Source organism: Sorex araneus, chromosome 6 (genome assembly GCF_027595985.1).
Source record: "Sorex araneus isolate mSorAra2 chromosome 6, mSorAra2.pri, whole genome shotgun sequence".
NCBI classification, from domain to species: Eukaryota; Metazoa; Chordata; class Mammalia; order Eulipotyphla; family Soricidae; genus Sorex; species Sorex araneus.
Genome location: NC_073307.1, coordinates 43,713,960 through 43,786,048, shown reverse-complemented (window position 1 = coordinate 43,786,048; position 72,089 = coordinate 43,713,960). Strand labels below are relative to the sequence as shown.

The 72,089-nt window shown below is 44.1% G+C and overlaps 1 protein-coding gene across 1 annotated transcript; it reads right to left on the bottom strand.

Moving 5' to 3' along the window:
* Positions 1–31,768: 31,768 nt before the first annotated feature.
* On the bottom strand, positions 31,769–54,597 carry FEM1C (fem-1 homolog C). Its single transcript, XM_055142417.1, has 3 exons — positions 54,417–54,597; positions 52,799–53,550; positions 31,769–36,384 (listed from the first exon to the last, which is right to left on the bottom strand). The coding sequence occupies exons 2-3, from the start codon at positions 53,340–53,342 to the stop codon at positions 35,075–35,077; spliced, it is 1,854 nt and encodes a 617-aa protein (XP_054998392.1). The 5' UTR covers positions 53,343–53,550; positions 54,417–54,597; the 3' UTR covers positions 31,769–35,074.
* Between the last annotated feature and the right edge of the window lie 17,492 nt (positions 54,598–72,089).

Here is a 72,089-nt window from a genome sequence, read left to right as displayed (position 1 = left end):
AGTCGTGGAGCCCTAGGACTCCCGAAGGTGGCCCTGGAGGCCCCAGAGCATCAATGGGGGTGTCCCATGTGATCCCCAGAACAGCACCACTTGCTAGGGTTCTCCGAGGGAGCCTCAGGCCCCCTCCTCCCCCAAACTCCCCAACCCTCCCCAAATAGCCCTCAGTCTGATATTATTCTTTTCTTTTTCTTCTTTCTTTTTTCTTTTTGGGTCACACCTAGTGATGCTCAGGGGTTACTCCTGGCTCTACACTCAGGAATCACTCCTGCCGGTGCTCGGGGGACCATATGGGATGTTGGGAATTGAACCCGGTTCAGCCATGTGCAAGGCAAACGCCCTCCCCGCTGTCCAGCCCCGTGACGTCATTCTTACAGTTGCTCTGAGGCCGCTCTGAGGCCACAACTGGCCACTGTCGTTCCACCTATTTTTCCAAATGAAGCAGTGGCATGAGCCGAGATGAGAACTGGTCCCCAGCAGCGGCTCTGGGAGCGAGGGAGGCGGGAGACGGACCTGGTGGGCGCAGGTGTCCCCTGGCTCCTGACCTCACTTCTATTGGGGCCAGCCTGATTCTGCTGCCGCCCTGGATTGCCCGCGCCCCCGTTCATCTCCAGCTCGCCCTAATTTTCCTTTCGAGCGTGGAGCTATTTGGAGCCTCTTGGTCATGTGGGCAGCGTCCTTTCTCAGGGGGCCCCGTGGCACCACCCCTCCCCCACGGCAAGGAAGGCTGGACCACTGGGACACTTCCCAGGCTCCACTTCTGGAAAGCAGAGGGAGGTGCTCAGGGTGTGTGATGGGGGCGGACGCCCCTCGAATCACCAAGAAACAGGTGAACCTGGCTTGCGTCCCTCCTGGAAATCAGGCGTTGGCCCCCTGAGTCTCTGCCGATTGGGGGCTGCAAGGTCCTGGTTTCCTCGCTCTCCCAAGGGGTCTCTGGAGCCTCAACTCAAAACATTCCCAAACACCTCCTCCCCTTGGCAAGGGAGGGCTGGGGCGGTCTAATTTTAGGGTCTGACAGTTGGCATGCAATTAGAACTATCTTTGTGATGGGCTTTGGAGGAGAATAATTTATTTATGGGTAAATTAGGATCATCGCGATACAAACAAGCGCCCCCAGATCAGGGGTGCGCGGGGCTCCCCCCGGAACTGCTGCGCTGCCGTTTTCACAGCAGGGACTCTCTGTTCCAACACGGGCAAAGGAGCTGACTGGTCCAGACCTTGTGTCAGCATCAGGCCCAAACACAGCGGCAGCGGTGCCCAGTCAAGACCTGGGGCCTTAGCACTGGTCATGATTAGAGTACATAGGCCAGAAAAAATGTGCTCTCCTTTCTGAAAAGAAAATACACGGGTACTGAAGTCCAGAGTAGCAGACTGAGGACACTCCATGGTTCTTTTGTGGCTTTAAGAACTTTACGTTCAGAAGCCAGAGAGATGGCACAGGAGTTAGGGTGTTTGCCAGGCATGTGGCTAACGTAGGTAGGTCCCCATCACTCACATGATCTCCCAGAGCACTGCCGGAAGTTACCCCCCTGAGCATGGCGCCAGAAGCGAGCCCTGGTACTGCTGGATATGGCCCCAAAGCCAAAATAAACAAACAAGTAAGTAAATAAATACTTTGAGACCATCAATTGAGGCTGAAAAAAAAAAAAAAGCAGGTTGCCTGGTGTCAGATTTCTTAACCAGAAGAGAGAAAAGCATGCCTTCTTCTATCAAGAAATAGATCCCAGTTTGCCAGTGGGGTCCTGAGCAAATTTCTACGAGACCCATGTCTGCCTGTCTTCGCATGTGCGGATCTACCTCTAAACAGAGTTCTAAAGGTGTGGCTGGGGTCAGAATCCTAGTACAGTGAGTAGGGCGCTTCCTTGCGTGCAGTCGGCCTGGGTTCCATCCCAGCATCTGTATGTCCCCTGATCACAGTCACTGAGTGATTGATGACGCAGGATCAGGAGTAACTCCTGAACACTGCTGGGTGTGGCCGTGCTTAAAATAAAAAACAAAAATAAAATAAAAAGCAAAACAAGAAAAATGAAAGAACAAATTATGTGACTGGGCACTGTGACTCACTGAGCAGAAGCTTCTCACACGCACTCCAGGTGCAAACAGTGGGGGGGGGGGGAGGTTAGTCAGGGAGTGAAGGTACCCCCCAGTATAGAAAGGATTCACTCTAAGCAAGTTTGACCAGAGAAAAATCATATTAGTTGCTCCCTGCCCCCATGAATAGATAACTGCCTTGAGAAAAGAGCTGCTAACAAAATAATTCTAACAGAAAGTTTGACTTAAAATGGAAATCCTTGGATGTGATAATTCCGCTAATCAGACACGAGAATGAAAACAGCATGTTAATAGCTGTTATGTCTGGACAGCGGAACTTCAGTGAAGTATTCTTTTCAAATCTTCAGAAAGAAGAATGTTCTGTGCATATAATCTTTTAAAAGATAGTACAGGAGATAAGGTGCTTGCCTTACATGAGACCAGGCCTGACTCAGTCCCCCACACCAGTACACATGGTGCCCTGAGTACTTCCAGGGATCAGTCCTGATCACAGAGAAAGGGGTAAGTTCTGGACATTGCCTAAGTGTAGTCTCATCCCTGCTCCCCGCCCCCCCCCACACACCTCCCCACCACTACCAGAGAACACTTGAAGGCATGGGTTCAATCTCGGACTCAAAAGTGAGAGAGAGAGAGAGACAGAGACAGAGAGAGAAAGAAAGAGAAAGAGAGAAAGAAAAGGAAAGAGAGAGAGAGAGTAATTCCTCCCAAACAATAATTGATCTACAGGAGTTTATACAAAATTTATTTTTTAATCCCTTCGTTAAACACGTGTGGTTCATTAAGTGCAGGATGATAGTATATCTAACACATATGAACCTAAAACATAGGTTTCTAATAAGATTCTTTACTTAAGAAATTCACATTGGTTGAACAAACTGTAGTAAAAGATGGGAGCATTACAAATACTGCAAGGCTGGGGCTGGAGCCACAGTACAGTGGGTAGGGCATTTCTCTAGAATTAGGCCAACCTGGGTTCAATTCCCTGCATCACCAGATGTGGTCCCCAAACCAACCAACCAGCATATAAATAACCTTAACAAACCCAACAAATACTGCAAAGGGAATGTGAGTTCTTAGGACACTTACGATAAGAAAAGCTGTTTGTGTGGGGCTGGAGAGATAGCACAACGGGTAGGGCGTTTGCCTTGCACACGGCCGACCCGGGTTCAAATCCCAGCATCCCATATGGTCCCCTGAGCACGGCCAGGGGTAATTCCTGAGTGCAGAGCCAGAAGTAACCCCTGTGCATGGCCAGGTGTGACCCAAAAAGAAAAAAAAAAAAGCTGTTTGTGTCTCAAGGGGGAGAAATGAGAACGTTGATGTGCTTCTGTAATTCTCGGGTGCACAGGCTTGTGATGCTGGGTGGGTGTGAGGGGGCGGAGAAGAGGAAAAGGGAGAACCTTGCCCTGTGAGGAAGAAAAAGAAGTGTATGCACCATGGTAAATGTCTGCTAGGATCTCAACCCAGTGATGTTCTCCATTTCTTAGTAGGACCCGTGAGCCAAAAATGTCGTTTTTCACATATTTGTGTTGCAACAAGTCTGTTTTCAGACTTAAAAACAAGCCCAGAAAGGTCATGACCACTAAATTTTCTACGGAAATAAATCAAGACAAAGACATTATGTGTCTCCCCTCAGGCCGCTCTAACAAAATTCCCTGGATTAGGTGGCTTATAAACAACAGAAGTTTATTTTTCACAATTCTGGAGGCTGGAAGTCTAAAACAGATTTGGGGTCTCAGGAAGCAACTGAACGAAAAATGGCTTCTCCCCATTCCAGAAGGGAACTGGTCCGTCCCTCAGAGAAAGTGACTCGAGGCAAAATGATGCCCAGCCCACAAATCTCCAAAGGCAAGCTCCTCCAGATTGTCTTCCTTCTCGGGAGCTGGAGGAGTGGGTGGGCACCCAGTGGGGCTTCGGGCTTACTTCCCGGCTCTGTGCTAAGGGATCGTTCTTGGTGGTACTCTGGGGAACACATGTGGAGCCAGGATGATACAGGGGCCAGCAGCGTGCAAGGCCAGCTCCTCAACCCCAGTGCTACCTCTGAAGGCCAATGCAGCCTTTTGATTGACAAACTTACCCCAGCAAGGAAGGGTTACTTCCTCTCCCTGGCACCTATGCCCCCTGTTTGCTCTAAGCTCTCCTAGGGGTGGCAGTAGTGAGCAGCCCCCCCCCCCCCCCCGCCCTTCCGTGGGTCACGTGCAGTTCATTCATCTCCAAGAGACAGGCAACGTACAGTGCTGCGGCTGTCAGCCCACCCCAACCAGGCATGTGCAGTTCAGGGACACGCCCAGCTCTGGAGCCTACTGCAGGGTCTCCTGGCAATGGTCGGGGGAGGTTGCCGGGTTGAACCCAAGCTTTAAAACCCTGGGCACGAGCCGAACCCCTGTCCAGGCTCCCTTCAGGGAACCAGACAGGACATGGGTTCCCGTGTGCTCAGGCACAAGCCCCCTCCCTGAATGTCTGGAAAACCCATTCTTGCCATTGACTTTATTTATTTATTTATTTATCTATTTATTTATTTATTTATTTATTTATTTATTTATTTATTGCCTTTTGGGTCACAGCTGGCGATGCACAGGGGTCACTCCTGGCTCTGCACTCAGGAATTACCCCCGGCGGTGCTCAGGGCCTATACTGAGAATCGAACCCGGGTCGGTCGCGTGCAAGCCAAACGCCCTACCTGCTGTGCTATGGCTCCAGCCCCTGACCTTATCTTTTAAAACCAAAATGTTAAAAATCACCTTAAATTCTTTCATAGAGTTGTTCACTATAATTTATTACATTCAATATTCCAACACCAATCCCACCACCATCACACCTTCCCACCACCATTATTTTGAATTTTCCCACCACCACCCAAGCCTGCACCCAAACCTGCCATTGACTTTATTATTATTATTATTATTATTATTATTATTATTGGTTTTTGGGTCACACCTGGCGATGCACAGGGGTTACTCCTGGCTCTGCACTCAGGAATTACTCCTGGCGGTGCTCAGGGGACCATATGGGATGCTGGGATTCGAACCTGGGTCGGCCGCGTGCAAGGCAAACGCCCTACACGCTGTGCTATTGCTCCAGCCCCCCTGCCATTGACTTCAAAATGGTTTTGGTACCTTGCAATTTTTTTTTTCCCTCCAGAGTCAAAGTGACATTATTTGACAAGCCAGCCAGAGATGCATCTTCTCCCCAAGTGGAGAGTCCACTGCAGTGGTCTGACCAGGACCCAAGGCAGCCTGTGTGTGGCCACTGGAAGTCTGCTTCTGCATCCCTGGGATTGTTGAGTCACCCTTCCACTTCTCCTTGGACCTTTCTCACCTCCCTCTCAGACCACATTTGTTTGCAGTACCCATCCCTTCTCTCCACCAAGCCTCCTCGTTGTCAGGGCTGTATTCCCCATCTCCCAGAACCTCACTTAGGACTTCATCTTGCAGTGATCCCTCTGCTGAGACTGCCCCTTAAATCTTGGGTGGACAAGAGGACAATTTGTGCAGATCCAGGTGGTGTGCAGATGCTGTCTGAGGAGGACTCTCAGGGGCTGGTCTGAAGGCCCTCCCACCGCCTCCCTGCCCCTGCTCCTCCCTCTCACCTCCTCCCTGCAGCCTTTGCCGATATTGATTATCTGGTCAGGACCTTGGTTTGTGTCTGGGTCCTAGGATAGTACTCCAAGGAATACCTGGGCCATTTTCTGAAGGCCTCTGAATTTCTCAGCAGGGACAAAGATTTTTGGTTTGTTGGGCCAAGGGAGCCCAGGTTCTCTCTCCTCTCCCCACCGCCCCCCCAACCTCATCTGCCTTTTGAGAATCCACCCCAGGAACTGGGCTTGGTCTCAGCAGATGAATCTTCTGAACAGATGAACCTTATATAGATTTACAGGTTGAAACCCAAGTTCAGGAATTAGATTGTCTTTATCTGGTAGCTAAGGTTATAATTTATTTTAATTAGGGTCTATGAAATACCTTGCATTTTTACAAATATTGGTAGCCCTAATCTGAGGGGAGGGATTATGCCTAGTCCAGCAGTGCTCCTGACTCTGTACTCAGGGGTAACTCTTGGTGGTACTCAGGGACTAAACTTAGTGTAGAGGATCAAATGGAGTTTGGGCTATTTGGAGCATGCAATATAAGTGTCCTACTATTGCTTTGGCTCTAGCCAAAATACATATGTATATACATGTATACATACATATATGTTGCTTTTTGGGTCACAGCCAGCGATGCACAGGGGTTACTGCTGGCTCTGCACTCAAGAATCACCCCTGGCAGTGCTCAGAGGACCATATGGGATGCTGGGAATCGAATCCGGGTTGGCCACATGCAAGGCAAATGCCCTAACCGCTGTACTATTGCTCCAGCCCCAAGCCTAAATATTTCTTAAAACTAGTTCATGTCTGAACTTTTAATAAAAATTAAGATCCCTTTTTTGTGTCTCTATGTATGTGTCTTCTCTTTTGTGTTTTTTTGGCACTGGGAGAGCATGATTCAAATTAATATAATTTATGGTATTTTACCTAATCCAAATTATCATTTTAAATATGATCTGGAATAAATTTTATAGATGGAAAACTGGTTTAAAATCTATTTTGTTCTAGGATGGGCAAATAGTACAACAGGTAGAAAGCTTGCCTTGCATGTGGCTGACTCAGGTTCTATCCCTGGCATCCCATATGGTCCCCCAAGCTTGCCAGAAGTAATTTCTGAGCATAGAGCCAGGAGTAACCCTCCTGAGCATTGCTGGATGTGGCCCTAAAACCTAAACAAATAAATAAAATTATTTAGTTTGAGGGTCAGAAAAACAGTACACCAGGCCAGGTACCTTGTGTGCTCTTCACCTAATCTGGGTTTGATATTCAGCACTACATATGGTCTCCTGAGCCCCATGAAGGTCCAGGAGTGACCCTTGGTCACGTGGTAACCAAGGAGCACAAGTAACCCTTGATTGCATAGCCAGGAGTAAGCAAACCCTGAGCACAGCCTGGTGTGGCCCAAACACCAAAACATAAACTAAACACACACACACACACACACACACACACACACACACACACAATAAATGGTCCAGTTTATGATAATTAAACAAATTTTTACCATAATTATTTGGATTAATAGGGATGAGGTAGAGAAGAAAATGTGTTCTGATTTCCGTAGAAATCAGATCTACATTAAATATTTTTGAGTTTTTTCCTTCTTGCTTGTGCACTGGGATGGGTTCCAGATATTATTTTTATTTATTTATTTATTTATTTATTTATTTATTTATTTTTCCTTTGGGGTCATACCCGGTGATGTTGAGGGGTTACTCCTGGCTCTTCACTCAGGAATCACTCCTGGCAGTGCTCAGGGGACCGTATGGGATGCTGGGGATCGAAGCCAGGTCAGCCGCATGCAAGGCAAACGCATCGTACTCTCACTCCGGCCCCTCCAGATATTTTTTAAATATCCAGCTTTGATATTCTAAACTAATGCATCCATGTTTTATATTGAATATAATTGAAACTGTCCTTTTTCTAACAAACCATGCAAGCTGATGACAGAACACTTACTATAGACTCCCTAAGAATCGCCACAGTGAAACTTTAACAAAACTTTCACTATTTTTCTGAACATCTGACACCAGAGACACTATGACCCAAGATATCTAACCAGCTGATTGATTTTGTTGCTTTGATTGATATCTAGAAATTGCTTTGATTGATATCTAGAAATAATTCTCCTGGCTGAATTTTCACTTATTTCCATTTTGCACCTGTCACTGTCACTGTCACTGTCACTGTCATCCCGTTGCTCATCTATTTGCTCAAGCGGGCACCTGTAATGTCTCCATTGTGAGACTTGCTGTTACTGTTTTTGGCATATCGAATACACCACGGGTAGCTTGCCAGGCTCTGCTGTTTGGGTGAGATACTCTTGGTAGCTTGCCGGGCTCTCCGAGAGGGGCGGAGGAATCGAACCCAGGTCGGTTGCATGCAAGGTGAATGCCCTACCCTCTGCGCTGATGCTCTAGCCCATCTTTCCTTTTTTTGTCTCTTCAGAAATGTCTCTTATTTTGCACTAAGGATTCCAACCATCTCCCCAACAGGAGGGTGAGAATCCCTACAAAGCATTAGAGAATTCAGTGAATACACCTCCAGGTATAGAGTTTTTATTTCAACTCAGCAGGAAGTAGCTACAGAAGACAAAACAGCCTTCCCCTCAATCTATAAGAATAAGAAGTCTAAATAAAGTCTCTCACGCGGAATGAGATAGAATGAGAACTAAATTTGGCCTCAACACTCTTAAGAAACCCAACCTATAAATCCCTCAGATAATTTGCCTCACGGCAAAACACCACTTAGTCTACAGATTTTTCAGAGCAAAAACAAACAAAAAAACACACACACACAAAAAGCATGAACTTGCTCCTCAGTGAGACAGGGGAGAAGTCCTAGCCCTGCTGTTTATACAACCTGTCTTCGATAAGGCCTTCCTGAGGTGGGAATAGTTCACCATTCTGCCATCTTGGGTACTGGTGTTTCTTAAACCGTGACCTCACAGGGCAGAAGGGGTAAGAAGGTCGTCTGGGATCTCTACTTACTGTTCCAATCCTGTTAGTGAGAAGCCCACCTTCATGACCTACATAGGAACCCCACCTCCAAATATCACATTAGAGACTGTGTTTCGACATATGCGTTAGGGGAAGGGAGAACCACACATATTCAGTCTAAGCTTACTATCCTAGTGTTTGCTCATAGTAAGTCAAATAAATGGGAGGTTTGCTGGCCACATCATAAGTATTTTTCCCCAAAAGTATTTATGGGAGCAGAAAGCAAGTCTTCTAAGAAACCGGACAGTTAAAAAGATGATAGCACTGCACTGTCGTCCCGTTGTTCATCAATTTGCTCGAGCGGGCACCAGTAACATCTCCATTGTGAGACTTATTGTTACTGTTTTTGGCATGTTGAATATGCCACAGGTAGTTTGCCAGGCTTTGCCATGGGGGCGGGATACTCTCGGTAGCTTGCTGGGCTCTCCGAGAGGAATGGAGGAATTGAACCTGAATCAGCTACATGCAAGGCAAATGCCCTACCTGCTGTGCTATCGCTCCAGCCCAAAAAGATAGTACAGAGGTTAAAGTGTTTGCTTTGCATGCAACCAACCAACCCAAATTATGCCTGGCACCACACACAGCCCCTGAGCTTTTCCAGAAGTTATCCCTGAACACAGATCCAGGATAAGCACTGTACACCACTGGGTACGCCACCCCCACCCCACCCCACCCTGCCAAAAAGAAGAAACAACAACAACAAAAAGAGGTTAGACCAAAACCCTGTATAGTTCTGCTGCTTTTTTAAAATATATATATATATATATATAGTTTAATGTGACTATTATCACCCAGGTAGGTAACAAACATTATTTTAGTGTTGTAGCATTTTCATACTGTTCTGAGATACTCTTCTCTATCAACACTGGAAGCACTGGTCTCTAGCAAACTATAGGATGTGGTTTGCATTTTCTCGACTCATTAACAACAAAACTGTCCCATTTACCAATGTGGGTTGCAACAATCATATAAATGGAGCTAATATAAGGACAAAGCCTAGTTTCCTAGAGTGAGGGAAGGTGTCACCAGAGGACAAAACAAGAACCAATTCTCCCTTCCAGGCACTATCCAGGCCCAACCCTGCTTAGCTTCCAAGATCAGACCGGGCATGTTTCAGGGTGGTAAGGCCACAGACAAAACAGGAACCAAATTCTGCAGTTTCGCCAGGGAATGGCTCTCCAGCTAGGTTAGAGTCCATATTTGCACAGGTATTTGGTGCTGATCCACACCCCGCCCTTCTCGAATTGATGTAAGTCTAATGACCTTCACGTAGATTTTTAAAAAAGAAGCAGGTCCACAGTTGGGTTGAGATCTCTGCAAACAGAGCAGGCAGCCTGCAGGATCTGCGAGAAGCCAGCCCGTGGGTCAGAGAAGCTTCTAAGGACAAGGTCATGATTTGAAAGCATCCTGGCAGACACAGCAAAGCTTGAGTGTCAAAGATAAGGGGTTTCAGATAAACAATATTTGAGTCCATATGACTCAACTACCTGGGTACCATGTCAGTGCCCTGGGGAGAAAAAAAGTCCCTTGCATTCCAGGACTGATAACGCTCTCCCCAAACTCTGCAGTGCTCCAGAAGTAACTAAGCCCTGGCAGGACGAGTGCTGCAAAGTGTTAGATTCTTAATACAGCCCGGGGAAGTATTTTAGCTGCATGAGGAAGACTTTTGCTCTATTATTATACTAGATACAGTCCTATTAACCAAACTTTTTATCTGACAAAAGGAGGGAGCTCTCTGGTATTCAGAGTGCTTAAGCAAAGTCTGAAGAATCTATATTAGATGGAAAATTGATTTAGCTGTTCTCTTAAGGTCCCTTTCAGGGTGCTATGCTTCAAGCTAAAAAGCAGCTCAGATATATCACTTTTCTTTGCCATTTATGTCCAACTCAAATGATATTTATTAGAAAGGGTGAAGAGCACCAAGAAGGGGGCTGGAGAGATAATACAAACGGTAAGGTTCTTGCCTTGCATGCAGTCAACTCAGGTTTAATTTTAATCTCAGCATCCCATACAGTCCTCTGGGCACTGATAAATGTGGAGAGAGAGCGTGTAGGATAACATCGGGTTTGTCCTTTCAGCCTTGCCGCAGGGAATTTAGTTTACCTCAAAGCAATGTCCTTTCTGTATAGACACAGGAAGACAGTTAATATTATGCTTTCTAACTTGGGCGCTGACTGACTCCAATAATATTTACTCCTGGGTATTTGCTTTCTCAACTCAGTTGCCCTTAGTTCCTAGCACCCCCAAAGCAGGGTCCTGATGAGGGACGGAATGGACCCAGGGCAAGTGTGAGCTATCCTGGCATTGAAATGGGCCAGGCCAAAGCACCACAATACTCAACTATAAGTTGAAAGCATGGTCATAGACAAATGCTATCATGATCCAAACATAATGATGAGACTAGGGCCCTGCTGGGGTTAGGAAGACTAACCTGGCCTTGGACTGTGGTCTGGAATATATATTGAATGTCCTCAGGAAGAACCAAACTTTCAGTGTCACTGTCACGGTCATTCTGTTGCTCATAGATTTGCTTGAGTAGGCACCAGTAACATCTCCATTGTGAGGCTTGTTGGTACTATTTTTGGCATATCGAATACGCCATGGGTAGCTTGCCGGGCTCTCTGAGAGGGGCGGAGGAATCAAACCCGGCTTGGCCATGTGCAAGGCAAACACCCTACCTGCTGTGCTACCGCTCCAGCCCAGCCAAACTTTAAGTTTGATATATCTCTTACTGTGCTCATACAGAATGACATTGCTAGAAATATTAGAAGTAAATTTACTATAACTATTTAAGTGGATTACTGGCTGAGGAAAGAAGAAAGTGACACACCCTGGATGGGATCCCGCCCCTGAGCAGATCTCCTAGTAATCTGGAATAGTCTCCTTAGATAAGATTTTGTTAATCTCCTGAAGGAGTGGTCTTACTCCTCTTTGTTGATTTGTTAATGTTCAACCCACCTTTGTGCCACCACCCTATGTGATTGCTATATAAACTAAGACTGTAAGAGAACCAGGGGTAGACAGAGAAGCAGAGCAGAAGCAGGGAGAAGACACAGAAGCAAGAGAGAAGACACAGAAGCAGAGCACAGAGCGAAAGAGAATCAGGGAGCCATCGGAGCCAGAAGCAGGGAAAAGAAAGAGCACAAAGCAAGTGAGAATCAGGGTCAGAGTCAGAGTCAGAAGTGAAAGCGAGTGAGAATCCAGAGACTGAAGCAGAAAGGCTCCAGAGAGAGAGAGAGAGAGAGAGAGAGAGAGAGAGAGAGAGAGAGAGAGAGAGAGAGAGATCAGAAGAAGAGAGATCGGAAGAGACCAGAGGAGAGACGACAGAGACAGAAAGAGGTCGGTCGGAAGAGACCAGAGATTAGTCTACAGAGACAGAGTCAGAGACAGAGAGACAGACAGAAGAGAGCACAGTGGCACACACAGAAGCAGAGCACAAGGGGGAGCCATCCCGATCTGGTCCATACACAGTGGCTGGAGAGCACTGAACTCGAGCAGCGAGAGAGCGAGAGAAAGTGAGAAAGAGAGAGAGAGAAAGAGCCTGCAAACAACGCACACATCATCACGCCCTTCCACACATGCACGAGAGTGCCTTATATTTTTTTATGAGAGAGAGAGAGAGAGAGAGAGAGAGAGAGAGAGCACCCACCCAAGAAGGCAACTTAATCCCTCACAGGGCAGCTGTGAAGAGTAACTGCATGTGTTAACCAGCCTGAAACACAGGATTCAGATATAAGTGGTCAAACATCTTCTAGGTTAGAATTTTTCCTTTCCATACCTGTGAACTGGTACGAGACCATGGACCAGTGATTGAAGACCACTCTTTTAGGTATTTACCTAAGGGTGTTTGGAGATGATACTAATACTTATTTTAGCAGACTCTGGCATTAGATTACTAAAGCACATCACTCTCCATAATGTGGGTGGGCTTAGTCCAGTGAGTTGAAGAAATGACCAAAAAAGACTAACTCCTTCTGTGAGAGAGAATTTGCCTACAGATTGCCTTACTTTATCAGCACTACCTACTCTTCTTGGTCACAAGCCTGCCAGTTCACACTGCAGATCTGGACTTGCCAGCCTCCATAATCACATGAGGCAACTCCTTATAATAATCTTCTTTATAAACATACCCGTGCAAGCACAGACACAGACAGAGGCACTCGCACGCACACTCGTGCACACACACACACACACACACACACACACAATGCACACACCTTATCAGTTCTGCTCCTCTGGAGGATTCGGACTAATACAGCCACTTACTGACTCAGCCTTTTACTCCCAATCCCTACATGTAGAAAGCATTCTAAATGTCAGTCTTCAATAACCTTCTCTGTACATCTCTGTATAGGTGAGATCATCTAGTCCCTAGCTGCAAAGGTCACCATCTGTATGTCCATACTTTTCAATTTCTATCCAGCCCCAACCACTAGAGTTACCGACTGGACTATATTTCCTGGGTGTCCAGTGAGATCTCAACTTGAGCACATCCCAAACAGAATTCTACCTTCTACCGATCTTCCTTTCTCCACTCATTTATTTTAACCAGTGGCACATCCCCTCACCCAATTGCTCAGACTGAGTACCTAGAAGCTAAGTCTTTTCTATCTATCCAACATTCAGTCCTTCAACAAGACCCACCAGTTATGCCTAGGTATCCCCAATCTATTTCTCATCGTCACTACCACTCTCAGGTTAATTCTTGACCCTGTTTCTGCTCTTCCTCTGCCTGCTGAGTCCAGTCACTCTCTTCCCTGGTCCTTTTGCTGTTCTGGAACTCCAAGCTACTTTTAACTCAAACCATTACATTCATTATACTCTCTAACAGAAAGACTGAACCCAAATATTCATGATGAGTGTCTCCTTCACAGTTTGTGCCCTCTCCTCATCTTCCCCTATTAACCTGTCATTTTCATTCTCTTGCCCATGTTCTACCCAGCCAGTAACACAGCTTTGATTTCTTCATAGAGTCTCTGTCTTGAGCCAGGTTGACCTGCAGATGGAATCGCGTCCACCTATTGCCAGTTTTTCCCAAACTTATCCACCACTGCCATGGGAAATGGCCACTTGCCATGAGTCCTAATAGTGAGTACCGGGAAATGCCTATATGAGTTGGAATGTGGGCTTGGTCTGAAGTGCTCAATGCGTAGGAGATGGGATAGAAGGAGACCACACCCACCTGAAGGCAGGCAGTGAGAGAATCCTGAAAGGCCAGACCCCCACTTTTCCCAGGGAGGAGGGGGTGTGGAGTGGATAAGGCCTGCCAGTAGAATCAACTTCAGAGAAACACAGACCTGAGGAGATATAGCTATTATTTAGAAAAATAATAAATGTTGCTTGAAAAAAGAGCACACACACAAAATACTAACTCCTAGACTCAGTGGAAACTTTGGTGGTTTTCCAGAGGGAAAGTGGAAGGGGAACGGGAGGAATGAGGAAAGGGGCTTCTTCTGGTGGTAGGATGGTGTTGTGCACAAGCTGAGGCACAAAGCTAAGTGCCTGAAATGTCCTAATACTGTAAATCAGTGATGAGCCAATTTAGCAATGGTTTCTGATGTTGAGGTGTTGAGCTGAAGATCTGTTGACTAGAAGACCCTTTCCATCCATCCACTCAGACCTCGAAGCAGGAAGGGAGGCAGTACCCATGACGGCATGCAACGCCTTCTGGTCTTCAATCTCCAGCATTGCTCATGCCTTACTGGAACCTTCTGTCATATCAAAGCACAGATCACCCCATTGTCTCTTCCACTTGAACTTGATTATATAAGCTAATGATCTTCCTACTTCTCCTGTCTTTCTTGTCATTCACAGGTTAAGTTGCCTTTTTTTTCTTCGGTGGATTTTCTTCAGCCTTCTCTATGAATACCTTGCTTAAATGGCAGGTTCCTCCTTCCAAGGAAGTAACAGACTTAATGCTCAAAATGATACCATATTGAGAGTGTTTTTAAAAAATGCATGGGTTGGAGAGATAGTAGAGTGGGTAGGGCCCCCTGCCTTGTACACAGCTGACTCAGGTTCAATCCCCGCAGTATATATGGTTCCTAAATCCTCACCAGGAGTCATGCCTGAGCACAGAGGTAGGAAGTTGCCCTTAGCACTGCTTAAAACCAAAATTAAATTAAATGTAGAGAGAAAAGTAGAGAAAATAACTAACTCCCATCTCCTCTCATCTCTCATTCTCCATAGGCGCAATGGTGAGCCTGGTCTTACTCGGGCTCCTATCAAGTCACAGGGCTGCACTGCCTATATTCCTCCTAAATCTCTACCGTTTCTCTTGACAGCAGTTCAGGACAAAGAGTGACAATGAATTACGAACACTTTCAAAGTCAGGAACAGAATACTGAGCTGCTGAAAATATGTAAGAAATGCAGTGGTTATTTTAAACCATATGTGAAGAATACTTAAGAGTAAGAAGAGTAGCATTACCCGGAATGAGTATCTGCATTTTATCAACAGGCTCTATGGAAAACTCATGGGAACTGATGGGCCAACTAATGCCATTTCTAAACACACAGGTTCTTAAAACTAATGCTTTTGCAAGTTCCAGCTATAACTAGGTGCTTAAAGAACACAAAAGTCTCTTTAAGGTTCTTTTGTTCAGTTGGTTTTGGTTTTGTATTGGGGCCACACCAGATGTTGCTTGGGAGTGGAGAAGGTATTGCCAAGGTATTGCTCAAGGACAAAGTGGTGCAGGGGATCAAGCCCAGATTTACACAGCAGAAACTCCAGCCTTTGCACTATCTTCCTTGTTCTTCTGTAGCATGCTGCTGCCAAACAGTCAAATGCTCTTCTTATTAAAACCAGGATTTGTCACTAAACAAAGAGCATTTAAGTGTGTTTCCATTGGGACCCATTTTACGAGCAATAGAAGCTACCAACAACTAAATTAGTTGAAGAGGGGAATTAATTCAGTGAGAGCCTGTGGTGGATGACATTCGCTAAAGAAAGACTGTTAGAAAACAGGTCTCAAGAGAGATTGGCTGTGGAAATTTAGAGAGTTCCAATCCTCAGGATACTGTTGGCTTTAGTGAGTGCCATTCTGTGTGTTTGTATTAACAGTACAGGGGTGACTTGGTCAATGCTATCAGCCTAGTCCCTAGAAAACTGTAACCGCTGGGAGAGAGGCTAGTCTGCCACAGTCAACAAGCTGCTACCTACAAGACAAGAGTGGTTGGTGCTGGGGGGTAGGAGGAAAAGGGTGTGAAGAGGGGAGGGGAGGATAAGATTCTACTCCAAAACCAAGTGGTTTACTGAGGAAAAGTGATAGTGCTGTGCTTATAAGATTAATCTGATGATAGTGGCAAACATAACACATTACTTTCAGAAAAGTATTTTTATGCATTGGTTTACATTGTTTAGCCATCACAGATGGCCACTTTTTGTGGAGGTGATCTAATTCACAACAGGTACTCCCTGTAGACCCAGGTTCGATTCCTCTGTCCCTCTCGGAGGGCCTGGCAAGCTACCCGTGGTGTATTCAATATGCAAAAAAACAGTAACAACAAGCCTCACAATAGAGACGTTACTGGTGCCCACTGGAGCACATCGATGAACAAGGGGATGACAGTGCTACAGTGCTACTCCCTGCTCCACTGGATACACCACTTCCCTTAATGGTTAACTCTCAAATTCTTCTCAAACCCTTGCCATGGCATGCACACCACATTGTGATCCTTTTACAATACAATGACCCAGGAGTATCTATGACTCTGTATTCCCTAGATACCCATATACTAAATATTGCCTCAAGTTTTCCATTTTTTATCCATTGCTATTTGGAGAAATATGTACTCGAAATATAGATCATTTGACTACCTTAATATTTCCTCCCATGAGTCTCTAAATAGGCCAATCCTTTTTTAAACAGATTTTCTCATAGTGAATTTATTTTTATATTCCATATGAACCGAAGTCTTCAACACTTTAGCAGAGTCTCATTTATTTATGCATTTGGATTTTTTTTTTCTTTTAAAAGATCCTGGCAGTCTTTTCAATGGCCCACGTAAACCAAATATCACTTGTGGTGGCAGTGGTTGGTGTGTGTATATCTAGAAAAAAAGAGCATTTATTTTTTCTCTTTCAAGATGTGGCAGAAGGGGCCAGTATAGAAACGGGGGACATTGTTGGTGGGAAATGTACACTGGTGAAGTGACAGTGTTGGAATATTGTATGACTGAAACTCAATTGTGAATAACTTTGTAACTGTGTATCTCCTGGTGATTTGATTAAAAAAAAATTAAAAAAAAAATTGAATAACTGAGGGAATGTCTACTCTTCCATTTTTTTTTTTTGGCTTTTTTGGTGACACCCAGAGATGCACAGGGGTTACTCCTGGCTCATGCGCTCAGGAATTAATTCCTAGTGTTGCTCAGGGGACCATATGGGATGCTGGGAATCGAACCCGGGTCAGCTGCGTGCAAGGCAAACACGCTACCCACTGTGCTATCACTCCAGCCCCTACTCTTCCATTTTTGAGACAAAATTAAAATAATTTAAAATAACACACTTAAAGTTTCCACGTTTAATTCCCACCATCATGCATATATGTACTGCCAATCACTCCTGTTATTGTAAGCAATGACAGAAATGTTGAGGTGATCATCAGCAGTGTAGGTTTTATTTGATAACAGCGAAGGAAGTGACAGGCTGCTGAGAATTTGTCTAGAATCTCAGACTCCTCTTTCCCTCACAATCATCCTACCCACCAGCAATCCCACCGGGATGCCAGCAAGGAGGAGCCATCCACTTGGACGCCACCCTTGTACTCGCATGGGTTCCCCACTTCCACTCACAACAACAAAAAAAATTCAGAACAGGAGCTAAGAAGTCTCTTTCCATAGCACAGACAGGCCCCTTCCGGATCAGCGCTCTCACAGTTTCTCACCTCACCTGGAATAAAACCCAATCAGGGCAGCCCAAGGCCTGACACAGTGAGGTTCTGTGTCAGAACCTCACCTTCTCATGCGCTTTCCCTTCCTTCAGCCGTTAAGCAAGGGTGCTTCTCGGGTCTGGACTGCAGGAGGCCCTGACCCGAGAGCCTTTTCTATCTTTCTCCTAGAGGCCCCAAAGGCTGCTCATCCCCCCTGCGGTTCAGCTCTCAGTGCCCATGGCAGATTGGAAGGAGACCTGAACGTTCACTCCACCTAAATGATCATCCTTGACCCATCCTAATCATCACCACCCTGCTTCCACGCTTTCTTCTTTCCCTGCAGATCAAGTAGTATCATCCATCTGAAGTTCTTCAGTCTGTATGTCTCTCTTCCACCGGAAGATACACTCCATGGGAACAGACCTTTCAACCACGGTGCCCCAGGGACACTGTGGATCACAGAATATGCTCTCCATCAATTCTTTTTTTTTTTTGCTTATTTGGGTCACACCCGGTGATGCACAGGGGCCACTCCTGGCTCTGCACTCAGGAATTAACCCTGGCGGTGCTCAGGGGACCATATGGGATGCTGGGAATCGAACCTGGGTCGACCGCGTGCAAGGCAAACGCCTTACCCTCTGTGCTATCGCTCCAGCCCCCTCTCCATCAATTCTTGATGGATGCTGGATCCCCATCTGACTACAATGATTATAGAAGAGAACACGAGAAAGCAGAAACAGTAAGGCAAGGCATCTAAAAAGTGGAATAAAGGGGCTGGAGCGATAGCACAGTGGGTAGGGCGTTTGCCTTGCACGTGGCTGACCCGGGTTCAAATCCCAGCATCCCATATGGTCCCCTGAGCACCGCCAGGAGTAATTCCTGAGTGAAGAGCCAGGAGTAACCACTGAGCATCGCCGGGTGTGACCCAAAAAGCAAAATAAATAAATAAATAAATAAAAAGTGGAATAGAACACAGAATGGACAAGTCCCTTGAGATGGACCATTTCAGAGCACCTCCTGTGTTGAAACAGAGTGCATAGAACTCTGAACTCAAAGGACTCTGGGAAGAACTATAGTTTCCTGAGAATGTAGGAGGAAGGACGAGGAGGAAGCGCCGATTCTTGAGCAGACAAAGGACTCCAGTCCCCCAGAATTCTAAATAATCCAAGCAGGGGCCCTGACAGAACTTTTTCCTTTGCAGTCATGGGCTAGCCACGACTCTACTGTCCCCTCCAAAACAGAAGCCAAGTTGGCTGGACTAGAGACAAGAAGACTACACGGGAGTCAAAGCATGCAGGTGGGAAGTTGTGAGCAGAGTCTGTAGCCTGTGGCTGGGGCCCTATTTCAGAGGAGCACATTCCCTCCTGTGTGAAGTGGCAGCACAACCCTTGTTCACAGGTCACTGTGGGGAGTTGGTCCCTGATTTCCTTCCATCCCTCAGGCCCGGTGGCTCTCCTCCGTCCTCCTTCCAACATTCACCCAAAATATGATTTGTTCTTCCTGATGCTTTTAGAGCCTTGATAGGTAGCTGTTGGGGGTTTGTGTCTGGAACCTCCCCGAATCCCACAGGCTGCATGAATGAGCCAGAGAGGCCATCTTCTTGGCCTGGTCACAGTCCTGGCCTTTTGTGGCTCGCCAGCTTCACTGTTCTGTGTTCTCCACGCAACACTGAGATGACAAGTGCCTTCCCTCAGCTGGTATCAAGAATTCTGTTTCTTAGCAACACCCCTCCCACAGGCAATAAAAGACAGAACATAATTCCCTTTGGGCAATAGGAGTCTGCTCATCATTCTGAAAATGTGGCGAATTTTTCCTTTAGTGGCAGAGTTGGAAATCAGTGCTCCCCTTTGAAAGACAATCCCAAGGAGACCTCTCAAGGCTGAGCTCTCTGCGCTGGGCACATTTTCCATTTGGGGGCTTGCTATTTCAGGACTTATTTTGAAAGGTACTACGGAATTTTAATACATCAGGCCCTGCTGTTCTTCATGATTCAGAATTAAGAATGAAGGCTTTTTAATTCTAATTTCTTTCTACATTACTACCTTCCAAGTTCATCTTTCAAGAAAGAACAGCTTACTCATGTTAAATGCCAACTGCACGCTTAGGTTTTATATTCCAGATTCCAGAAAATAAAAATTTGACATTTTGAGTAAGAATTTTTGACTGTACATGTAAAGTTCGCTAAAAGGTTAAGATCCAAATAAATCTAGTTTGTATCACATTTTATTATCTAATTTTCCACGCAGTAAGACTAATAGCTACTATACTAAGAAATCATTGTTTGCTGGGTGTTCTACCTAACACTCTGAATGCTTACTCCTCACAATGTTACCTTGTGAGAGGTAACTTTAATTTTCCTTAGCTTCTTCATCTGAGGCTGATGAAGGTTCTAAAACTAGATCAAGGTCACACAACTAGCAACAGCGATCTGCGATCTTAAGTAACATTAATTTTACTCTCTAATATTTTATTTTGGGTTCTGTTCATCATTGCCTTTGACGGACTCTGTTGACTCTAACTGAATGACTAAATAAAACCACTGGGCAAGCACTCAGCTCCTTGAGCTCTCCGATCCAGTATTTGATACTTAATCCCTTTACACTGCAATTGTAGGCAGCAAGGAGCTGTGCTCAATGAATTCAATGCAGCTTAAAATCAAAACAAAACCAAAAAAGCCTCAGTGAACTCGGACTTATTTTCTGAACAGATTAAGTTCCTCACCGCCAGTGCCAAACTGTTTTCAGCTGTTTGATAATCAGGGTAATTTGCCACGTCTTCCATGTGTCTGCAGGTCGGTCATGTCCTGTGTCACTAGGAGACTAGCAAGCAAAACAAATGTGGTCACCATTATTTAAAGTGTCTTCCATCTAAGTTTTTCTTAGTCCTCCGCCATGTGAATGGCTATCACTTTCTATGACTAAAAAAGTCTCACGGCTACTCTTTAATAAACCACTCCTTAAGTTTAAGACACGAATTCCACAGATATAGGGGAATAACAAACACTGAAAAGTAACAGAAATCAAGAGCAGAACTGATCTTCAGCAGGAAGCTTGGCACTGGGGGGGGCACATGGGGGGATAATTTAGTGAAGGGAACAATAGGACAATGGGGGGGGGCGGAAATGCCTGCTAGAGAGGCAGGCTGGGAGGGGAGTGTGGGAGAATACTGGGGATACTGGCAGAGGGTGGTGGTCACTGATGAAGGGATTAGTGTTGGGAGACTGAACGCCTATAACTCAATCATAAATATCTTTGAAACTTTGTAATTCATGACACAATGAAAAAAATTCACAAATAAAGTATTATGTTGCTCGTTGGGACAATCGGATCAAGTATTTTCCATTAGATATATATTAATAACGTCTCTAGGGTAGACATATCTCTATATATGTTGAGTCTGGGTGTCTATTTCTCTATGTGTGCATATTAAATGGAGTGTTTGGGTAGTTAATATACATTAAATGGAATGCTTTAAAATGATATGTGAAATACTCATTCTTTCTTTCAGATACCTTAAGATATTAGATCATTGCTAAAAACAAACATTTCTCTTAAGGGCCCATAAAATACTAGATGCTTGATGCATGTGAAAATAAGAATGAAAACCAAAGTTGTGCTCTCTGTACCTACCCACAAAACCCATGAGTGGAATTTTCTAGCAAACTAGAGGAAATGCTCTCGACCAACTCTTCCCTCCCTTGAGCCATGCTTATAAGTTCTGTGACCGCTTTAGGGCTCCGAAGCTTCTCAGTTCCCACTCTAGGCCTCATTACAGGTTGTTCTAAGCAACTTTGTTTTCTGTTGCGACAGAGGGAAAATGATCTTCACATTCAGAATCTAATACCAAGGGACATTTACCCAAGGTCATATATGGTTCTCAGCAGTTAGAACTCTGGATCCGACGGATCCACTGAGTGCTGCTGAATTGTTGGGGAGAATAATGACGTAAGAAGGATCCTGAACCAGCTCTCACTGATAAAACAAAAAGCCTCTTAATAATTCTGTTACTTCTGCTGCTTGTGACCTGAATGAACTGAAATGAGAATAGACGAGAGGCACTACCTTCTCATCCCAAACACATGCACTGGGTCAACATGTCTGCCTCCCCTTATTCCTCAGCCCACTGTTAAAATACATATCTGAGGGGCTGGAGAGATAGGACAAGCAAGTAGGGCACTTGACTTGCATGCAGCCAACCCAGGTTCAATCCCTTGGCATCCCATATTGCTTCCCAAACACTGCCAGGAGTAATTTCTGAGTATGGGGAATCCCTGAGCATTGCTTGGGTGTGATCTGAAACAAGAGACATAGCTGAATTTAAAAGCAAGAAGAACGCACACATTTGATAAACAAAGACTGGTATTCAAAAGCAGAAGCCAAGTGCCCAATGCTGACACCAACATTAATGGGGTGTCCAATGGTGAGGAACTGTGGGGTTGCCACCTAAACAAGGCATTGCCTCAAGTCCCAGTGACACGAGGATTTGGAACAGAAGGAGCACAATGCCAGGAGCCCCGGAAAGACCATTCCTTTGCACAAGGGGCAGAGAACATTATCAGCTGCAGATCCACTAAGGCACCCTGAAGCTTTTGTTGTGTGTCCAGTCCTCTGTGTTGTTAAGAAATAAAATGACCTAAGGAGAAACCAGAACTTTAAGCCCGCACTTGATGCATTGACTTCAGATTCCCCTCCCCCACTTCACAAGGCTGCACAAGCCGAGACTTCAATAGGAAAACAGATTCTCTCTGCATCCCTGGGCACCTGGGCTGCTCTGAAGAGATTCTCCCTGGGCACACCGGTCTTCCACTGGAAGAAATACTCCCTGCTGAAGATAGCTACAAACACAGAACAACAGCTTCTGGAAGAAGAAGGTCCCCCATAGAGAGATGAGTGCTATCAACAGGTAAGAGGCCCTCTCCCCCCACCAACTCCAGAGAGATAGCTGGAAACATAAAAGTTGGGTTGTTTAAGTTATGAGCTAAGCAGAAACTAAAAGGGAACAGAAAACTTGAACAAAAGGGAACTTCTAAAAATTGAAATACGGCATTAAAATTTTATAACCTAACAGATGCATTACACCGAGATCAAAGAGAACAGGATTTGCAAGTGGAAGGAAAGATGAAGAAAACTGCAGTCCAGTAGAGAGAGGGCAGGTAGGAGAAAAGCTCTGAGAGGCCAGAAATCAGGCAAGTCTAACAATGTGTGTGAGCGGAGCTTCAGAAGCCAAGAAGGAGGCAGAGCAAACAGACACAAATATAATGGGTGGTAATTTTCCAGAACTAAAGAAAGACACAAGTCCACAGACTGAAGAATCACACTGAGTCACAAGCAGAATAAATACATAAAAATACATAAATCCCTATCCAGTTACATCACAAGGAAACGGCAAAAGGCCGAAGACAGAGCATCTCAATGTAAATGGAAAGGCAGATTACCCAAGGAGCTAAGAGTGACAGAGACCCTCGGCTACAGGAGCGGCTGGAAGACCATGGCGTCCTCTCTCCAGGGTGCTGCGGATGTGCTCATGTCAGAGTGAACCTGAGACAGTTCACACCCTCCCACCTGCCCAAAGAAGGTATTTGTGGAGGTAGTTTTTAAAAGTATCTATCTTTAACAGTATTAAAGAGTCTTGGCTATATACATCTTTAAAGTAAGCAAAGTATGCTAGAAAAATTTATCCCCCCACAATGAAGTACAGTAAAAAAGTTATTATTAAAACTGACAAATAAGCACATTCAAGCACAGATGAAAATAATAACCAAATCATTCGTTTGGCTAGGAAGACTGAGGCTGAGAGGTACCATCATTTTAGATTTTCAACCATCTGAAAGGTGTGTGGTGTTGGCAGCTAAATGTTCCCACTTCCTTGGAGGATGTACAGCCCAGTGAAACCAGTAAACATTGTATTGGTTCTTTAAGGGTACCCAACAATGAACCGCAACCTTGGTTTCAAGCAACAGTAATTGGGGCCAGAGAGACAGTACAGGCAGTAGGCACTAGCCTTTCACATGATCCCTGAGCCAGAAGTAACCCCTACGAACTGCCAGGTGTGGCCCAAAAACCAAAATAAAATAATTTTTTTTAAAAAAAGAGGAATTGGGGCTGGAGTGATAGCACAGCGGGTAGGGCATTTGCCTTGCATGCAGCCAACCCAGGTTCAATTCCCAGCATTCCATATGTCCCGTGAGCACTGCCAGGGGTAATTCCTGAGTGCAGAGCCAGAAGTAACCCCTGAACATTGCCGGGTGTGACCCCCACAAAAAAAAAAAAAACTAAGAGGAATTATTTCCCAGTTATAGAGGTCAAAGAACAAATTTAAAGTGTTACCAGGGTTACTTCCTGGAGTTTCTCAGTGAAACTTCTAGGCCAGGCCTCTCAGTTCCAGCTGGCTACCAACAACTTGTCATTCCCAAACTCATCTCTGATAAACCTAGTTTTTCTCCCCATCCTGCAGCCTTCGTTTTTCTTTTTTTTTTTTTTTTTTTCAGTTTTTGAGCCACATCCAGTGGTACTCAGGGCTTATTCCCAGCTCTGCACTCAGGCACTGTGTTCAGGGGATCATGCGCAGTCCCGGGAATTGAAGCCAGGCTGGACACAAGGCAAAGCATCAAAGCATCCTACTACTAATTCAGTCCCATCCTGCCTTTTCTTTTCTTTTTTTTTTTTTTTTTTGCTTTTTGGGTCACACCCAGAGATGCACAGAGGTTACTCCTGGCGGTGCTCAGGGGACCATATGGGATGCTGGGACTCAAACCTGGTTGGCTGCATGCAAGGCAAACGCCCTACCCGCTGTGCTATCACTCCAGCCCTGCGGCAACCTCCACCCCCCACCTTCCTAACTAACTAACCCAGAGTAATCTGCACCTGGATTATGTTGTGAAAATCTCTATTGCAAATAAGGTCTGTCTGAAGTTGTGGGTAGGCATAGCACTTAAGCACCACACTACAACCTAATGCACATTAAAAATATAAAGGTGAGGGGCCAAAACAGTATTCCAGACAGTTGGCAGGGTTCTTGTCTTTCATGCAGCAGGCCTAGGTTCTATCCCCAGCAATCCTCTGGTTCTGTGAGCATGCCAGGAGTAATTCCTAAGCACAGAGCCAGGAGCAACTTTGAGCAGCTCCTGCCCCCACCACCAAAAAAATAAAAAGTGAAGGCGAGTATCCCTGAAAAATTTTAAGTGTTTATCTTTTGAATAAATGGAGGGAAGAAGAAATGCAGAAAATAAGTTGAACACAGTTAGGATTATAGATAGAGGCTGGAATCTGGGCAACAGTATAGCAGATAGGGTGCTTGCATTGCACGCAGCTGACCCTGGTTTGATTCCTGACACCTCATATGATCCCCCGAGCCCACCAAGAGTGATCCCTGAGCACAGAGCCAAGAGTAACTCTGAGCACTGCCGCCAGGTGTGCCTCTACCACCCCTGCAAAAAAAAAAAAAAAAATAGTTCAGTGCAAATTCATTAGAAATCACTTTAAATCAAGTCACTTAAAATGCACATTGAATTATGGGGGACTCAGAAGATGGCTCAATGGCTTAAAGCACTTAAAGCACTTAAAGCCAAGCCAAGGCCACAAGTTCAAACCCTGGTAGTGCCTACCTGCCTCTAGATCCTAAAGACAGTTCCACTCTCAGGAGGGAAGATAAATACACAAAATCAAATGCAATTGGTCAAAGGCTAATTTGGAACAGATTGAAGACTAAACTCAAACAAAACCCTTTTAAACCATTACTGATCCAAGTAGACATGGTGCAGGTCTGATTCTCTAAAACTTGCCCCAGACAGCTCACATAGAGAAGGGAACACCAGGTGAAGTGTGGTTTGAGGACCCGCACGGGATGGGAGATGCGCACTGAAAATAGAATATAGACCAAACACAATGCCCACGCAGTGCCTCTGTTGCAAACCACAGCACCCAAAAGGAGAGAGAGAACAAACGGGAATGCCCTGCCACAGAGGTGGGGTGGGGGGTGGGGTGGGGTGGGAGGGTGGGAGGGATACTGGGATCACTAGTGGAGGGGACTGGGCACTGGTGGAGGGATGTAAACAAAATGCAAACATGAAAGTTCGTAAGTTTGTAACTGTAACTCATGGTGATTCACTAATAAAAATAAAATAAAAATAAAAAACTAAAACTTGCCCCAGAGCCTCAGCAAGACACAACAATGTTCTCATTTGATAAATTTCCAGGGCTCACTTTGACGAGTGGCAGCATTAATAACAGACTACAAAACAGAGGTTACTAGGTAGAAAAGGGGGTAAGAATGGTTTTGTTTTGGGTTTGGGGGCACATCCGGCAGTGCTCGAGGACCATTCCTGGTGGTACTGGGAGGCTGGAGGGAGGCAAGGTGCAAATGTAGTGCCAGGGACAAGGCCCAGTCAGCCATGTGCAGGCCAAGGCAAGGGGGAAAAGTGCCTTTAAACCAAAATTCCTCTATTCAAGCCATAGCAAGGGAGTTACTTCTTCTGTTTTTCAAGGTTTTTCCAAAGTAGCTTTTAGATGGTTTAAATGAGAAGCAAAAGGTTAAGCCCATAGTTATTTTTGATCCCTCACTCATCTTTATTCCTCTGCCAATTCTACATCTTTGAAAAAATTCTTTGACATTCTAGACTGCAGAGAACAGATCTCATTACCAAACCGGGTAGACTGATTTTGAAATGCAATCATGGTGAGCAGAGATTCAGAACGCACAGCATGGGCCAGATTTAACAAGATCAGAATACAAAAGTCACTTGCAAACACTCACGCACAAATTCAGAAGTTATTTCCTCCAATTTTATGTAAGGAAAAGTATACATTCCAAAACAAAATGCTACATATGAATTTGAGCACAATGGTGTAAAAAAGATGTAGAAAACTCAGTAAATTAGACTATGCCTTCCTCTCCTAAACCTCATTTTAAGAAAAATATGAACTAGCCAGCCAGTTCTAACAATGCAAACTTTTGTTTTAAAAACGCTTTCGATTTTTGTTTTGTGATGCTCAGTGATGCTCAGAGCTTTTTCCTGACTCTGCACTCCAGGATTATGCTTGGCAGCGCTACAGGGACCATCTGGGGGGCTGGGAATCAAACTTGGGTCAACTGTGTTCAAGGCAAGCACATTACCTGCTGTACTAGCTCTTCGGCACCTTCCAAAAGTTTTTAAGGTATACGGTCTAAGAAATTTTAATTCAAGACCTACCTTAATTCTCTTAATTCTTTGGTTTGTTTTGGGCCTCCCCATCAGGCTTGGGAGCTTCCAGGGCTATACTCAGCAGTGCACTGTCAGGGACTGAACCTTGCACATGAACTCGGCGCTCAATTCTTTCAGCTCCCTGACCCTGCTTCCCCACACCACCCCCACTACCCCCCCTCCCTGCACCGCCAAAACTACACCTGACAGTGCTCAGGGGACCATGTAGTACCTAGTACCAGGGACTGGACTCATGTCTTCCACATGCAAAGTATGTCCTCAACCCGTTGTGTTACTACTCTCCAGCCCAGCTCAATTCTTTTTTTTTTTTTTTTGCTTTTTTGAGTCACACCTGGCGGTGCTCAGGGATTACTCCTGGCGGTGCTTGGGGAACCATATGGGATGCTGGGAATCGAACCCGGGTCAGCTGCATGCAAGGCAAACGCCCTACCCGCTGTGCTATCGCTCCAGCCCCCCTAGCGCAAGCTCTCCAGAATACACATAAAAAATGTTCGCCTCCTCCAAAATATCACTTGTACTTTTTTTTGCAGGGGGGGGAAGGCGGGGGAGCAACACTCAGCAGTGCTCAGGAGTTACACCAGGCTTAACACTCAGGAAGTACTCCTGGTGATGTAAAGGGGACCATATGGGATTCTGGGGATCGAATACAGCAGGCAACCTGGCTATATGCAAGGCAAGCGCCCTACCCACTGTGCTTTCAGGCCCCTTGCACTTCAATCTTCCCTGATAACATCATGATAATCATCTTTATATCTCTGGCACACTAAATAGTGCTTGATGGGCATGAATTTTACTGAATATATGAATACATCTGATAAATTCTAGATCTAGTTCCCTTCTGTCACAGACCCTTCTCCTAATTTTGGAGGGGCAGGCTGCAGTGGCTTAAGTTCTGAGAGTGGGACCCAATGCTATTCTTTCAGTGTCTGCCCTCAAAAGCCAAAGAAGTATTTGGTACAGAACTCTAGGAGCTGTTATGAAAGTTACCAGCAATTCTCTTATTTGTGCTTTTCTGAACAAATCAAGATGCTTTCTTATTTTATGTAGAGAACATTTTCTTTTAATAAAATCGTTAGAAGGATAGCTAAAAAAGACTTCCATAATTATGCCCCCTACCTACTCCCAACAATCCTCATATGCCACTTCAATACCTCCCTTTGAAAATGGAAGGGAGCTACATTTCACCAAATGAAACTTCTTATTCTATCTCACTAACCACAATTTCAAAATTTAACCAAAGAGCTAGAAAATCTGCAAAAGCAATAAAAAGACTCTAGTTAGATTTGTTGGACAATCAGCTCAAAGAGAAAGAGAAAAATTCTGAGTGAAAAGAGGCTGAAAGCATGCTTCTATTTTAACCTTTCATATATTCAATATTAACGTTTCAATATTCTTATATACATTTTCTGGTTTGGGATTGTCAGCTATAGCCCAGAGCTGTGACTTAGAGCAGAAGTCTGACACAGCTATAATTAGAAACTCGTATCACTCACAAATTACTTTTTTTGATCCAAGCCTACTAGATTCATTTGAAACAGAATTGTTACGGACAAAAAAATGCTGCCATAAATAACCTTGCAAATATTGTCTTCACTAGATTTTGTAATACCAAAGACAGATGACATGGAAACCACAAAGGCACATAGCACTAGGCTCTAGTAGTCACGTTTCTGCAAGGGCTGTGACATCCTGACACTCCTAAATACAGGGTGCTCTGGGGCTGGGAAGTAAGCAAAGCAATGGGAGGTGATAGGAGTTGTACCATTTCTCATTAACAGAAAAGTTACAAGTAGGCAAAGGGGAGGAGGGGGGAAACCAACTGTGGTCTGGATTCCAAGTTGGAGGTGTCAGCATGAACTCAGGTTTTCCATATGAAGATACAGAAAATATTTAAGATGTTTGAATACATGTTTGTATACGTTCAACAAGCACATCCAAACACAGCTCGACTTGAAATACTTTTCTCCAAAACAAAAAGGGAGGGGAGGGTGAAGAGAGGGAACAGAAAGGCCAAGGGTGTGACTCAGGGGGCGACTGCCCTGCAACCATAAGGCCCTGCGTTCAATCCCTGGTACTACCAAAAAAAGTTATTAAAAAAAAAATACAAACAGAAATCACTGGAGAAATGACTAATTCTAGGACTGGTGTACAAAAATAGAATATATATGTATATATACATATGCATATATATGTGCTAAAACAAAAAAAAAGGATAAGGATGAGAAATAGGGGTGTATCAAAGGGACATGCCTCCCAATGTCCATAGTTGGGAGAATCTGAACAACTAACTTAATACATTTAATATCGAAGTATAACATGAAAAGGCAAAATAAAACACATCAAGCTTATACTGGGAAAGTATTGAATTAGGATGAAAATTTGACTTCCAAAATCAGATGTAGATAACCTGCCCCACCCTTTCTCCCTCCTTGATTAAGAATTACATTTAACAACTCACTCACTTCAAAGAGCAAGAAGAAAAGTACTTTTCTTTTTTGAGGGGTTGGGGGGTTCTGGGCAACACTCAGAAGTGCTCAAGGTCACTTGTGGTGGGGCTTAAGGGATCTCATGAGGTGCCAAAGACTAAACCTGGAGTCAGCCTCATGCAAGGCAAGTGCCCTACCCTCGGGACTGTCGCTACGGCCTCAGTGGCCACTTCTACAAGGAGCAACCTGGCACAATAGATACTACTTTACTACTAGATTTATTACCTTGGATCACTTGGTTAAGTCATTGTTAGCAGGAAGTCACCCCTTTCCTGACAGGATATAATGAGGTCCCTGACCTCTGATTTTCTTCCCGAGAACATAACAGTGCCAGTAAGGTCAAGAAAAATGTATCAGTCAAATCTGAGTGAAACATTCTCAAAGTAACTGGCCTCTTCAAAAAATGTCAAGGTCTATGAAATCTCCAGGCTTGCAGGGAGTTGGGAATGGGTGCCCCCCGACCCCCACCCCCCAGCTCCCTGTTCTTCGAAGTCTGTAGTCAAGCTCACAAACTGCCTCTGGCGTCATATAAACTCTGTAACGGCCGTGATCCAGTCTTACACATAAATCTCAGAAGAGAACCACAACCTGCAGATGCCTCTAGACCCCAAAGTCACCACCCAGTTAAAAATCTAACTCCAGCTCTATCACCCTATTTAAAAGTTTAGAATTCCTGGAGCTCACAGCCATGCACCGTCTCATCCTCTAATCCACCGATATACCTAGAGTAAGACACTATATTTGAAGGGGTGTAAAGTAGAAGGCAACCAATCTCGACCAAAATAAATATTTGCCTATTTGCACACAGGCTCAACCTGTAACAACATGCTAATCATCTCTTACACAAGGGCTTAATGGCTCCAGGGTAGATACAATAATCCTCACACACTTTCCTCTAAGGAAACTTTTTGGATCATTTTTAGTGGATTATTCATAACAAGCAATACAAAATAAATTATTTAGGTCCTGCTTTGGGGGCAGGCTTTCGGGGCAGTGGGAATATTTGAAATAACGGTGGCGGGAAAAGTATAATATGGCGGGATTCATGTTGTAATACTGAATGTAATAAATTGTGAACAACTTTACAAAGATAAAATTCAAAAAAAAATTTTAAATGCCAACATATAGGAAAACAAAGACTGAGAAATTATTAAGATGAAGGAAATGTGGTGACTAAATGCAGGGTTTTACAGTGGGTCTGGGAACAAAACACAATACTAGTGGCTAATCATACTGTATCAAGTTCATGTCACAATTTTGACAAAATACATTTTGATAAACATGTATTTGCGTAAGATATAATAGTCATGAGATGAAGAATAAAAAGGAATTTACACTAATTTTGCCACTTTTCTCTACAGCTCTGAAATTACTCCAAAACTTGATCAAGTTTCACTTTTCAAAGAAATAAAAACATCTAAAGGACCTTGATGAAGCAGTTTATCTTGAAGACATAGGATATTTTGCTCAAATCCTTAAGATGCCATCCTTAAGACAAAGCCTGTATGTGTCACGCAGAGATAGGTTAATGATTCGAAAGGATAAACCTACATAACTGGGTGTTTTTATTTATGGTTTAGGTTAAAAATTTATAACCAAGACAGGACTGGAGTAATCATTCAGCAGATAGGGCACTTGCCTTGCATACAGCTGACCCAAGTTTGATGCCTGGCACTCCATAGAGTTCACTCGGCACTATCATGGGTAATTTCTGAGAAGAGGCAGGAGTAATCTGTGAGCATCATTGGGCATGGCACCAAAAAAAAAAAAATTAACAATAAAAGAAATGATGAACAGCATTATCTGGTCCTATTAAAACTTTCTGTATTAAGCATTTACTTAGATTTTACCATTTAAAAGAATAAAAACATAAAACATACCTTCATATGATATTCATAAAATCATACTTAATACCAAATCAGTTTCTAAGTCTCAGACTGGAGAGACAGCACTTGCCTCACAGCGGCTGACACTGGTCAAGACAGGAACACATCTTTACTGGAAAAGTTTGAATAAAGTTTTGTCACACTGAAGAACAAATGTTCTCAAGTTCTAATTGACTGTAAATTATCAAGTAGTTGTTTTTTTTCCTAACACGAGTCCACTATTACACTTTGGGATAAGATTAATCAAGTACTAAGAATTGAGCTGGAGCGGTAGGGCAGTGGGTAGGGCATTTGCCTTGCATGCCACCAACCTGTGTTTGATGCCCAGCATCCCATATGGTCCCCCAAGCATTGCCAGGAGTAATTCCTGATTGCGAGCCAGGAGTAACCCCTGTGCATCGCTGGGTGTGACCCAGAAAATCAGGGACAGGGAAGATAGATCAAAGGTCTTATCCTTGGCACCACATAGTCCCCCAAGCACTACCAGGAGAACCCCTCCGCCACCCCCCAAAAAATTAAGGAGGCCATCCAGAAAGATAGTACAGTGGGTAAGGTGCTTGCCTTTCACAAGGCTGAACTGGGTTCAATTTCTGGCACCCGGTATGGTCCCCAAGCCCGCCAGGAGTAACCCCTCAGCACAGAGCCAGGAAAAAGCACTGAGCCGTGCTGGGTATGGCCCCAAACAAAACTTAATAAGCATACACTTATATTTGGTGCAAATTAAATTTTATTAAACCTTACAATGAATGTTGTGGCATATCATTTTCCATTGTGTGACAATTTATTGGCTGGCATCTGAATACAGTACTTCTTTTGAAAAATACACAATGGGAATTGACGGAAAGGGAGAGAAACTAGTTGTTCAGTGATAGGTGAGGGGGGGAAAAAAGATGATGACCAATTAATTTTAGCTTCCTAAAATAGTTCAAGTTTCAAGCAATAATGCTCCTGTTACAGTGTACAAGAATATGATTATTATCTCATCGGGCCCACAATTCTCAGAAAATTAATTTAGAACTGTAAGGATTATTAGTATCTGCCAAATTCGCCCTAAGGTTTCAACTCTGGGTACTGTCTTTTTTTAAGTTATTTTTGTCAAATAGAAATGATTTTTCTAAGTCACAGTAGATTGGATCTCTACAATACTGAACGTGACAGTTGTTATGTTGTGAGCCATCCCTTAACTGCAGAATCATAATGGGCAACCTTTGAGCTTATACCCGTCAAATCAATGGATAAGAAAATGACTGTTTTTTAAAATCTATAATCCACTTGTCTTTACAGTAAAGAGTGACATCTAATCTCAGTCCAATGACCATCTCTTTTATAGAAGTGATATAGTGGAACATCTAAAATTCAGCAAGTCTTAAATGGTTTTTGGGTAGAAACATTATCACAACTTACACATTACTTCCAACGACATTACCATGCTCAGGGGTACAATCGATTTGACTCAAGTGAGTACAATTAATCAAGTACTCAACTGTTCACCATAGTTAAGAAAAAGCCCCACAAATTTAAATGTTGTTTAATTCAATCTCAGAACAAATTTGAGAATACTTTCTGACAAAGATCTTAACTAAAGTATCTGAGGTTATTTTAGTAACTGCCTCAAAACTATTATCATAGGATAGTTCTGAGCTAGTAAACAGATCTTTCAAGAGCTCACATAACATTTGAGGAGATGGCAAGTAGCAGAGAACGGTATCCTAATTGAAGTGAAGCGTTTTCATTATCAAGACAGAGAAATAGTCCTATGCTGTCCTATGCTGTCTACTGTATGTGGTGAAAAATGCTTTGTAAAGAAATTCTTTACACTAGAGATGCACAATTCAACTTCACCTGTAAAACAATAGATGTACCTTGTTTTAGAAGAGTACGCAAGACCTCCTTCCCACCTCCTAGCAAAGGGGGGAATAGCAAATCACTTAAGAAATGCAATAGTTCATCTTTTACCCAAAACAAACCAAGATCAACTAAGGTAGATTTACTATACTTTTCAAGTTTTCTTTGCACATTACAGTAACTCAGGCATATTTCACTTATATCACAGGTTAGAAGCAAAATATTGACATCTGGCATTTTAAAATAGCCGCCTAAGTCAAATTTTTCTTAATATATGTGGCAGTTGACTATTTCATCAAATTTACCCATAAGATATTAAAATTTCATCAAAAGGTTGGACAGCAAAGTTATATATCTAACTTGCCTTTTTTCAATGGTGAAATTAAATTTACAACCTAGTAAAATGAGCAAGAATCTTTAAAACTATTTAACCGCAATTATTTAACCAGAAAGCCTAATTTCATTTTTACTACTTGTCATTATATTAGTTTTTTACTGAATAAAGTTGAAGATAAGCCTAACATGAGTGCAATGACTACTCCTTAAATAACATTCCATCGACCTTAGAAATAAGTCAACACGAAAATCCAAGTGATGAAGCTCATTAAACTCACAGGATAACAGAGTTTTTCTCAAACCAATAAGGAGCCTTTTATTCAGAACAATTTCATTAAGACATTTGCAGGGCAAATATGCCATCATAAATTTTATTCTGAATAACAATAAAGTGCTGAATGAGAATTACCTGAATCTTTTTTAGTACTTTTCACTTATCTTTTCTTAAGTTAAAAGAGCCCTTTCTGTGGCATTAGCAAAGCTGTTTTTTAAAAAAAATAAAATAAAATAAAACCAAAAAAAGGAAAAGGAAAAAGAAACACTAATTTTTAGTAAGGGAATAGAAGCACTGCAACCTTTTGTGTTTAACTATTGTGACAAATAATTGAGAGCAAAGTAATCCATGCAAGTTATTTTTAAAGGTATACTTAAGCTCAAAGAAAGAAAGAACACTGTTACTGACCTTTGATACGAAGGCAGTAAATTGCGTACTAAAATACCTTAATTATCCTAGAGGCCTAGATCTGGCTTGGCAAGCATCATGCCACTGACATGCTTCAGCTCTTTTTTGTAACTAAAAGTGATTTGCAGTTCAATTACTGAATATTTCCATGTGAGTCATTAAGCTGTGTGATAAACTTTGAGGTTAAATCGCAGCGGATTCTCTACACCTAATCACATCATCAGCACAAGCAGGACGACGCCGACGCAGCATGAAAGGTGGGTCGCTTTGTAACGATGCTTCCTTTAACTGCAGGATATATTAAGATGACAGACCTAAATTTCAACCGGGTTAATGAGTTAGATTTGTTACCCAAATTTAGCACACAATAATTTCAGTGGATTAGAGAAACCTCAAATGTGAGAAGAAAAAAAAAAACCCAAAAAAAGTTGAGCTCAGATCATTAGCTGACTTGAGTAGCTCTAAAAAGTATCATGCTACAAAAGAGTACTTTCATAAAATGAACTTTGTAACAAACTCAACAGTGTTTTGGGTTGAAGTTGACCAACTGCTGCATAAAAAATATGCTAACAGACAACAGTCAAGTTTAAGCCGGTGCATAGAGAAGATAAAGCACTTATGGTAACTGCAAATGGTAACAAGTCCATCAAGTTTGTACCACCTAGCAAGGGTCCATAAGGAGAGGGACTATTTTGAGTAGAAAAGGTTAGGGAAAAAAAAAAAAAGCCAAAAAAGGAGAAGCCTGAAGAAAAGTGAAAAGGGGGGCGTTGGTGGGGGGTGGGGAAGACCTTTCTATTGTATAAAATTCACAAACCAGTAAAGTATAAAGACACTGCTGAAAAACTGTCCCAAACACCCAACAGCAAACAAAATCAGAATGGGTAAGCCTTTGGCAGACAATTTTAGAAATTTGAATGACATTACATTTCTCAGTAATTCACAAACAATATATTATATGGTATATTTATATTAAATACTGGGAAACCAATCCTGTAAGTTTGATACTTATAATGCTTTAGCCAATGAGAGCACGACGATATCAAGCTAAATGAATGCTGGTGTTATCACAACAGTGCTCATTCATGAAACAACTGTTACCAATTCGTGCTTTAACAGTGCTAAAATATAGTCAAATTATCATCTATGAAGTGAAACAAAGGTCTCTAGCTTTTCTGGGATATGCCCTTTATAATATATTCTATGATTCACTATAACTCGAGCAGCGAGACACTGCAATGTGGTATGATTTATGGGCTGGATCAAATTTTTAGCTATTTCCTTCTCGTCCAGCAAGTCACTAGCAGTTTGCTTGTGCAAGTTTGTGGCATCGAAATGTGCACCTGATTTGATAAGGAGATTCATGATGTCTGGATGGTTATTGAGAGCAGCGATATGTAGGGGACTGTTGTCATCAGAGTCTCTGACATTCACATCAGCACCACACTCGATCAGTATTGCAGTAACTTGCAGAGATGGAAATTTACAAACAGGGTACCGCCCTACACAGGTAGTATTTTTGTCCACCGCCAGATGAAGAGGGCTGAAGTTATTCTTCCCCCTTGGATGCAGCTTAAGAAACCTGTAGATAGTCTGTTTTTTGAAGTGGTCCTGTTCTAGCGTACAAGGAATCTTTTCCAACAAACATATTAAGTGCAAAATGATGGAAAGCGCCTTATTCAACTGCAATGGGTCAGCTGGACACTGGGTTTGCTGGATAGCTCGTTCTATTTCAAGGACACTTTTGCACAGGATGCCCATAAGATCATCAAATGTAACAGTGGTGCCCAACAGGCCTTTAGCCCTATCCTGTAGCATAAAAGAGAACAGTTCTGCAAAAGATAATAAACTGCTGGCAGTCATTGGGCTTAAAGGGTCCAAGTTGTTCTGCTGCATTTCCAAAGCATACTTCCACAGGTTGATGCATCGTTTGAAATTTCCCGAGTCTGCATAGACAGCGCCTCTGTATCTAATATAGTATGAGGTATCAGGATGAGAAGGACCAAGAATACGTTCTCGAATCAGCAGTGCCTGCATTCTCATCTCATCAGGATCAGCAATAAGACCTTCTAGCTCTTCTGCACTATTTACCTCCTTGGCATAATCATAAGCCATTATTAGTGTCTGTGGTACTGGTTTGCTAATTATATTAGTCCTATCACTATACCTCATGTTCATTGCCTTTTTCCAGTATTTCAAAGCCCCGAGTAGATCTCGTTTTTTATCTACAAATGTAGCTCCCAGAAGCTCTAAAGCATTGATCCGTTCGGTCTTGCTGGTCTGAGCATGGTGAGTCAGGAAATCCACAATATTTGTGTGACCAGTCACACTTGCTGAGAGAAGGGGAGTCATTCCATAACCATCCTTTTCCATCTTGGCACAATACATAAGAAGCATCTTCATGATGTCCAAACTTCCAGATTCCGCACAATCGTGCAATGCAGTATTACCTTGGGAGAGGGGAAAAAAAAAAAAAGAGGTAATATATTTGGAAAAACCAGGATACAATGTAATACAGACACAAACTTTAAAACCCAAGGGAAAACAGGAAAATCCAACCTAGACATATTTTAATTTTATCACAAATGAGGGGGGGGGAATGATTTGCAGCATCTAGAACTTTTTAATATACAGCAAAGGTTATAAAGAATACCCAGCTTGAATAAATACTGAATAGGAGAAATGACCAAATTAGGTCTGAAAAGATATCTGTAAGTTACAGCTTCTGGATTTTTTTAAAACAATGTTTTCAAGTGTACATTTTGTGACTAAAAACTGATGAAATGAAATTAACCAGTCATTCATAGTTTTGCTGACAGTCACTTAACTTTCTGGGTCAGCTTCTGCATTTGAGCGAACTAAAACAATATCCAAACTTCTGACTTGATCCTAATAGTAGTGAGAAGTTATTGCCAATTGAATTTCAGTAATTTTCTGTCGAGATTGGGCGCATTCAGGATGGTATGGCCGTACTGGAGCGACAGCACAGAGGGTAGGGTGTTTGCCTTGCCGACCCGGGTTCTGTTCCTCTGTCCCTCTCTGAGAGCCCAGCAAGCTATCGAGAGTATCCCGTCCACATGGCAGAGCCTGGCAAGCTCCCTGTGACATATTCGATATGCCAGTAACAGTAACAAGTCTCACAATGGAGACGTTACTGGTGCCCGCTCGAGCAAATCGATGAACGGGATGACAGTGATGACAGTGACAGAATTTTCTGTCAAAATTCTTGGTAACAAAGTACTTTTCTCATTAAGAAAAACAAGCCTAATGGAATCTGAAAAAAATAAGTGGGTGGTTCAGTATGAACTTTAAAAGGAGACATCTGAAGTGTCCTTTCATAATAGATTATTTCCATTGTAATTTAATTTTTTAAAACATTCTTTTTAGATGTACTAAATGTTCTAACACTGTCCTGTTCTTCCCACACATGGATTAAAACTGACACCAGGCACTGGCACACTAGAAGTCTGTATGAAACATATTAAGGCATAATAATCATTCAAGTATTCTAGCTACCTAAAATTAATGTCTAAGCATTCTACTGGTTATCAAAACAAATTCATCCTGTGGCTCGTTAATATTTACATTTGGCTTTTTACAGAAAATGCCAAGGGTGAGTCATTTCAGTCATGTGTGCAGAAGACAGTCCACTAAACAGGCTGACACTTTGATCCTTGGAAAGACCTCCTTATAGCACTGTGCTGGCACCTGGAACTTGTCTGCTGAATAGTTCCAAGTTATAAAACTTCCCCTGAACGACAAGGGTGGCTCAATGTGCCTACACTGTACTAACAATGCGGTTTATGCCTGTCACCTACTTTTCCCTGGAAGTCTGAGGTCTGTGCTCGGCAAAAAGTGCCTCCCATGTGACTAGCCCCTAATAAACCATCTTAGGTGCTGAGTGCCTGATGGTTTCCCTGGGTAGAAAGATTTCGCTCATGTATTTATGTTGCTATGGGGAAGACTGTAAGGAGAGAGCAAAAAAGCCTGGGCGTAAATTCCTCTCGACCCCACTTGTGCCTTCTTCCCTTATGATCAAGCTGCATGTCCTATTACATCACTGCCATAAATGTTAGCTATGAGTATAATTACACAATGAGTCACCTAAGCACGGGAGTGGCCATGGAGACCGACTCAGCATATGCACTGGAAAGCAAGGTAAACCCAAAACCTTGACATGACAAAGGTGCTTTGTAACTAAAACTCAGTAAGTGCAAGTAATCATACACTACGGCTTTAATTCCTTCATGAAATTATTCTAGTCTTCCATGCTGTCTATGAGGAAAACTTAATTAACCTGGGCTATGTTTATTCTGACCCATGATTCCAATGATTTACAATGGAATGTTGTCTGACTCAACATATTAATAATGTATCAGACAGCCAAGCCCTGAGAGAGTTCAGAACTTCTGACTACTGAACTTCATTTGTTCAAAGTAAATTCATTTAAACATGCCAACCTTATATTTTTAATGTTTATCATTTAATCCTCTGAATTAAGACTCCTCACTATTTTCATTTTTTTCATAAGAAACTGATAGTATAAGAGAAATATGAATAGAAAATGAAGGCTTAGCATTCTTCTGTATTCAGAGTAACATATAATCAAGAATAAAAATGCTGCTAAGGCCAGTGTTGTAACTAACTGAATTTCCATATGGGTAAGATAGAGGATATGTACTTTTTCGGTATGCACATGCAGTTATTTTTTAAAAAGTGTTCAATAATAATGATAAAGCCTTTCACATCTAGCACTGGCAAAGATAATATGATAACTTGCCCACTAAAAACTGGAAAAAAAAATTAAAAAACAAAATCTGTCTGAGGGGCCAGAGCAAGAGTACCACTGACAGGGCATTTGCCTTGCACGTGGCTAATCTGAGTTCGATCCCCAACATCCCATTTGGTCCCTCACCACGACCAGGAGTAATTCCTGAGTGCAAAAGATAAAATCCTGAGCACACCAGGTATGGCCCCAAAATGAAAAATCAAAAACAAAAACAAAAGAACATTTAAGCATTAAAGACAGGAACAATACCCAGAAGAAATAAAATATTAAGTCCAGACTTGGGAGTAAGGATGCCCCGCAGGACCGCTATGGATTCTGGGAGAGACAGCTAAAAACTAAACAAGGCTTTTGACAACCTTGCAGGTCACTGGAGAAAGCAAATCCAGAGCGATAAAATGATAATCCCCTACACTTATGATTATAGCCCCCAAAGGCTGCATCTGAAGCTGAGGGCTGAAGAGACAGTACAGCAGAGAGGCCACTTGCCTTGCACGCAGCTCACACAGGTTCAAACACCAGCACCCCATACGGTCCCCTCAAGCCCTGCCAGTAGTCAGCCCTGAACACAGCTGGGTGTGGCCCAAAGATGAAACATCAAAAAATAGTTAAATTGACAGAAAAGGCCAAACAAAGGCCTAGATAATAGCTATTAGAAACTATTTATTAATAGCTATTAGAAGCTATTTAAAAGACTTTAAGGTAATTATACCTAGTATAGTCAAAAATTAAGGAATGACTGAAAATGACTGAGAATTAGGCAAAAAAAATGGAAAAGAACCAAATGGTCATTCTAAAACTGGAAAACTTGGTGGGTAGCTTTAAAAGTAGATTTTATGTAGCTGAATACAGAATTGGTGAACTAGGTAAAAACAGAAAGGTACACAAAAGCATGATGAAAGAATGAAAAAGTAGGATAGGCTGTAAAATAAGATGTTTTCATGTTAAGATACAGGAAGAAAATAGTAAATTACATCCAGAGAAAAGAGAAGCAATAAAAGGTAGAAATGAATAAAAAGGGAATCACTGTTATCAAAACATTTTAAATTTTTCCTAAATTTCATTTATTACTATTGCCTATTGGTAATCTTGTAATTCTCTAGAGAAGATAAACGTATCTACAGAGAACATGGAAACTAAGAGTAAAATATAAACCCATACCTCCCATTTGCCATTTCAGCATACTGTTCATTTCTGAGATCGTATTTAAATATTAGCCATTGTAGACTCTGACGAAATTAACCCTAACTCAAAATTCACAGTAAAAACTTGCACTATTCCACAGAATTTCCCAGCTCAAAACAATGGGTGGGACAAGATGTGAGCCCTGGGCTATCGTTTACCAAAATCTGAAAGACACGATTAATACACATTGCAAGTAAGCAGAGACCCGACTAAGGGTTCACAACAATCCTTAAGTAAGTCTCCCACCAATTATCTCTAATATACTCTTCTTCACTAAATTTGCCCTTGAAGTTTCACCAGAAATTTCAAGTGTCCAAAGAGGCCTTTTTGGGCTTGTCATGGCAATCTGTCATTCTGAGACTGCCTGGTGAATAAATGTATCACTCAGTCTGGAAGGTACGCGGATTGTATTATATACACTATGAGAATATTATATAATACCTTACATGAATATATTACTGCTCTGTAAACAGTTTGTCATACCTGCAATATTCCTAAAACGCACAGTTCTGGGGTATTTCCTTTGTACCCCAGAAAGCAACTTAAACAGTTAAGCTACAACAGGTATTTGGTTTTTCATTACTTGAAAGCATGAGAGAGAGCCAAAAAAAGACTCCAAGTTTGCCTCTGAGGAGAAAATAAGTTTACTGGGTGTTTTGTTTTGTTTTGTGCCACACCCAGTGATGCTCAGGGGTTACTCCTGGCTTTGGATTCAGGAATCACTCCCGGCAGTGTTCAGGGCTGATACAGGATGCTGGGGACCGAACTTGGGTTGGCTACTTTCAAGACAAGCACCTTACCTGTTGTACTATCTCTTTGGCCCTGGACAAAACAAACTAAAAAACTTAAATAAGGGTCTGTTAGTGTTTGCACTCCAAGAGGCTAACCCAGGTTGAGTCCCCAACATCCCAAAACGCTCACGGAGCTCCACCAGAAGGGATCCCTGAACATCACCTGTGTGACACCAAAAAATATATAAAATAAAAGAAGTTAAATTTTAACAAAGGGTCTTCTTAATATTCTAGTAAATGAAGTACATAACCATTACACTTTCATGTCCTGGAAGCCTTTAGATAAGTTTCTGTTTAGAAAAAAAAAAAAAGGCTTTTAAAAAAATACAAGCATAATCTTAGAGCAACCATTTGTGTTGTGTCTCCAATTCTCCTGATTTTCCCTTTCACCTGTAACTCCATCATTTTGCCAAATTATTACAGTCCACATCAATGTTTCCCAAAATGGGTGAAATTGCACATGAGGGGAGCTGGGCAGAAGGATGGCAGTGGTCTCAGGGACACTTGGGGGAAGGGGTGCTTTCCTCTTTTCTTAAAGAAGGCTGATTTTGGAACAAGTTGGGGCTGTGATCTGAGCAATTTCTTTTCTGAAAAGGAGGTGGTAGGCAAATTGAATTTGGGGCATTCTGGTCTACACAGCTCATGAATTCTCATAAACACATCATTCCTGATGGGTTTATGGTATAAATTCACATGCTATTATTTACACACTTCGCTGTTCTGCTTCAGAATTTTCTCTATTAAAACTAATGCTTGACTCCTGCCTGAAATGAACCCTGGCAGCTACAAACCCCTAGAACCCAACTGCCACCCTCACAGCCAATCTTCAAGGGCTCGTCCTGGGCCCCCCATACAAAAGAATAACTCCACTGAAAAGCCCAGGCATGCGGGACCAGTGACTGAAAATGCCAGGCCGCCCGTTCACATCTCCTCGCCCATCCAGCGTCCGGACTGTCATACCAAGAAATTCCTCCAGGTACCATTGAAGCGCATTAGCTGCCAAGATCCAGAGACTCACAAATGAACCTCGGAATTGAGCACCAGCAGCCTGCTGCATAGATGTCTCCGGATCCCAGTATTTAAAATTTTAGAATTTCAGGAGTGCAAAAGCAGCCATGTAATGTCACATACTATTTTTTTTTTACTTATTTTTTTGTTTTTATTACTGTGAGACAGAACCTTACAGACATCTCATACTATTCATAACAAACAATAGCACTGTAGCACTGTCATCCCGTTGTTCATCGATTTGCTCGAGCGGACACTAGTAACGTCTCCATTGTGAGACTTCTTGTTACTGTTTCTGGAATATTGAATACGCACGCCACAGGGAGCTTGCCAGGCTCTGCCGTGCGGGCGGGATACTCTCGGTAGCTTGCCGGGCTCTCCACGTGCAAGACAGATGCCCTATCCACTGTGCTCTTGCTCCAGCCCATAACAAGCAATACAGAAAAAATTATCTAGCATCTTGAGCAAATCGACAAACAACGGGACAACTGGGCTACAGTGCTAGTTGTGGGGCACAGGATTGAGTGGTGGTGGGAAAATTCAGAACAACAGTGGTGGGATTGGTGTTGAAATATGGAATGTAATCAATTATTGTAAACAACTTTATGAAAATAAAACAAAAAAAAGAACCTCAAAAAAAAAATAATGCCTGGAAAATGATAAGGGCAGGTAACAGACTGCCAAGAGGGTAGGTACAGAGGAGGAGTGGACTGCAGAAGTATGAAGGAATTTTTGCTTACTCTCCACAACTGCAGCAGAAAAAATAATCTGCCAAAACTTAAAAGAACTGCTCAACCTAAAAAAAGGATTAATTTTATGGTATATACATTATACTTTAATTAAAAAACAGATTAAAAAAATCAGTATCTACACCTTAGAACAGAATTACAAATGTACTGAAGCTTAACATACTATAACTCTAATTCATGTCAAAAGGAATTACAAATCTCAGCATTCTACTTTCATTGATTTTTCTTCTCCAGCACGGGAATTTTTAAGTTTTAATTTACATTACCACTATAAACAAGCATATATATAACTTTCCCATTTGTGTTTACTTTTTTTCTTTTAGAATGTCTACTTATTTACCAGTTTCAGAATAGGTTTGATGTTCTTTCTTTTTTTTTTTTATAAATTTACTCTACACACCCCCTCCCAAACCTACTGTACTTACTGTATATAGTTTTACTGTCAGTTTATTGGCAGGTGGGGCTTTTTAGGTCACACCCGGCAATGCACAGGGGTTGCTCCTGGCGCTGCACTCAAAAATTATTCCTAGCTGTGCTGGGGAAATCATATGGGTTGACGGGAATCCAACCCACATTAGCCTCATGCAAGACAAATGCCTTACCTGCTGTATTACTGCTCTGGCCCCGACTGTCAGTTTCAATGAAGAATATTAGGTTACTCTTGAGTGGAATGTAATTAGAATTACAGATTATTTGTTCTCATGATCAGTTGCTACTAAGTTACATGACAAGGACTAACAAAATTTTTCTAGATAACTGATTTAAACTTTTGTTGCATTAAAAAAAAAGTGCCAAATTCTATTAGGGATTCAGGTCATGCATTTTCCTGGGATTAAGTACTCCTTAGAAACAGTTCAAGAACACAATGATAGCACTTTATGTTACATCTCAACCTTACAAGGTCTTGTTTTTGCATTGTAGATGATAAAGCCAGTGACTCTGAGAAGGGACCTGTGGAAGTGTTCATACACTCAAGTAGCATCCGCCAGGCTTCCTCACCTGCTGACCAGCACCTGTCCTGGACATCATTCACACAGCAGCACTCACAACCAAAGCAGCAGACCAGTGGTTTTCAACCTTCACACACCCGGGGACAGGTGGTTGAAGATCACTGCATTAGACTAACACTAACACTAACAACCATTAGAAGGTTGTAGGAGTGGAGTCCTCAAGACGCCTATGTTCTAAAGTGCCCATCCAAGCTGCTGTTAATTATAACACCTGCAATCCTATTATAGTCGGCACATTAAAAAAAAGACAAACAGGAATTCATCCTCAACTATGAAAGTATAAATCCAAAAACAGTAGAATTTTGATTTGCTTGGGGGCCACCTCTGGTGGTGGTCGAGGCTTACTCCTGGCTCTGCAGTCAAGTCACTCCTGGAGGTGCTTGGGGACCATGTGGGATCAAACCCAGGCCGGCTGCATCCAAGGCAAGCATTCTACCCTCCGTGCTATCTCTCCAGCTTCCCACACTGGTACTCTGAGTAAAAACTAAATTGAATCTAATATCTCCTGCAATTTGGGGCATGAATATACATATATATTTACACACACACACACACACACACATATAAACTGTTTACAAACACAGCTTCCAATCATCCACTTAAAAGTGTTTGTTTATTGGGGTGAGGAGTGCCCTTGGGTCATATAGGGCATCGCTCAGGGTTACTTCGGCAATGCACTCAGGAATTACTACTGGCAGTGCTCACGGAACCATATGGGATACTAGGGACTGAACCCAGGTGGCCACTTGTAAGAACCTTGCCTGTTGTGCTATCGCTCCAGCCCAGAATTTTAATTTCTTTTTCTTGAATCACCAGTTAAACAGATTTGACTTCAAAAGTCATCACAGGATTCAAGCTTTATATGTGTGTGCACATATGCACATTTTAGTGTAAATCAAATTAACTGTGCTTCTCAAAACCTAAAGTACAAAATCAGCAGGGGATTACAGTGAAATAACTATCAAGTAAATAACTACCTCAAGCCAAATAAATGTGAGTTTAAAAAGAAGATTAGGGCACAGCTTGTTTTATGCCATACTGGAATAAAAACTTTACAATCCTTGTGACCCTTATTCTAACACTATAGCAGGGGCTAGAGCAAAAGTAAGCTCTGCCTTTAGAGTATCTGCCTTGCACGCAGCTGACCCTGCTTTGGTTTCCAGCACCCCATATAGTCCCCCAAGCCTGCCAGGTACAACCCCTGAGAACAGAGCCAAGTGTAAGCCCTGAACATTGCCCAGTGTGGCCCAATAAGGAAAAAAAGAAAAAGAAAAATTAAATTTAAAAAAGAACAAAATAAAACACTATAGCAGGCAGAGACTGGAGAGTACAATGGGTAAAGTGACTGTCTTATACACCACCAACCTGGGTTCAATTCCTGGCACCCCATATGGTACACAGCTGACCTGGGTTTTATCCCTGGCCCCCCATATGGTCCCCAAGCACCAAAGGAGTGATTGAGTACTGAGCACAGAGTAATCCCTGAGCATAGCTGGATGCCATCCCCTTTCTCACCCCCACCAAAAAAAAAACCCACTGTAGTAGGCACTGAATGTCTTACAATTAGATTCCATGCCTACTACACTGAAAATACACTGAAAAATTCCTGTCTAAAATATTGAATAATCTCACTCATGTGTGGAATATAGGTGAGAAAAGCAATGAAACACATAAAAAGCAAATAAAGATAAAACAGATCAAAACAAACCCTTGGACTCAGAACGGCAGAACTGAGGTAGCTAGAATAGAGAGAAGAGGGGATCCAATGGAATAAGGTAGAGAATGCAGCAAAACTTGTACTCTGATGGCAACTGAGTTTAAAGGTATAATCTGAAGCGTTATTAAACTGCACTCTAACACACTCATGTAAGCTAACATGACCTCAGAATTTTTCCCAAAAAGTTCCTATCTATTAAGTAAAAAACTATTGGTATAAATCCTGCAGTCCATTCTTAACAGTTTTCTTATTTGTCAAGAAAGGAAACCCGTGAATCAAAGCCACATCAGGTATCACTTCACACCCACTAAGATGGCTGTCTTAGAAGGAGCCTGGGGGAGAGGGAGAGGAACCAACAAATGTTGGTCCAAGTGTGGGAAAACTGGAACCCTCCTACACTGCTGACAGGAATGTCAAATGGTGCAGCTGCTTCAGAAAACAGCTTGGCATTCCTGAAAAGTTAAACATAGTTACCATATGACCCAGCAATTCCACCCCTAAGTACAGGCCCCAGAGAAATAAAAACATCCATCCACAGAAGAACCTGTACTGCAATATTCACACCGGCACTATTCCTAGGAACCAAAATGAGAACCCAGATTCCCAATAACGATGGGTGGACAAATATGGCGCACATACACGATGGATTATTCAGCAATAATGTACTGGCAGGCACATAAAATAGACGAACCTCTGAAAAATAACACTAAGTGAAAGAAGTCACAAGAGAACACATAATGATTATGTCTACACAAAATATTCAGCAGGTAGGGCCCTTGCCTTGCACACAGCTGATCGGTATTTGATCCCCAGAATCCCAAATGGTCCCAGGAGCATCACCGGAGTAATTCCTGAGCATCACCAGGTGTGCCTTCCCGAAGGGGGGGAAGGGAAAACACCCCAAAATGTTCAGAACAAGAAAATGTGTAGAGACAAAAAACCAGTTATTTGCCTAAGACTGCTGCATTTGCAGAGGGGGTGAGTCTGGGATAACAACTAAATACGAAGATTTTTTTTGGAGGGGCAGGGAGTGACAAAAAGGTGATTATGGTTAATGGTTACATGACTCAAACATACCTGAAGTTGTGCACTTTCAATCTATAAGTGAGTGTGAATTAGGTCTCATTAGTATTTTAAACTGTTTTTGGTAGAAGTTTTGACTAACAAGCAACAATGAGAGGTTTAATTTTATTTTGCTTCTTTTTTTTTTTTTAACTGTAGCATATTTGTTTAAATTGTTTAGAAAGCTCCCTCTCCTTTTAGCCTACTGTGCTTGGATTCCATTCTTCTGAGCTCTGTAGCTGGGGTGAAATTCAGTCTACCACAGGCACACTGTAAAGATGGAGAGGAGGCATGCACTCCACTGTGCAACAATACTGTTTCCAAGCGCTTTATTCCCAGAATAATTAACTGGAAGACTGGAAGAAGGTGGGAAGAATACTGAGGAGAAATACTTTAAAATACCGGGGGAGCACCAGAAGGTCCCTCTGCTCAGAATGTTTCCCATCTCACGTATATTCTTACACCAGAGATACTCAAGAATAGGAGTTCACAAACAGGAATCAAAAATAGAATCAAAGACAAGTTGTGCCAAGATTACCATGTGTCGTCTCTTCATTAATTCTTTAAATAAGGCTCTGAGCTGGGGCACAGGGACAGTATGCCCCACAATACAGGTCAGGGTGCTCATGGAAGAAGTTCCTGCTCTGGGCCAGAGATAGGACGGAGAGTCAGGTGCCTGACTTGCACACGGCCCCCCAGCTTCCATCCCAACACCACATAAGGTCCTGCAAGCAACCCCTGCCCCCGCCCCGCCTCCCAGGAGTGATCCCTGAGGACAGAGCTAGGAGAAAGCCCTGAGCACAGCTGGGTATGACCCAAATAATTTTTTTTTTAATCAACGAAAAGAAAAAGTTACATAAAAAGTTTAAGATACAATCACAGAAATAAAATCAAAGATGAGCAATTGCGTTTGATAAGGGCTTTGCTGTTAAATAGGATGTTTAAGACTAGAAGCACCTAAGTCATGAGACCAGGGGGGAAATCATTATTATTTATATAAAAGGCATGTCAGAGACTGAAGCCATCAACATTACCTTTCAGATCTCATTACAAATTCCTTTCCCGACCAAACTGTAGCTCTTCCCAGAGACGGGGAGAGAATAAGTTTTAGCTGGACTTGCATTCAAGTGACGCCTGTACCTGAACCTCTCCACACCTCTTCAGCCACCCACATTTATGTCTCAATTGCATAAATCTCTAGAATGCTAATAAATCTAATGTCTCAATTGCATAAATCTCTAGAATGCTAATAAATCTAATGTCTCAATTGCATAAATCTCTAGAATGCCAAGGGCCACCTGAATTTTGCTTAAGGAAGCAAACTTTATTAATAAATCTAGGAAAACTCTGATACCAAAGGATAATAAGTCAAAGTTCCCCTATGCTTTAAGTGTATGTGCTTTCCAAGGACTCTGAAATGGTAGTCGGGTTAGGATGTACTTGTTCCCAGCAGCTTTTCCCCCTCACTTTTCTGAATCCCTAGAGCACTATCCTGACCAATCACTTTTGACACTTTGTCTTACTTGAAATCTTTAGGTATATATTTCCCTTCTGGGAGGTACAACAAAACCCAGTCCTAATCAAAAAATTTAAACTCTGGGAGGAGGGAGGAAGAGCAGGAAGATGAGGAGGATGAGGAAGAGGAAGAGGAAGAGAAGGAGGAGAAAATTCTAGTTATTTTGCTAAAAATTTCCACAGACTTATCACTGGAAAAAAAATAAAATAAAATTCTATTCAGAAGTAAATGTACTTTTAAATCTAGCCTTAAGTGTCCACTGATCCAAATATCCTTACTTTCTGATTCCTGGACCCTCTGATTCCTGGTTCAGGAATCAGAAAGGATTATTTGAATCAGTGGGCACTCAAACAAATTTCTTGAATATGCAACTGTGAGCACTCAAATATATTTCTTTATTTTTGTTTAATCACCGGAAGATACAGCATTATAAAATTTATAAAATTGTTCATGACCAAGCACATTTTTTTTTTTTTTTTTGCTGGGTCACACCCAGTGATGCACAGGGGTCACTCCTGGCTCTGCACTCAGGAATTACTCCTGGTGGTGCTCAGGGGACCATACGGGATGCTGGCAATCGAACCCAGGTCGGCCACGTGCAAGGCAAACGCCCTACCCGCTGTGCAATCACTCCAGGCCCAAATCAAGTACATTTCTTTTCTTTTCTTTTCTTTTTTTTTTGCTTTTTGGGTCACACCTGGCGATGCACAAGGGTTATTCCTGGCTCTGCACTCAGGAATCACCTCTGGTGGTACTCAGGGGACCATATGGGATGGCTGGGAATCGAACCCGGGTCAGCTGCGTTCAAGGCAAACACCCTACCCGCTGTGCTATCACTCCAGCCCCTCAAGTACATTTCTTAATGTGCCTCTCCTGTGCCTATTTCTGTGTCCTAAAAACTGTATCAAATCCCTTAGATTTGAGCCCCAGCAATCTTTTCGAGGACAGCTGGACATCTCTGTGAAGCCTTGAGTCAATCAATGTGGCCACTGTATCTTCTCAAAGCCTCCATGGTGCTCTGCCTAGAGAAGAGGCACACTGTTCTTGCTGCCCACTACTGTGTGACCCGAGTATCTGAAATGTTGACCCATGAGTGATGACAGTGTTTAAAAGAGTCTAATTAAGCAACCTCGCCACAGACCTGTCAAGTCTTACTCTGAGTCCAAAAACCCCCACACAAATCAAAAACAAAAACAAAAACAGCAATACAAAAAAGCACCCAAGTCAAAGGTGGCTAGCAGCACAAACAAAGCGCTCCGGGAAGGACTGTCTAAGCACTGTTCACTTGGGGACCAGAATCTGGAAAAGAACTCCTGACTCCGGAAGTCAACTGTTTTATATGTCAGCTGGAGAAGAAAATCTTAATCTCGAAATGGCTTTCTCCCCCTTCTGAATGTTATGGGAGAAGAAATCGTGCTTAGGCCATGAGTCAACTGGGAAAAGCACTTCTAAACATCCGAGAGAGTACTCTGAGGGCCCGAGGGTGCAGTGAGTAAGGTGCTTGCCTTGCACGCAGCCCAGCCAGGTGGGACCCCTGGCATCACCTATGGCCCCCTGAGCACCCTACAGTCACCTAAAAGCAAACAAACAAGGACTTACCATATCCTGATGGAAATACCTGCTTAGGAGCCTGCCTCTCCAGTCAAAACTGTCTCTGATGCTTCCTTTCCTCAGAACCATTTCCAAGAACTGACATACAAAATTTCATAAGAAAATTTTATTTATTCCATATTATTCCTAATCTTATCAGTCTCTGCCATTTTAAATACAGGGAAAAAAGTCTTTCTTACTCCTCTATCAGATCCTTCTCTGCTGTTTCTACCTCACCTTCATCTGGTTCCTGCTTCTAAATCCAATTTTGCTCCTTAAACGAATAAAGAGATGTGAAGAGTTCATGAGTGATTGTTGAAGAATGAAAGGTTATTTTCAGAACAGGGGAAGATGCACTGGTGCTTCCATCTATCCCCAACCATTAAAAACTACAGTTTGGATTCAAAGAGATAGCGCAAAGAGCTGGTGTCCATGCTTTGCATGCAGATGCCCCTTGGTTCAATACCTGGCACCACATGATCCCCTAAGAACCAGGAGATTTTTTTCAGCCCCTGAGTACCAATGGTTTCCCCAAAAATCAAAAAAATAAGACCCACTGTTTCCAAATCAAAAGGCACCATGAAAAAGTAAAAGTATGACACACTGAGATGTTATATTACATATTATAATCATGTTATAAATATACATGTATATATCTACTATATACATGTATATTTATGCATGCTTAAGTATGCTTGTATATAAATTAAAGCTACTTGAGACAAATTCCTATATAAACTTGATATAAACTTGTTTTCTCATTCACTTTTTTTTTTTTTTTTGGCTTTTTAGGTCACACCTGGCGATCCACAGGGGTTAACTCCTCACACTGCACTCAGGAATAACTCCTGGTGGTGCTTGGGGGACCATGTGAGATGCTGGGAATCAAACCCCGGTCGGCTGCGTGCAAGGCAAACGCCCTACCGGTTGTGCTATTGCTCCTTGTGTTTTGTTTTTTGGGCATGAATCCTAGATATTGAAAGTTTGGGGGGGGGAGAGATTTCTAGAATTAAGCAGACCATTTGGTCAATTGCAAGGGGCAATCTCATATGATGGTGATATAAAGATGGCATATTCTTCTGAAACAGCAATGGTAATCCAGCACTGTTCAGTTTATTATGATAAAATGTTGAATGAAACATGAGCTATTTATGACATTTATAGTATCGTTCTCTAATACATTTTATGTCCCTCTTATACATTTTATCTGCAGAAGTATTTAAAACAGCTTTACATGACATGTGGCAAATAGCATAACAGATGATGTAAGAATTTAAAACACCTAAATCTGACTTTAAACATGTTTATCAAGTATATATCACCAAGATGAATTAAAAAATCCAAAATGGGCTAGAGAGATAGTAGAGTAGTAGGGTGCTTGCTCTACATGTAGCGGACCTGGGTTCGATCCCCAGCATGCCATATGGTACCTCAAGCACGCCAAGAATAATTCCTCAGTGTAGTCAGGAGTAAGCCTTGAGCGTCATCGGAGTAGCCCAAAAAACACAATATATTAGAAAAGCCCAAAACAAGGAAAAAACAAGCAGCCATGCCTTCTAACCCAGTCTCTCCCAGTAATGATTTCAAAGCTTTCTCAGGCATTCTTTAAAAAGCACTCTCTCAAAACAAGCATTCGTTACAGAATGATTACTATATCCCAAAAAGGTCATTTGATCCAATAGCCTACCTCAAATATAATTAGGAACAAATAAAAACATATATAAGGAATGTTTTCAAAACATTTTTACCATGGTAAAAAAAGCATGTAAGCAACACAAAACTTCTTCAGTAGAAGCCTATGCAGCAACTAAAATTAAAGACCTTATAATTAATGACATTAAAGATAACATTTATTAAGCTAACAAACAGGGTATAGAAGAGTATATAAAATAAAATTGCACAGGCCTACCTACACATAAAACTCAGAAATATCTTTGGAAGGACAAGCTGAGTACTAAATTTGGTGACTTTTTCTGTTTCCAAAGGAAAAACGTTTCCAGAAAATCACGATGAACCTGCATCTTATAAATCTTTTTTTTTTTAAAAACATACTAATATCAGTAAATATCCAGTAATTATGCAGGATCCCATAATTAATTTTTTTAACTTCTAAAAGGCAAGACACTGCAGACATTCTCAGTAATAAATTTACATTCACTTTGATTCAGTGATTCCACTTACAGGTATTTAGAGTACAGTCACTCCCTCAACAAGTGTGCAAAAACCCTCTTTTGTTCAAGAGTCACAACAGCGTCATTTATATTGGATGTGACCTAAATTTCCATCAATAGGGACTAAATAAACAGATTCAGTCATATACAAAAGACAGTGTACCCTTGAAACAAAACGAGGAAGCTATTTTGTTGGAGTACACTGGCATACCAAAAAAAAAAAAATCATGTTTTCAAGTTTTCTTAAAATAACAGAGATGAGAAAGGGGGTGGGAGGAGCGAGAGATACACAAACAAATCAGCCTGTTTTTGCTCAGGCTACCTCTAGAACGCACCAGAAGACTAGCATTGGAGGTATAGAAATTAAGAGTGATAAATTATTTTTTATTTATAAACACTGTCCCATCAATTTGTGTTCGTTGTACCTTTACCACGTATGCTATTTTTTCATACTCCTTTTCATTAGAGCAGAACTTTGCTGTTGCAAAAAAAATGTTGAGGGAAAATAAAGGTTTCAAATAATAAAATGATGCTCGCAAAACAATGGCTTTTAAGGTTTTATAAAGTCTAAACCACCCTTTGGGGCTTTTACAAGCCATGAAAATTATACTAGACTGTAAACCTGAGCGCTTCCCCACAAAGGTGTTTACATGTTGCCAGCTAACAAATCCACACCTGTCCCTCCACCAGAGTCCCTTGTGTGGCTCTCTCAAATGTTGCAGCACTCTTAAAAATCTGTTTTCTCTCCTGCCGTATTTATAACACGTGCTACAGAAAAAAAGATTTCCAACTGGTCACGAAAACAGGGCAAGGGAAGAGATTTTTCTCCTCTTCCTCTGTACAACCTTCCCAGGTGGACTGGCCTGGCCTTCCCTGGCAGGCTGAGGAACCACATGCCTTCCCCCAAATAAGGCCCACTAAATACAGCAGCTGTTAATGCCAGGGTTGTTTTTTTTAAAAAAAAAAAAATTAAAAGTTCAGAAAAACAAACTACATTGAAGCACCCGCTCTCACAGCCTGCAGAGCTTTAAGACCAAGTGCCACTAAAATGCTCGGTAACTTTGGAAAAGCCGCAGGCCAGGAACCCAAAGTTACTGCTTCCAGTACGGGGCGCAGGAAGCTGGGGTGGGGTGCGGTGGGGTGGGGCTCCCGCGGGCTCGCTGGGATCCAAACCCCGGGCGAGAGGGAAGGGACGGGGCTCTGGGCTCTGGACGCACCCAACTTCCGGAACACCCGCCGCGCACACGCACGCCACAAACACGGCGGGGGCCGGGCTTACCTTTCACACTCTTGCGATTGACATCTGCCCCCTTCTCAAGCAAATACTGGGCGATCTCTTTGTGCCCCTTGTAGCAAGAGATCATCAGGCACGTGTGGCCGTGGCGGTTGGACACCTCCAGGTCGGCTTTGTGCTCCACCAGGTACTTGACGATCTCCAGGTGGCCGTCGAAGCAGGCGGCGCGCAGGGGCGTGGAGTTGGTCAGCGTCGTGTTGTTGACGGAGGCCCCGTGGTTTAGCAACGACTGCACCACCTTGAGGTGCCCGGCGGCCGAGGCGGCCCACAGCGGCGGCGCCCCCTCGATGGTCTCGCCGTCGAAGTTGACCGAGCCGCCCACCTCGATGGAGGCGCTGCACTGCTCCAGGAGGAACTCGACCATGTCCAGGTGCCCGTAGCGGGCGGCCATCAGCAGCGGGGTGGCCCCGTTGGTCTTCTCCGAGATCAGGGAGGAAACCTCCTCCTTGGACTTACTGGCCAGCAACTTGGTGAGGAGCCGGAGTTTGCCATCCCGAGCTGCGTTGAACACGGCTGTCTTTAGATCCATTTAGGTCCCCCGGGGCAAAGGCTGTGTGCTTTTATTGTAGATCGATCCTTCGAGGCCAAGCTCCAGCTTGAACTCTAACGACCCCGGCCAGAGTCACGCGGGGGGCGGCGGGGGAGGCCCCAAGTTCAATGTTATCCCTGCACCCCGGAAAGGAGAGCCAGCCGCAGGCGAGTCTGTCCTTCCAGCATCTGACCAGCCGCGCTCGGAACTAGACCGGGGAGAGAGAGCGAGAGCAGAAACAAAAGTAGCAGTTTGGGATTTGCCAATCAGCAGAACCCGCTGAGGTTGCTTGCCTTCCTCGCTTCCTAGGGTCCGAAGCCCACCGCCAGACGAGCGCGCGCGCGCGCGCACCCCGGCGCGCACCCCCCGCACTCCCGGGGTTCACTCCTCCCGCCCTCCAAACTCCAAAGGCACGGGAGAATACAATGGGGAAAAAAAGGAAAATTTTAAAAAGTCCGCGCGGAGCAGTCAATGTTTGGGTCCCCCCCTCCCGCACGCAGGGGGGGAGGGGAGGGACCGGCACACACACCCGGGTCTGCTCCCCGCCCCGGCGCCGAGCTTTGTTCCAGTCCTGCTCGGCGCACGCCCCGGCCAGGGGGCAAGCGCGGCGGCCGGGGCCGAGGGCTCCGAGACGCGGCTCCGGCTCCCGCCGGCATCCGCAGGGGCGGGCGGGCCAAGGGCGCGAGGCTGCAAGGCCGCGCGGTGGGTGTTTCCGAGGAAGAACAAAAAGGTCGGAGCCCACCAACCCTCGCCCGAGAGCGGCTCGCGGCGCCCGAGCAACTACTCGGGGTGGGCGCTCAGGAAATCCGGCGGCCCGTTCGCTCACTTCGCCCGCCCCAAGCGAGACCCCGGCTCCTGCCCCCACCCCGGGGCGCCCCCGGCCCCAGGAGCCCCCTCCCCCCGAAAACCTGCCCCTCTCGCTTCTCCCTCCCACCCAGACGGGCAGCTCCTCCTCCCCCCCCTCCCCGCCCGGGGCCTTCCAGCCCCGCCGCCCGCGGCCCGGAGCGCCCGTCTCCCCCCTTCCCGCCCCGGCCAACGCAGGCCGCGGCCCGGGCAGGCCGCCGTCGCCACTACCTGCCCGGGGGTTCGTGCTCCAGCCGCCGCCCGCCGCTCGGGCTCGGGCCGCCCCTTTCAAATGGAAACCGTTGTGCCCGCCGCCGCCAGGGCCGCCCAGCTCCGCCCGCGGCCGCGCAGCTCCTCCATGCCCCGTGCACTACAGGAATGAATCCGGCCGCGCCGCTCGCCCCGCCCCGCCCCGCCGGGCCGCCTCCCGCCCTCCCAGTCTACGCGGGCTGCAGCGGCTGCCGCGGCGGATGGTGTAATGGGCTGCGGGCCGGGGGCCGGACAAGCCCGAGCACGGCTTCACATCACTGACGCGGCAGCAGCGCCATTGGGCCGGGGGAGGGCGGCGGCCGCCGCGAGCAACCGCCTAGGGGCGGGGCGGGGCGGGGAGGGGCGGGGCCTCCATCCGCGCGGGGCGGGGCTTCCTCCGCGCGTCGCGAGGGACGCGCCTGCGTGCCGCACGCCGCGGGGGGGGCGGGGCCGGAGCGCCGGGGGGCGGGGCCGCGCGGCGCCGGCGGGTCCCGGGAGAGGCTGCGCAGATCTCGCGGGCTCCTCCGCTGTCCGGGATGCTAAGTTGCTGGGCCTCTGAGTCCCGCAGTCACAGCGCCCCAGCGAGCCGGTGGCCCTGGTGACTCTCCGAGGCTCCGATTAGCCCCTTCTATGGTGGGCGCTGGAATATACTGAGCTCTCAAGCACCATGTATCCCATAAAAATTTGAGAAAAGCGGGTGTTTTGAGTGCTGCCAATCCCGACCGATGTTTTCAAAGTGGGTTCAAAGTTAGAAACATTACGAAGAACACTAAAACTGACCCGCAAGCCTTGAACCCAGAACCAGGAGCCCCTTGAGCACCTCCATCTGGTGTGTGTGGTCCATGTTTCCTCCGCTCCAAGGAAGACAAAACTTGGTAGCAACCAACTCAGTAAAGAGGATTGAGCTCTCTTTTGTTTGGGGGCCACACCCTGCGGTGCTTAGGGATTACTCTTGGCTTTGTGCTCAGGGATCATTCCTGGTTGCCTGGGGAGACCAGGGATTAAACCCGGGTCCACAGAGCGCAAGGGCTGGAGTGATAGCACAGCGGGTAGGGCCTTTGCCTTGCACGTGGCTGACCCTGGTTCCATTCCCAGCATCCCATTACTGGGACCCCCTGAGCACCGCCAGGAGTAATTCCTGAGTGCAGAGCCAGGAGTAACCCCTGTGCATCGCTGTGTGTGACCCAAAAAATAAAAACAAAAAACAGAGTGCAAGGCAAATGCCCTATTGTACTATCGCGAAGATGGAGTTCTTGACCTGAAACCATCATCAGAAAGTAAAAGAAAGTTTTTTTAAGTTAATTTGAATAATAAAAATAACTTACTCAACACAGGAGGAAACAAACTTTGGGAATTTGTGACATGAACACATGGAATAAATTAAACAGGACTGAAGACTGGGTTACATCTTATTTTGGGTTAAAAGCAACCTTACAGGGGCTGGAGCGATAGCACAGCGGGTAGAGTGTTTGCCTTGCATGCCGCTGACCCGGATTCGATTCCCAGCATCCTATATGGTCCCCCTGAGCACCGAGTAATTCCTTTGTGCAGGGCCAGGAGTAACCCCTGTGCATCGCCTGGTGTGATCCAAAAAAAAATAAATAAAAAACCCAACCAACCTTTTTACTGAATTTGAGAAAAATGTGTTTTTTAAGCGAAGCAAAATAGTTTTCATAGATCAAAATGTACTTAGATGTGGGGGCAGAGAAGGAGAGATATGCCTTCAAGAGAGAACACAAGCTTCTTCCTAGGGGAAAAATACAGAGAAAATACATTTTTGAAAATGGGTCTTTCTGGGCCAGAGAAAACTCAAAGGATCAAGTGATTGCTTAACATGTGAAAGGAAATGTTGAACCCTGAGCCAAGAAACCCACCACCACACTCACATAACTCACAGAGCAGGAACTCACAGAGCAGGAATAACGTCCATTATCATTAGGTGTAACCTCACCTCGCCCCACAATAAAAGATCTTCAAACTCCTGAGTATTTTATTATTTTGAAAAACTTAAAATTACACATGTCCTTTAAGCAGTCATCTGTTTTCGGGCACTCTGGTTTTTTCCATATTGTGGCTATTGTAAACAGTGCGGCAATGAACATAGAAATGCAGATGTCATCTCTACTATACCTTTTTGCCTCTCTGGGATATATTCCCAGGAGTGGTATTGCTGGGTCAAATGGAAGCTCAATTTCTAACTTTTTGAGAATTGTCCATATAGTTTGCCAAAAGGGCTGAACCAGTTGGCATTCCCACCAGCAGGGAGAGTCCCTTTCTCCCCACATCCACGCCAACACCAGTTGCTTTTGTTTTTTGGGATGTGTGGAATACTATGTAGCTGTCAGAAAACATGAAGTCATGAAATTTGCATATAAGTGGATCAACATGGAAAGTATCAAGCTGAGTGAAATGAGTCAGAAAGAAAGAGACAGACATAGAAAGATTGCACTCATATGTGGAATATAAAGTAGCTGAGAGATACAAGCTTACAATGATGCAATTTCTGGCAGATATTTCTCTGGACTTAGTTACTAAAATACTAAAATACAGAAATCCAAAACCGTGTGGCCGCTAGTGCGGCCACTCGACCTCATATCTCTTCATTCTCAGCAATGGAAAACAAATTATCAAATGCTTCCTTTTCAGCAGGTCGACTTTAGGGGGGAGAAACTCTAGACAATAATTGTGATTTTTTTTGTTGATATATTGAATGTAATCAAAGTAAAGGGAAAGTAAAGTGAAATTTACCAGTTACACAGGCGGGGTGGGGGGCTGGGGTGGTGGTGGGGGAGCAGGGGAGCTATACTGTGATTCTTGGTGGTGGAATATGTGCACTGGTGAAGGGATGAGTGTTCAAGCATTGTATAACTGAGACTTAAATCTGAAAGCTTTGTAACTTTCCACATGGTGATTCAATAAAAGAATAAATTTAAAAAAAAATTACACATGTCCTGATACCACTGGAAAAAAAGAGTATTTGGTTGTATGACCTCCAGCATCTTAAATACAACATTAGTATAAGTCATGCAAAATTTAAAACATTGCATATTATCTTTACTTTGTCCACAGTTTTATATAATTTTGAATACTGAAATCATCATTTTTCAAGCAGCTTTATATTTTGCTATTTTTCTTACCACACTCTAAAGATTTCTCATCTTTTTACAGTTCTATAATCCTTTTTAAGATGGGCACTATATTTCCCTTAGGTAGTTTGTGGATAGGCACAGAAGCAATAACCAAAAATTAAAATTAAGGATACTCTACCTCTGGGAAGAAAATATGAGAATAGGGAGTCAGAGCAATAGTACAGCAGCTAGGGTGCTTACCTTGCATTCGACCAACCTGGGTTCAATCCCCTGCACCCCATATGGTCCTGCCAAGAATAATTATTAAATTACTGCAAAGAGTAACTCCTGAGTAAAGAGCCAGGAGTAATCCCTGAACATGCCAGGTGTGGCCCAAAAAACTAAAAAAAAAAAAAAAATCAAACCATGAGTATATAAAGAATGAAAGCAGCCATTAAATAAAAACCAAACACCCAGGATTTATCCCAAGTATTCTGGTCACAGATCTATACTGGTAGGCTATACACACCTCAGCACAAAGATCCAAGCATGGCCTAACCTGAGCTGATCTGTCTCACCCATCAAATTCAGTAAGGTGATGTTGAAATTTATACCAGTGATCTTCCAACTAAAGTGTGTGCCCCTCAGGGGATTTTCACATCCTGAGGCAGTTTGAGCTTCTGAGTCTTTAGCTTGCGTCTATATTCGTTCCTAAAACTGGTGATCTGAGATTCTTCCTTGTTTCATCTTCCAGCTCTTTCACAACCGCCAGATAGTTACCAAACTCAGAGGGCAAAGGGTATAACTCTCACTCCTGAGAAGCTTCAAAAGACCTGTTGCTCTGGGCGTAAACACCTCGTGCAAACTTTGTGCTTTACTATTATTAAATACTAGATCACATTGAGAATCATATACTTCCAATGACCGAGAAACAAGTTATTTTTCAAGTCTGATGATTTCCAGATACTCACTTTCCATAAAGTATGACCCTAAACTCAGTGGGTTTGTAAATTGGAAAGAGTTCAGAGAATTGAGTGACATTGACATGACAAAACTTTGGCCAGTCTCAGGGACTTGTTCCTGTAAAAACCTTCTTGGAATTTGTAAAAAAGGAAACTGAGAAAACACTGGTGCTGAACTCATTGTTGTGGGAAATATTGGAGAATATGAATGTTTAATCATTAAACTATGGAGGCTAAGGAGATAGTTTATGCCTTACATCCTTGAGCCTTTGACTTCAATACTGAGTACTGCAGGCCCCACCCAGCACTATAGGGTACAGCCATGGTGACCTCTGGAACCTGCTGAGTATGGCTCTGGTGACCCCCAGGGCTGCCAGGACTGAGCTGATTACTCAGTTGTCAAGCCTGGATCACACACCCTGGCATTTACTAGATAAGTAGTACTCCTCTAAGCACTGGAGAGCCCCTCGCCCCACCAAGAAAAACAATATTTTAAACTGTTTTATTTATTTTACATTACTTTGAGTACTTGATTATTACTTTAAAATGTGATAATACCTCAAGCTAGCAGAAAATGTTTTACCTCTTTCAATAGTGGGCAATTTAAGCTCAAAATATTAATATATTAGGTGTGTTCATCGCAAAGAAACTTAATGGAGTGATTGCCAAACTACATTCAGACAAAAATATGTTAAATTAGGAGATACTCCCGAGGAGTGGTGACACGGAATGTCAAGAGGATAGTAAATCATGTAAAATATATCTGTGGTAAAGAAGAAGTTACTGGGGGGTGCGGGACAGGGGTAGTTTGGGAGGAGGGGATCCCTGAGACAGATGTGGAAGGAAGCAAACAGTTTGGTGGAGGGTGTGGGTTGGAATGGAGTAGGCCTGAAACCCTATTATGAACAGAATTGTAAGTCACAGTGCCTCCAATTTTAAAATTTTAAAGAATTTGTTCATATATTTAAAAAACTGGGGACTAGAGCAATAGCACAGCGGGTAGGGCATTTGCCTTGCAAGCGGCCAACCCGGGTTCGATTCCCAGCATCCCATATGGTCCCCTGAGCACCGTCAGGAGTAATTCCTGTGTGCACAGCTAGGAGTAACCCCTGTGCATCGCTAGGTGTGACCCAAAAAGAAAAAAAAATTGTTGCTGCTACTATAGACTGAACATGATGGCCACTTAATACCTCTATTGCAAACCACAACATCCAAAACGAGAGAGAAAGCAAAAGGGAATGCCCTGCCACTGAGGCAGGATGGGGGGAGGGGGAACAGGGTGGGGATGGTGGGAGGAATGCTAGGACCATTGGTGGTGGAAAATGGGCACTGGTGGAGGGATGGGTACCTGACAATTGTATGACTGAAATGCAAGTACGGAAGTTTATAAGTCTGTAGCTGTACCTCAAGGTGATTCACTAATAAAAAATTTTTAAAAAAAAAATTGTTGCCGCTTTAAGCATAACTGCCAATTGTATTTATATTTCACTTGATTCATTTGAAAAAAGTAGTATTCTTTTTAAAAATGTCAACTTTCACAATATATAGGGGATTGTATCCATTTAAATTTACAATGGAAAATTTTAGATGTCAGCCTAGAACTTCAAAAAAGCGGAGAGAATGCTTTGTGTACGTGAGCAAAGATGAAGAGGGTTTACTCGTTTAGCCACTGTTGAATTTGTCTCCATTTCTAAAGAATCTGTTTCCATTTTGACAATATTTGTCCTTCCCTCTTTTTTGAGGGTTGTGGGGAGCACATCCATAGCTGCTCCGAGGCACCGTGCCGTGCTGGGGATTGAGCCCCGGGCTCCCACGCGCAAGCAGATGCTCTAACTCATTCAGCCGTCTTCCGGCCTCCACTATTTTTTTTTCTTTCAGTTTTTTGTTCTCTTAAATAAAAAACTCAACTAAAATTACCTTTTCTCCTTTTCCTAAAAGACCTACAGTTCTGTTTCTAGACGCCCACCTCCTCTTTACTTCTGTGATCGGGAAGGAAAAGAGGTTGGTTTGGGTTCAGTGACAAAGATGGTATGCTTTGGCTTAAACAGTAGTTACTGTCTTCCTGAAAGCTTTGGGTGTAACAAGAAAAAGCAGGCATTCTTGAGGAGCCTGCAGTGGTACAATGGGGATTCAAGGACGGAAAGTGAATGGGAAAGAAAGACAGAGGCAACTTGCCTAAATTTGCTGGAAAAAAGAAGGAAGTTTCCTAAATTTCCCAGACAAAAAAAGGAAGAAGCACTCTGAAGAACCAAAAAGCACCATCTACCCCAAGGGGGAAGGGAAAGCTGGGGCTGGGATCCTGGGGCTTCCCCACACCCAATTAACCGCCTTCCCAGGGGTCCAAGACCATAAGCTTCTTTTGCTTTTTTTTTGGGAGGAGGGGTCCACACCTGGCGATGCACAGGGGTTAATCCTGGCTCTGCACTCAGGAATTAACTCCTGGTGGTACTCAGGGGACTATATGAGATGTTGGGAATCGAACCCGGGTCGGCCGCGTGCAAGGCAAACGCCCTACCCACTGTGCTATCGGTCCAGCCCCAATCATAAGCTTCTTGAGGACACATCTGCACCAGAGCCTCAGGACACTGCAGGCCAGAGGAGACCATATTCCGTAGCTGGCAGTGGGGATCAACTGGATCAGCAGAAATGGCAACCCTAATTATTAGATGTACATTTTCAGCTAGGTACACGTCAAGTGTATCCTCAGGAGTATATAATGGAATCTCTGCTTCTCATACATATTGTTGTTCTGTTTTCCTGCAAAGTTAGATTAATCTGCCATATTTGTGGTAAGGCGATACACAAAATTTATTCAAACTTTGCCCCCCTCCACCATCACCCTGTCCCGTGGTGCTCAGGGCTTACTGGCATTTGCAAGGCCAGGACTGGAACTGGATCAGTTGCATGCACCAAATCAGTTGCACCCCCACAAACTATCTCTCCAGCCCCCATTATGTATATATACATTTAATTTTGTTAAATCCTTGCAAAGCTGGTATATGTGAAATGCTACATCGATGTTCCTAATTTTTCCTAACTACCCTCATTACTTTTTGGTCCATTTAATGACCTGTAATCAGTGGAGTATTCCTTCCACAGTATTTCTTCCAGAGATTCTCACCAGTTTAGACTTGCTAGTCCCTGCTTAAACAAGGAGCCCCAATTAAACAGTCCCCTTGCAACCCCTACAGCAACTTTTGGAATTTGATCCAGACTGGGGAAAGGCCAGGATGAATTCTAAAATGCCTCTTGTTTTTAGTAACAGTTTAATTTAGAAAAGTATGAAAATAACCTACTTCAATGAATATAAAATTTATACAAAAAATAGCAACCCCAATGTGTATGTTTGTCATGCTATTTAAAAGTGCCTTTTCTGTTCCTTTTTCTAGTTCTTGGGCTACACCCAGAGGGGTTCAGAGGCTATTAATGGCTCAGTACTAAGGGTTACTCCTGACAGTGCTTAGGAGACCACACGTGGGGCCAGAGATCCAATCCAGGTCTCCTTCATGCAAAACATGCGTTCCAGCTTTTGAGCTCTTCTATCTGGCCCCAGAAAAGTCTTTCTTACATAATAAGTGTATTTTGTTAATATTAAAAATGTATGTATAAATGAATTCATCATGTCAATAGTTACTAGATCTCGCTGTGGCCTATGCTTGGGGCTGAATAAATATGTTCCCTGATTGCAAGGAATTCATGGTTTGTGGGAGAAATGTAGCCATAAACAAATCAAAGTAAAATATGAATAAAAACAATCAGGTGGGAGCCTAAAGGACAGGGTGACTATCTTCCCTTGGGAATTCTGGAAGAAGATGCTGGTTAAAATGGATCTTGAGGATAGTGGGGGAAGGTGTGGGACTAGTCTAGAAGATGGAAAGCTGAGAGGGCACAAGAAATGGCTCCTTCTTCCCCATTTTGCCCCAGGCACAGAGAAGTGCCTGCCTTCCACATGTGCAAAGGTCCCCAGCCCAACCTTAGAGCAACTCAAGCACAATGTGCTCCCAATTTCCTCTTTCTATAGCTCTACCAGAATTCACATTCTCTCAGGGGAGCTGCTCTCTGACATTGTAGGGGGGTTCACCCATTTCCACCAATCTACTTCAGTCATGAATACTTCCTGGGAGAACATTTCTAGCATTCCACTTTATTACATTTTTTTTTCTTGAACCCACAAATGAATCTCGGAACCGAGCAGCTCACTGCAGAGATGTCTCCGGACTCCAATTATTTAAAATTTTAGAATTCCAGGACATCACATGCTGTTCTTTTGTTTTTTTCCCTTTTTTGTTGAATCACTGTGAGATAGACCCTTCCAGGCATCTCATACTATTCATAACAAGCAATACAAAATAATATTGATGGTAGGAAGGTGGATGGAATGGTGGTGGAATTGGTGTTGAAATATTGAATAAAATAAAAAATTGTGAACAACCATATGAAAATAAAATTTTAATTTTTTTTTTTTTTTTTTTTTTTGCTTTTTGGGTCACACCTGGCGATGCACAGGGGTTACTCCTGGCTCTGCACTCAGGAATTACTCCTGGCGGTGCTCAGGGGACCATATGGGATGCTGGGATTTGAACCTGGGTCGGCCGCGTGCAAGGCAAATGCCCTACCCGCTGTGCTATCGCTCCAGCCCCTAAAATTTTAAAATTTTAAAAACTTTCTTATTTCTTGGTTTTGGGGAGTCACATCCAACAGTGCTCAGGGAGCACTCATAACTCAGTGCTTACTTTTGGCAGTGCTCAAGGAAGCTTGTAGTACCAGGAATCACATATGGACCTTCCAATATAAAGCATATGCTCTAACCCATTGGAGTGTATTAGTAGCCCCATCCCTATCATTTTAACAAAGAACATGAACTCAAAAGTCACTGTCATCCCATTGCTCATCGATTTGTTCAAGCAGGCACCAGTAACATCTCTCATTGAGAGACTTATTGTTACTGTTTTTGGCATATCCAATATGCACAGGTAGCTTGCCAGGCTCTGCCTCTCAGACTCAATACTCTCGGTAGCTTGCCGGGCTCTCCAAGAGGGGCAGAGGAATCGAACTCAGGTCGGCCGCGTGAAAGGCAAACGCCCAACCGCTGTGCTATCGCTCCAGCCCTGAACTCAAATGAATCTTTAAAATCATGCTACACTGGGCAAAATTCTTAGAGCAGGGAGATATCCAGGGGTACCTTACACATTTTGGTGTGGCCTCCTTTTCCTTCCTTGAGCAGAAGGTGGACACTTGGTCATCAAATTCCCATCGTGTTCCTTTGGACTTCTCTCCCTCATCATTTCACCCGTTACCTACCTCCAGCTAGCAGGTAGCATTGTGTCTCACAAAAGTTGTGTTGTATAAGATTATCAGGTTACTTCCTATTACATGAATGTATCTGGGCCTAATTAATTGTCTACGACGGGGATAAGATTCTTTTATTTAAAAAAAATAGTTTTATTGAAAGAAATTTACTTGGAAAGTGGTAAGGGGAGATAGAGTGGAATATGTGTCCAAGAGAGCACACAGGTTTGAAAAGCAAGCCATTTTACCATTTTTTAAAAAAGATTTTTCTTTTCTTTTTGGGTGACACCTGGAGATGTACAGGGGTTATTCTGGCTCATGCACTCAGGAATTACTCCTAGCGGTGCTCGGGGGACCATATGGGATGCTGGGAATCGAACCCAGGTCAGCCGCGTGCAAGGCAAACGCTCTACCAGCTGTGCTAATGCTCCAGCCCTTTTTTTGGTAAGATTCTTAAGACTCAACTTCCGCCCTTTGCATTCCAACCCCATTCCCCCAAATTCCATCTGACAGTTGAGGCACAGAAGCCCCTGTTTCTTGGAGAGATGAAGATGAGATTGGTAACTCAGAAGGATCAAAGCTAGACCTTCTGCATGCAAAGCATATGCTCCAGAGGATCCTTATGTAGGGATAGAAGGTTTGGGGCATACCCCATGGTGGTCAAGACTTACTCCTGGCTCTGCTCAGGGATCAGTCCTGGGAGGATTGGGGAGATCACATGGGATGCAGGGGATCAAATCAGTCAGCTATGTGCAAGGCAAAGGCCTTACTCACTGTGCTATTGCTCCCACCACAGAGGACAAGATCTTTATCAAGCTGAAGAGCTCATTGTGGCATAGGTGGGGGCCAGTGTCAGCTCATTTCCAAGGCCAAGGCAGTCAGCTCCTGTCAGCACATCAAGAGCAGCTGCAAAGGACTCTGCGTGCTGATGGCCTTGGCTGGCCTCAGCCTTTCTTCCTGCCGTGACTCTGACTATGACCCTGACTGGCTGCCCCCGCCTGCGTGGGCATCTGCCCACCAAGCCAGGACTAGTTCCAGTCTGCAACCCAGCAGAGCCACCTCTGCCCAAGTCTGGGGCTATTCTCCTCCTCCCCAACTCCCCCAGCTCTGGAGAAGTCCCCAGCTCAGGCCAAAGTCCCCAGGCCAGCCGGGCAGGCCCTCAGCAGGGATGTGATCTTCCAGAGACCAGAAAATGCATTCGGTTTTCACAATACTCACTCTCTGATGTCTTCACCCACTCAGGCGGTTCCAGTGTCCGCTTCCAAGCCTCTTTCTCACTGCTCTGCACCATCCCCACACAGGAGCCAGCCGAGAATGCTCAGCTTCAAGGCCTTTCCACCCCCATCACCAGGTCTTTGGGTTGGTGGAAAGAATCGTGACCCTCATGATTGTACTTCTGCCAAGGTGACACCCCCAGATTCCAGGGTTGTGTCCGCTCCACACTCTTGGATGCTGCCCCTGCCAGCGTGGGCATCTGCCCACTGAGCCAGGACTAGTTCCAGCCTGTAACCCAGCAGAGCCTTTGTCCTCTGTCCTCCCTGTGGGATAAACTGTCTGGGGTGGATTCTGTCGTAGGGTGTTTTCCACTTCCATCCATCACACTCTGGCTTCCTGAGCAATGAGTGACCAACTGTACCCTCTGGCCCTGGGCCTTTGGCTCCACTGCTAGCTCCTGGCCATGCAGGCCCAGTGTTCAATTTGGACTCCGCTCTGACAAGGACAGAGCTGCCCCTGGAAATACTCAAGAGAACATATGTGGTGCCAGGGATTTGGAACAGGGGTCAGAGAGATGCAAGGCTAGTGCCTTCAATCTCGTACTATCTCTCCAGAGCCTCTTATTGCTTTCTTCTTCTCCTTCTCCTTCTTCTTTTCCTCCTCCTCTGCCTCCTCCTTCTTCTTCTTCTTCCTCTTCCTCTTTTTCTCCTTCTCCTTCTCCTCCTTCCCCTTCCTCTTCCCCTTCCTCTTCCCCTTCCTCCTCCTCCTCCTCCTCCTCTTCTTCTTCTTCTTCTTCTTCTTCTTCTTCTTCTTCTTCTTCTTCTTCTTCTTCTTCTTCTTCTTCTTCTTCTTCTTCTTCTTCTTCTTCTTCTCCTCCTCCTCCTCCTCCTCCTCCTCCTCCTCCTCCTCCTTCTCCTCCTCCTCCTCCTCCTTCCTCCTCCTCCTCCTCCTCCTTCCTCCTCCTCCTTCCTCCTCCTCCTCCTCCTCCTCCTCCTCCTCCTCTTCCTCCTTCTCCTCCTCCTCCTTATCCTTCTACTTCTTCTTATAATTTGGGTTTGGGGACTAGTACTCAGGGCTTACTCCTGGCTCTGCACTCAGTGGTCACTCCTGACAGGCTTGGGGACCATATGGATTGAACCCAGAATATGAGGTGCTGGGAGTTGAATCCAGGTCAACCGCATGAAAGGCAAACACCCTCCCTGCCGTACTATCACTCTGGCCCCCCTTTTTGTGTTTCCTTTTTTTCCTTTTTCTTTAAATTTTTTTCTTTTTGTTTTTGACAGACTCCCTGGCTTGTTGCTTGAGGGTCACTCCTGGCCGTATCAGGGGACCATACAGTGTTGGGGATTGAAGCTGAGCCTGCAGCATGAATAAAACCCTTGGAACAATATTCCCGGCCATCAGGCTTCAAATATTTAGTCTAGAGAATCTAATCCAAGAATAAGGTCTCACCCCTTCTTGGCCCATTTGTTTATTTGCACCAAGAGATGAGCTGGAGCCAAGAGGTCACTTGTGGTGATAGTCAACTTGGCTGAACAGTTCAATGTCCAGACCTGATGATATGATGTCACCTGGATGTAGTGGTGCTCAAGGGCCACTAGAGCACCCCTGGCAGTACCTAGGTAGGTATATGGTACAAGGCATTGGACTTGAGATCTCATAAATATAAGGTGCATGCTCCAGTCCTTTGAGACTTGACCCCAGTCTCTATGTGCCTACTTAATATAGCACTCTGGAGGCTGGAGTATAGGGGTGAAGGTACTTACTTTACACATGGATGAGTCCCTGGAACAACCTATTGTCCCCTGAACACCACGAGGGCAGCATCAGGGCTTACGGTCGTGACTGCATGCTTGCCAGACAGCTGTTCTCTGTGCCATTTCTTTGGGTCATGCACTTACTCCTTCCATCTTTCTGCTTCTGGCTTCTTTGAGCAAAGACTCTCCTACGGCATTCTGCCTCGTCATGGTCTCAAGGAGAGTGTCTGCACTGCATGTAGGAGCCTTGATGTCAGACCTTGATCTTCACATGTAACAGACATTGGGGGAAGCATTGATGAACCCCACAGGCCAGATGGCAGACACTTTGTTCATCATTCAATACACTTGGGAGGAGAGGATCACTCAGTGGTGCTCAGGAGCTATTCCTGGCTCTGTGCTCAGGAGTCATTCCTGGTGGTGACCGGGAAGCCATATGGAGCACAGGGGATTGAACCAGGATTGGCCAAATACAAGGCAAGTGCCTTTACCCCTGCACTATATATATTAGCTCTCATTTGATAAATTTTTATACAGCATCTACTTGGTGACCAAGAGTAGGTGCTCGAGGTGAACGATTTAGGGGAGTACAAATGACATCCCGCGGTCTGTCACTTCCTTGGAATCACTCTTCTTCACACTCCTTCGGAGCACCCAGACAGGTTTTCTCAAGCCCTGAAGACTAGTGTGTGCCCTGGTGTGTATTCCCATAGGCCCTGGGTCCTCAGCTTGGGCACCATCTGTGACCCCTGTGGGTCCGTGCTTTGTCCTCTTCTGTCACCTGGCCCTGAGCAGCAGCAGCACTAGGTACATAGGAAACATGCAATCAGTATGCCTAGTCCTTTCTGTGGTTAGAAGGCGAGGAGACAAAGAGGAAGAGAACATGTTTCATTCTAGAGTCTGTGTGTAGTCATGGATTCCAAATGCTCAAGAAGAATTTGCAGGAAGTAGTTGAAATAAATTCTTCTGTAGGGAGAAACCTAGGGGCCCCCTGGCCCCCACGCTGGGTGGAGCTTTCTTTGCAGGAGGTCCCAAACAGAGGCGCCTCTCTGTGGCTGGGCTTGTGTGGGCCACGGGCTCATAAACAGGGACATTGCAGTTTATCAGGCTAAAGTGGTGAGAAAAGCATGCAGCTCGCTGCACAGCGTGTGTCCTTGGGCAGATCACCTCCTCTCTCGGCCCCTTTCTGCTACTGTAAAGCAGGGCCAAGGGTCCATGCCAAGTTCTTGCTCTGAGGAGTCACTGAGTTCCCACAATCGCACACATATCACGGGGTGTCTGACGCACAGGAGGCGCTTGGCTCCTGGCATTTATTCTTATATCTGAGAAAGCCAGAACCCTGAGTTCCAGTTTTATCTGTGGTGGTGAAATGCCTGTGAGTCTCCCACCACAAACTTGATTCTTGCAGGACCCTGTGCACTGTGGTGGTGACAACACTCACCCACTGTGATACGGGCCCCTGGGCTGAGGAGACATGGGGCAAGCAGCGGTGACTATCTGCCCTAATCCATGACCACTTCACTAGAAGCAAAAATGAAACCCAACAGCACCAAACCACACCTCAGAGAACATCCGGTGTGATGGCAGACTATTGTTTCACTCAGTGAAGAAAGAGTGAAAAGGCAAAGGCTCTCTGTACCTCTTCACTCGTCCCCCCTTCACCACCCAGCACCTGTTATTTTCTCACCCACTGCTACGACCCTATGAACATCTCTGCTCCCCACTCTGAGTACCTTATTTATTTATTTATTTATTTATTTACTTTTTGGGTCACACCCAGCGATACTCAGGGGTTACTCCTGGCTCTGCACTCAGGAATTACTCCTGGCATTGCTCGGGAGACCATATGGGATGCTGGGAATGGAACCTGGGTTGGCCGCATGCAAGGCAAACGCCCCACCCGCTGTGCTATCTCTCCAGCCCCACTCTGAGTCCCTTAAATCCCAACCACAGTCATTGGTATGCTCTTAGGCCTCCCCTCCAATAGACTCTGTCTTGGGCTCCATCTGCCAGAAACCATCAGACAACACACCTCCACTGCTTGGCATTTGAGGGTCTATATTGGCCTTTTCACAAGGGGGCCACAAGTTTCCCCCTCAGGGCAGCCTTTCAGAATCCAATGCCAAATTCTCTCTCAAAGACACTTCCAAGTGCTAGATGAGAACTTTTTAAAGGTGTCCTGGGGCCATATCTGGTGGTGCACAGGATTTACTTTTGGCACTAAACTCAAGAATCACTTCAAGTGTGGCTCAGGGAACTGGACATGCAGTGTTGGGGATTGAACCCAGGTGGGCTGTGTGCAGGGCAAGTATCTTAATTTCTATCTGGTCTCCCCAGCCTCCAAACCTCTTTTGTTTGACAGAACAACAAGAATAGAGACAGGATTGTCAGAGAGCATCTGAAGCAAACCCTGGATTTGAAAAACAGGGCTAAAGTGCTAGTTCAGGGGTTAAGACATTTGCCTTACAGGTAGCCAATCTCAGTTTGATCCCTGGCAATGCATATGGTTCCCTGAGCACCTCCAAGAGTGATCCCTATGCACAGAACCAGGAGCAAGCCGTGAGCACAGCTAGGTGTGACCCAAATAACAAACAACAACAACTAAAATGATAAATCAGGGTCAACAAAGGTAGTGTAGTGGGTAAAGTGTTTTCCTTGCATACGGCCAAGCCAAGTTCAATTCCTGGCTTCCCTTATGGTCACCTGAGTACCATCAAGAATGGTTCCGAAGTGCAGAGCCAGGAGTAACTCCTGAGCATCACCATCCTGGCCTCAAAACAAAACAAATCAAAACCAAGAACAACTAGCATATGGTCACCCAAAATAAGTGTGAATGAACAAAACCTAAGGTAGAAACTCATTTTTCACCCTAGTACCAGGATGAACAGATGGTCAGATTAAGCCCACACCCTTCTGAGAAAATATCTTTCTTTGCTATGGTGGACAAAAGGATATTTCCTATCTGGCTTCTTTAAATCAACTAAAAATAATGATAGAGGGGCAGGAGTAATAGTACAGTGGTCACTTACCTTTCACATGACTAATTTGGGTTTGACCCCAGCACACCATATGGTCACCTGATCCCTGAGCATAGAGCCAGAAGTAAGTCTTTCGTAACCTTCCCAAAAAAACACTTAAAAAAAAAGAGTGATATAATCTTCCTCAAAGCGAACTTTAGTAGAAACCTCTGCATTTTCTCCCTCCAGAGCAGAGTACTATGACCTTCCTGGGTTTAACACTACAATTTGGAATGCAGCATGGGGTAATGACAAGCACACATACAACATACCTTGTTTCACCTTGCATTGAGGGAAGAAACTAAAATGACAGCCCTCTGACATTAAAAGTTTGCCTTCACTCATGCCCTGCCATGCGAGTTTCTTGTTCTACACTTTCATCTCACCGAAGCAGTAATCACAAGCACGATCATTCTAGACCATTATAACACAAGACAGAGTTAAGTCCCCTCTATAATTTTGCTTAAGCACAGACAAAACCAAAGGCAGCGTTCCATCTATAAATTATCAAACATCTTCTCGCTTAGCAAAAATGATGGACTGCTACTGACTAGGCAATTACAACTTTGCCCTCTTTCAAATCTCCTCTCTCAGGATAAAGTGTATTGATCCTCCTGGGGTTGAAGAGATAGTACAGTGGGTAAGGTGCTTGCCTTGCATACAGCTGACCCAGGTTGATTCCTGGCGCTTTATATGTTGTCCCATGAGTTCCCCAAAGAGTGATTCCTGAGCACAGAGCCCAGAGTAACCCCTGAGCACTGCTAGGTGTGGCCTAAATCCTTTCCCCCAAATGTATTGATACTCTGTCACAGAATTGCCCCACTTTCTCACAGAGTTCAATCTGCAATAACCTTCCGCATCCTTAGAACCTAAATAAATGACCCAGTTAAAACCTCAATCCTGTGATTTATTTTACTAATGTTCTTTTATTGAGATATCCCATCATTCCCCAGGAAGAATATGTTCCCTCTCTTCAGAAAGTAAAAACCCACCTTGTCCAACTACAAAATTAATCTTTTTTTGGGGGGGTCACACCCAGCAATGCTCAGGGGTTACTCCTTGCTCAGCACTCATGAATTTTTCCTGATGGTGCTCAGGAGATGATACAGGATTCCAAGGACTAAAACTAGGTCAGCTGCATGCAAGGAAAGCTCCCTACCTGCTGCACTAACTCTATTACCCCTCAGTACACTCTTTTCATTTGGGGAGGGAGAGGGTGGGATGTGGCACAGTGATAGACCACATACCTTGCATGCAGAGGACTTGGATTAATTCCCAGCATTGAAAATAAAAAGTAAAATGATTTGAGGGGGATAGAGCCTTCCACACAGTGCTCACTGGTCCAAGAACTATGAGGACCCAAGGATGTAGAGCTGTTTGGACTCTAGTACCAAGGACACATTGATGCTGCTCAGGTCCCTCCAGCACCACATCTGGTGATGCTTGGGGGACCGTGTGGTCCTGGGGATTGAACCCAGGAAAGATGCCTATAAGGCATGTGCTAGAACCTCTGTACTATCTCCCCAGCCATAGTATTTGATTTTATTTTGTTTTGCCATACCCAGTGGTGCTCAGCACTTACTCCTGCCTCTGTTCTCAGGAATTATCATCCCTTCAGGGGACCAAATGTAATACCTGGGATAGAACCCAGGCCGGACATGTGCAAGGCCTACCTACCGTATTATTGCTGTTTTAAATTTTTAAAAATGAAAGAGCACAGTAGAAATGACATCTGTACCTATATATTCATTGCAGCACTGTTCACAATAGCCAAAATCTGGAAACAACCTAACTTCCCTAAAACAGATGACTGGTTAAAGAAACTTTGGTACATCTACACAATGGAATACTATGCAGCTGTTAGGAGAGATGAAGTCATGAAATTTGCTTATAAATGGATAAACATGGAGAGTATCATGCTAAGCGAAATGAGTCAGAAAGAGAGGGACAGACATAGAGGGACTGCACTCATTTGTGGAGTGTAGGGTAGCATCACATGAGGCTGACACCCAAGGATGGTAGATACAAGGGCCAGGGGGATTGCCCCATAGCTGGAAGACTGCTTCGTGAATGGAGGGGAGAAGGCAGATGGAATAGAGAAGGGATCACTAAGAAAATGATGGCTGGAGGAATCAGTTGGGATGGGAGATGTGTGCTGAAAGTGGATAATGGACCAAACATGATGACCTCTCAGTGTCTGTGTTGCAAGCTATAATACCCAAAATAGAGAGATAATATGGGGAATATTGTCTGCCATGGAGGCAGGAGGAGGGTGGGAAAGGGGGGGTATACCTAGGATACTGGTGGTGGGGAATGTGCACTGGTGGAAGAATGGGTGTTTGATCAT

Coding starts and splice junctions, on each gene's coding strand:
- FEM1C (XM_055142417.1), bottom strand. CDS start 53,342: ATGGATCTAAAGACAGCCGTGTTCAACGCAGCTCGGGATGGCAAACTC. Junction 36,385..52,798: donor CAATCGCAAGAGTGTGAAAG/GTAAGCCCGGCC, acceptor CCCTCTCCCAAG/GTAATACTGCATTGCACGAT.